We start from the raw sequence: 72,089 nt of genomic DNA on the forward strand, positions 1-72,089 counted from the left end.
TTATTTATTTTTGGGACAGAGAGAGACAGAGCATGAACGGGGGAGGGGCAGAGAGAGAGGGAGACACAGAATCGGAAACAGGCTCCAGGCTCTGAGCCATCAGCCCAGAGCCCGACGCGGGGCTCGAACTCACGGACCGCGAGATCGTGACCTGGCTGAAGTCGGACGCTTAACCGACTGCGCCACCCAGGCGCCCAATATCTTTCTTTTATTTTAATCAGTGCATTTGCAGCTACAAGTTCTCTTCTGAGTACTCTTCTAGATACATAGGTTTAATGTGCAACTTTCAACGAAAAGCCATGCTAAGGGATGCTTGGGTGGCTCAGTCAGTTGAGCGTCTGACTCTTGATTTCGTCTCAGGTCAGGATCTTGCGGTTGTGAGATCAAATCCCGCATTGGGCTCTGTCCTGAGCTTGGAGCCTCTTTGTGATTTTTTTCTCTTTCTCTCTCTCCCTCTGTCCCTCTCCCCTGCTTGCATTCTCTTTCCCTCTCTAGAATAATGAAAATAATAAAAAAAGAAAAGCCATGCTAAATATTTTGTAATTTCTATTGTTATGTCCTCTTCCACAATGAGTTGCTTAGTAATGCATTCTAAAGTTTCTAGCATGCTTGTTTATTTTTATTTGGAATTAACTTTTATGGTTGCTTTCTAATTTGGTTTTATTGTCACAAGAGGAAATGGTCTATAGATATTGATTTTTTTTTTGGTGTTTGTTGAGATTTCTTCTGGGTCTTAGTATTATATGTGGTCATTTTTTTGTAAATGCTTCATGTGTACTAGCAAAGAATATGTTTTCTTTTTTTGTTGGCTGAGGATTGTATATACTTTTATTAGAAGACATGTGTTAATATAATTTTTCAAACTTTTTATACTTTCATAATATTCTGTCTGCTTATATATAATTTCTAAAAACGGCTTGTTAAAACCTCCCATCGTGTTTCCAGTCATTTGTTTTCTTTGTAATTTTATCTGTCTCTTAAATTCATTATTGTTATATTTCCTTGGTGGATCGGTTTCTCTATGTAATATATAAGTATATACTATATAATAAATTACATAATATTTTAATACATACATAATAAAATACATTTTATTATTAAAATAATATTTTAATACATACATAATAAAATACATAATATTTTATTTTAAGGTAAATTTAATACCTTAAATTTTATTGTGTCTGATATGAATATTGCTGTAACAGTTTGTTGTTATTGTTGGTGGTGGTGGTGGCCATGGGTGTATCTTTCCTATGCTTTCATTTCAACATTTCTAACTGATTTTATTTCAAGTGTGTCTCTTATAAGGGTTTTACTGGATTTAAATATAATTTTATAATCTCGATTTTAGTAGGGGGACTTTTTTTTTTTTTTTTTACGGTTGTCTTAAAGACAGAACCTGAAGCAATCCTGGGGCATTAAGGAAGGGAGAGAGAAAAGAGAACCAAAGTGGGGAGAATGGAAAGCACATGTAAGGACTTCCCAACAAGCCATGAGACGGTGCTAACACTTGACAGGTAAACTTGCTTCGCCTCCTGGTACACATCCACATGCTCTGTATGGACATACTCATGCCTTGGAAAAGTCCACTGAAGACAGAACAGGAGAAGGGATTTCTCTGCTGCTGGCTTCTTCCTGACTCCTGTCTCTAACTAGTCCGAGTTTGCTCCTTGGGGATTTAACTCACTTCAGGCAGAATTGCCTAATCCACGTGCTGTGGCGTAAAATGTCAACTGAGTGGGAGAAGGCAGAGAATGGGCAGTGGTCTCTGCTGTAGACCCACACAGAGTTGACTGTCACTCAGCAGTGGCTGTAGCAGAGCCAGAGGCTGAGTGTCTGGGAGACAGATGAAGCCAAGAGAATGTGAAAGTGTGCACTAGGTGTGCCCCCTGCAACATTCATTGTAATTACTTGTCTATTTGTACTTATTATTTTTTTTTTTGGTCACCTTATTATGGTTTCTGTTCTTCGCTTCATGTTTTCCCTCTTTTTCTTGCTTTCTGGTGAACTGAGAAGGCTTTTGACATCTTCCTCCACCCTCAACCCTTTTCTCCCCTTGTGGCAGTTTGGAAAATAGACTGTGTTTCTTTTTTGTTTTTTGTTTTTAACGTTTATTTATTTTTGAGACAGAGAGAGACAGCATGAACGGGGGAGGGGCAGAGAGAGAGGGAGACACAGAATCGGAAGCAGGCTCCAGGCTCTGAGCCGTCAGCCCAGAGCCCGACGCAGGGCTCGAACTCACGGACCATGAGATCGTGACCTGAGCTGAAGTCGGTCGCTTAACCGACTGAGCCACCCAGGCGCCCCATAGACTGTGTTTTTAATTGTTTTTTAAGTTTATTTATTTTGAGAGAGAGCTCCCTCACACGTGGAAAGGGCAGAGAGAGAGAGAGAGAGAGAGAGAGAGAATCCCAAGCAGGTTCTGCATCATCAGGGGGCCCGATCTCATGAACCGTGAGATCATGACCTGACTTGAAATAAAAAGTTGGTTGCCTTACTGACTGAGCTACCCAGGCACCCCAAATAGACTGCATTTTTATTTTTATAATGGTTATCCTTGAGTTTGTGCATACTTAATTACATACATATACTTAACTATGCATTTTTCTAACAGATTTAAAAGTCATTCGGTATTTCTAGCCTCTTCCAAAACATGGCACAGACTTTAGCCCTCTTTAACTAGCTGAATGCCATTCCCAACTAGTTACTGTTGTTTCTAATGATAGTTATCGTATTAGTAACAAAATCATCGTCTCTTTTTCAGTTAATATTTAATTAAATTGACTGACATATTTTTCCCCCTATGTCGTTAGCTTCCCTCTAACTCACTTGTCTTCTTGTTGAAGTGTATCTTTCAATGGTGTCAGTCACACTGTATTCATATTTCCTTAGTCTTTACCTCATGTCCTTTTTGTTTTTCAGGACTCCATCTAAGACCCCACATTATCTTTAGTTATCATGTCTCCTGAGGCTCCTCTTAGCTGCTGCATTTTCTTAGGCTTTCCTTGTTTTTGATGACTTCAACAGTTTTGAGGAGTCCTGACTGGTCAGGTATTTTACAGAATGCCCCACTATTGGCATTTGTCTGGCGCTTTTTCTCATGATAAGACTGAGGTCGTGGATTGTTGGGAGAAAGATCACCGAGGTAAAGTGACATTTTCATTACATCATATCAAGGGTACATAACCTACTATCAACATGATTTATGACTGTCGATGTTGGCCTTGATCACCTGGCTGAACTAGTGTTCATCAGGTTTCTCCACTGTGAAATTTACTCCCCCCCCCCACACCCCTACCCTATTATATACTTTGGAAAGAAGTCACTATTGCACAGCCCACGCTTAAGGAGTGGGGAGTTATATTCCCTTTCCTTGAGGGCAGAGTATCTATACAAACTATTTAGAATTCTTCCGCGTGGGAGATTTATCTCTTCTCAATCATTTATTAATGTATTCAGTCATTAATTTATATTGATATAGATTCAACTGGTTTCCAAAGTGACTTAGGTCCACACCTTGTTCCCTTACCCTTTTCTGTGAGGTTGCTTCATACATTTGTAATACTGTAGTGTCTGTTGTCATAGTTTCTGTTCTTTTCTGGGATCCCTGACTTAATAATGGAATTTAAAAATTTGCATACGTTAGGTTGCATTCACTGTGCTGTTAAGTTTTGACAAATGCATGTTGCTATGTATCCGCCATTATAGTATCACACAGTACAGTTTCACTTCTCTGAAATATCTCCTGTGCTGCATGGATTCATTGTCCTGCTTTACCCCCAAGCTTCTGGCAACCACCAATTATTTTATTATCTCTGTAGTTTTGCCTTTTCCAGATTGTCATAGAATTGAAGTCACACACTATGTAGCCTTTTTGTACTGTCTGCTTTCATTTAGCAATGTGTATTTAAGTTTCCTCCAAATCTTTTTGTGGTTTGATAGCTCATTTCTTTTTAATTCTAAATAATATTCTATTGTATGGATGTGCTACAGTGTGTTTATCCATTCACCTATTGAAGGGCATCTTGGTTGCTTCCGGTTTTTGAAGATTTTGAATAAAACTACTATAAACATTCACGTGTGGGTCTTTGTGTGAATATAAATTTTCAAATCAATTGGGTAAATACCTAGGAGGGTGCTTGCTGGGTTGTACAATAAGGCTATGTTTAGTTTTGTAAGAGACTGCAAACTGTCTTCCAAATGACTCTACCATTTGACATTTCTACCATCAATGGATGAGAGTTTCTGTTGCTCCACATTCTTGCCAGCATTTGATTTCATGTTTGACTTTTTTTAATTCTAAGGAGTGTAGAGTGATATCTCATTGTTTTCATTTGCAATTCTCTGACCGTAAACGATGCTAAATGTATTTTCATATGCTTATTTGCCATTTGTACATATTTTTCGGTGAGTGTCTGTTTGGGTCTTTTGCCCATTTTTAAATCAGGGGTTTTTTTTTTATTGTTCAGTTTTAAGAGCTCTTTGTATATTTTGGAAATATAGATATATGTGCTGCAAATATTTTCTCCCAGTCTGTGGCTTGTCTTTTGATTTTTCTTTACAGTGTCTTTCACAGAATACAACACTTTAATTTTAATAAAGTTCAGTACATTGGGTTTTTCTTTTGTGGATCATACTTTTGGTGTGGTATCTAAGATCCCATTCCCAAACTGAGTGTCATGTAGATGTGGTTTGTCACATAGATCTATGTTTTTCTCTAAAAATTTTATAGAGTTACATTTTATGTTTAGGTCTATGATTCATTTGGAGTTAATTTTTCTGAAAAATGTAAGGTCTGAAACAAGATTTTGTTGTTGTTGTTTTTAATTTGGAAATATAGTTGTTCTAGCACTATTTATTGAAAAGACTCTCCTTTCTCCATTGAAAATGCTTTTGTTCCCTTTGTCAAATATTAGTTGGCTATATTTGTGTGGGTTTATTTTTGGGCTCTCTATTCCGTTGATCTCTGTGTCTATTCTTTCCTTTCCTTTCCTTTCCTTTCCTTTCCTTTCCTTTCCTTTCCTTTTTAAAATACTATCCTGTCTTGATTGGTGTAGATTTATAGTAAGTTTTGAAATCAGGTAGTGTCAGTCCCACAGTTTTGTTCTTCTTCGTGTGTTGGCTATTCTGTGTCTTTTTGCCTTTCCACCTAAAATTTGGACTCAGTTCGTCAATATCCATAAACTAGATTTTTGGATTTTTATTGGAATTGTGTTGTATCCACAGATCAAGTTGGGAAGAATTGACATCTTAAAAATTTGGAGTCTTACTATCCATGAACATGGACTATCTTCTCCATTTGTTCAGATCTTCTTTGATTTCTTTCATCAGGATTTTGTAATTTTTCTTATATAGATCATGTATATATTTTGTTAGGATTATATCTAAGTGTTTCATTTTTCATACTATTATAAATGACTTTGTACTATAAATTTCAAATTCCAATTATTACTGTTAGTATATAGAGAAGCCATTGACTTTTGTATATTAGCCTATATCCTGCAAACTTGCCATTATGACTTATTAATTCCAGGTGTCTTTTTGGTTGATTCTTTGGAATTTTCTACCTCAAGAATCATATCACCTGCAAAAACAGATACGTTTCTTTCTCCCTTCCAAATTTGTATACCTTTAATTTCCTTTTTTGTCTTATAGTATTTGTGATGATTTCCAGTACAAATGGTGAGAGGGAACATACTTGCTTTGTTCCCAATGTTAAGAAATTGAGAATGTTAAGAATGTTAAGGACCTGTGGGCAGAAAGAGCTGCACTGGGTTGTGAAGAGTAACTGGTTATATACTATGGAGTTGGGGGAGATAAAGTCAAGAGGAAGTTTCTTTTTTCTTTTTTCAATTTAAATCCAAGTTAGTTAACATATAGTTTAATAACAATTTCAGGAATAGAACTAAATGATTCTTCACTTACATATAACACCCAGTGCTCATCCCAACAAGTGCCCTCCTTAATGCCCATTGTCCATTTAACCCATCTGCCCGCCCAATACCTGACCAGTAACCCTCAGTTTGTTCTCTGTATTTAAGGGTTTGTCTCCCTTGAGAGCAGACATTGTATAATTTATATTCTTTTAAATATGTTAAGTTGTGTTTTATGGCCTAGCATGTGGTCTGTCTTGGTGAATGTTCCATGTGAGCTTGAGAAGCATGTGTGTTCTGTTATCGTTGGATAAAGCAGTTGATAAATGTCAAGTATTCCCAGTTGACTGATGCTATGTTCTTACTGATATTCTGCCTGCTTGATCTATCAGTTATTAAAAGAGGGGTGTTAAAGCCTCCAGCTGTAATAGTGGATTTGTCTATTATCCTTGCGGTTCTGTTGGTTTTTGTCTCATATATTTTGATGTTGTATTATTAGATGCATACATGTTAAGGACTGTTAACGTCCTTTGTTTTTATTGAGCATTTTTTATGATCCTATTTTGTCTCTTCTCTTAACATATCAATTACATATATTTTTCTTTTTTTGTCTTTCAATATTTTATTTAATGCCATTGATCTAAAATGGATATTAGGTCTTGTGAAAAGCAGCCACAACCATGGACTGCACATAGCCCTCAAAAGCAGTGATCTGCTCCTCCAGCATATCTGTTCCAACTTTATTGCATTCCACTACACTCTGTGTTTGAAGTTTTTTTTTTTAATTTTTTAAGTGTTTATTTTTTTATTTTATTTTATTTTTTTAGGGTTCACAAGATTTTTTATTTTTATTTTTTTCAATATATGAAATTTATTGTCAAATTGGTTTCCATACAACATTAAGTGTTTATTTTTGACACAGATTGAGAGAGAGAGAGAGAGAGACAGAGCATGAACGGGGGAGGGGCAGAGAGAGAGGGAGACACAGAAACTGAAGCAGGCTCCAGTCTCTGAGCTGTCAGCACAGTGCCTGACACGGGGCTTGAACTCATGGACTGCGAGATCATGACCTGAGCCAAAGCCGGACACTCAACCGACTGAGCCACCCAGGCGCCCCTGTGTTTGAAGTTTTTTAATTCCATACCCCACCAAAACTAGCTTAGAAGAACTCCAGACCAAGCAGTCTGCTTGAATGCTCCTGACACACTCCTCTAGTTTTGTCATATGTGTCTCATCATCCCAAGGTTTCACATGTGGTAAGATGGAGACGTGGCAACAAGTGCAGGGTTTTTGGCTTTCTTTGACTCATGCTGTGCAAGGTGTTCCTCTCTTAGCCTCTTTGTTTGTTCACTTTTCTCCTCCTCTTCAGATCCAAACAGATCAATGTTATTATCATCTTTACTATCTGTAGCTCCGCTTCCTATGGTGTCTTCCACACTAGCAGGGCCATATGACTGCAGCTGAAGTTTCTCGCTTACACTAATTTACACTCCATCTTCAGCAATTCATGAAAATTATTGTTTTCCTACCAGTCTATGGGTCTAGAAGCTTTTGCTCAAGGTAAGTTGATCTGGGCTATGATTCTTTGTATTCACCTGTCTCTCCAGATTTCAAGGTAGTGGTTTGCACTTTGCCCTTGATTCCTTAATGGAGCCAAGAAAAGTCACTAATTTTCAGTTTGTTTAGCTTTTTTGTTTTGTTGTAAGGATGGGAATTATAGCTTTACATGTTGGAAATGAAACTTCACATCTCTAACAGTTCTTTTAATGAGTTGGGAAATCCATAGCCTTTGTATGTCTAAAAGAAGTCATTTTCCCCGTCTCACTTTGAATGATAATTTATCTGGGTATAAAATTCAAGGTTGCCAGTTATTTTCCTTCAGCACTTTGCAACTACTACTTTACTGTCTTTTTGCTCTATATTAGTGTTGCTGAGAATTTTGCTGTCACTCCAGGTATCATTTCTTTATAAATTATCTGTCTTTTGGTAGTTTTAAAGATTTAATTTTCTTTGATACTTTACATGCTTTCTATAATATGTCCCTGTGTGTAGGATTATCTTCAGTTGGTCTATTTTTTTATATAATGAATTATATATTCTTTAATTCTGAAAAATTTTCAGTTCTGATATTTTCAAATGTTCCATTCCTATCATTTTCTCCATTCCCCTTTTATGAAGTGCCATAAGACTAATGTTAGCTTGTCAACCCATTCTCCATGTCTCTAGACTGTTCTTTTATACTTTCAAATCTATTCAAATCTTGTGTTTGTTTTATGTTCTTGGGAAATTCTTAAGCATTATTTCCCACTAATTTTTCTTTGTATATTTGTCCATTCTAGAGTTTATCCATTATGTTCTTTTTGTCCATGAGAAAGATGTTCTATTTAGCCAAAATCTTCCTCTGGTCTTAGTCTGTCCTCTGAAGACACCCATTCAAATCTACCTTAAACAATCCCTTGAAATATTTGAAGACAGAGATGCCAACCTCCCCTTTTCTCTTTTTTCTTAGGTTAAGCATCATATCAAAGGTCATTGTGAATGTAAGTAGCTCACAATGAATACTACCTTTTGTAATATGGTAATGAGAAATTTGAAAAGCAGATCAATATCTAAATTTTATTCAACAATTCTAGAACTGTCCATTGGGAACCTGCAAAGAAGCTTAGGTAATTCCCCTGGGGTACATAAATTAATCCTATAGGTCTCATCTGGGTTTCATTCATTTATTAAACAGTAATTTATTATATGTTCAGTTTGTATTAATTACCCTTCCAAGTGCAGGAGCTATGCTGGGGATTAAGACATGGTCTTCAGTTGTATCAGGGCAGGAGAAAATAGGTTGAGATGGTGAGCAAGGTGGAAGGGGATTTGATTGTCCAGGCAGAGAGTACAGAGTGAGAAGAGTAACCAGACAGGACTCTGAAGACCCTACCATTTTCAGATTCCCACACAACATTTAGTGGTACTCCAATCATACTAAGTGGGGCCAGGTGTAGCCTCATGAGCCATCTTGTGGAAGTTATTATCCCATTATTGTGGAGCCATAGAGGGTCACACTCAGCTCTTACAGACTTTGAGCCAGTCTTGATCAAGGACAGGAAGAATGGCCCCGAGTAATGGTCTTTCTGTATCCAAACCCTTTTCCCTGTAACTTTGTAGTTCCTTCCTATTCTGACTCGGGGCTTGGCCACATGATTTACTAGGGCCAATGTAATGTTTACAGATGAGATATGGGCAGAAGCTGGAAAAGTGCCTGTAAGTTTCCATGTCTTCTTTTGCATCTCTGCCTTCCCTGTGATAACCAGACTAGTTTTCTTTTGGAACCCTGTCTAATGCTAGTTCTCTCTTGTCTTGGTGTCTCTTGTATCTTGTCTTGACACCTGCTGCTGATGTGAGAAGATGCTTGGGCTATCCTGTTGGAGGGATGTGAGAGACATATGGAGGAGAACTGTGTTGTTCCAGATGAGGCCCATCCTAGACCATCCAGCCCCCAGCTTACTTCCAGTTCATAGTAGATACATGAGCCAAGATCACTTAAGACTGGCCCAGACTGGCAGAAAGCAGACTCAAGTCAACAGAAAGCCTAGCTGAGCCAATAAACTTATGAGTAATAGTAAATGGTTGTTGGAGGTGCCTGGGTAGCTCAGTTGGTTGAGTGCCCAATTCTTGATTTTGGCTCAGGTCATGATCCCAGGGTCATGAGATGAAGCCCTATGTTGGGCTCCATGCTGAGTGTGGAGCCTACTTAAGAGCTTCTCTCCCTGTGCCCCTCTCCACATCTTATGCTCTCTCTCACTCTCTCTAAAATAAAAAAAAAATGGTTGTTGTTTTAGACTACTAAATTTTGGGATGCTTTGTAACACAGAGATAACTGATACAGAAATGGTAGCTATCTGGTACTCAATAATTCCATGAATCTTTGTGGAATACCTGTTTTGCTCCTGTGGGCTTGTAGAAAGCTTTGCAAGGACTTTTCCTATCTGCTGCCACACTGGCCCTGTTGGCATGACAAAGGTTCTACCTCTGTGTCCTTGTCCAGAACTTTGTATCCCTGCTGGGTCTGGAGATGCCCTAAGACCCCACTGGCTTAGCTGGACCGCTGTTCCCTAAGTTTTTTCAGCACCCCCTTATTTACTGGATTCATTCTTTGAATGGATGAATTACTTGGAATCACTATACCTCATCTAGAGCATTTCTTATCACCTAGCTATCCACCGCTTTGCCTCCCTGGTCAGTTTGGACCTGCTCAGGTATGGACAGTGGCCTGATGCACCTGTTTATCACCCTCCTTTGGACATGGCACTCACAACCGAATGATGAATTGTCCTCTGTAAGAGTTTGTGCCCTGTATTAGTTTGCTAGGGCTGCCATACAAAGTACCATAGGCTGCATGACCTAAACAACAGAAATTCACTTTCTCACAATTCTGGAGGCTAGAAGTCTGAGATCAAACAAAATCTTGGCAGGGTTGGTTTCTTCTGAGGCTTCTCTTCTCATGTAATGGCCACCTACTCGCTGTGTTCTCACATGGTCTTCTCTCAGTGTGTGTCTGTGCCCGGGTTTCTTCTTCCTATAAGGACACCAGTCATATTGAATTCAGGCCCATCCCAGTGACTTCATTGTAACTCCGTTACCTCTTTGCAGACCCTATCTCCAAAGACAGTCACATTCTGAAGTACTAGGTGTCAAGAATTCAACATATGAATTTCAGGGGGACATAATTCTCCCCTTAACACCCGCGATGCTCAAGTGTAGCTTTCCTCGTCTCCCTCTGGCCATGTGTTTGAGGTTTGAGCTTGCTGGACCCTCAAGCCACCTGAGCTGCTGCATGCACGTTGTTGTCCCCGACACAGAGTCTCTTGGTCCTTGCGGTTTTGAGGTGATAATGCCTAGTTTTCTTCTCTTTACATGGCTCATACCTGATAGGCTGTCATGCTTGTTAGCAACAGTCATTTTGACTAGAGTAGCCGAAGGCTCAAATGATACCACTTGCTGGCTGACATGAAAAAGGGTAAGAGAATATTAACTGCTGAGACCAAGTCCACGGAGGCGCTTCCTGGGGGATGTTTCATCCTGGATGGAGTAGCTGCTCTTCCCTCATTCAGCCTGTCAGAAGGCCATGGCCAAGGTAGTGTGTGCCTGGAAGTGGTGTTGGAAGGAGAGCAGTGCCCATGTCAGCCTCCCAGGAACCACAGGGATCTCTGATAAGAGGAAGCCCACGCCCAGGAGGCTGCATAGTGTCTCAGAAAGGGCTTTGAAATGAAACAAGACTATGTTTGATCCTGACCGCACCATTTGCTCCTGATGACCTTGGACAAGACATTTAACCCCCTCTGGACCTCAGTTTCCTTATCTGTAAGACAGAGAGTACCTCTTACCTCACAGAAAGGTTGTAGAGCTTGTAGCACCAGCCAAGCCAGACCCTATCAAGGATCCATATATGTACTGACAATAAGGGGAATGACTCCAAGTTGGGAAACTAGGAAGGACCCATCTGAAACTCTTGGGGGATACTGACATGTCACAGAGTGGCTGAATCATGTCAGTCTGAAAGTCTATCCAGAACTTCTCTTTCCTTAAGCTCCTGTCCGTGTGCATATACTTGTGTGTACACGTGCACACAAACACAATGCATAAGGTGCATATTGAATAAGTACACACCATTCCCAGGCCATGGACACACACACATGACTACACAGAGCACGTACCCCCATGCACATAGGAACTTGTACAGCCCCAGTCGGTGCCTCTATCACAGATAGACACACATACACACTCCCAGCCCTGTTCACGGTGGCTGTTTTCCCTGTATAAAACGGGACCTTGAATTCCTCACAATGTGGTCTCCAATATATATCTAAATATCGGAGACTATAATATATATCTAAATATTGAGGACCATATATTGAGTTGTCTCCCTCAATATATCTAAAATGAAATATGAAGAAGGGGGAAAACCCCAGCGGAGAATAGGAAGCCATACATACAGATTGCAATCACCACCCAATGTTGCTGGTGGAGAGAAATGGATGTTGAGCATTGAATGTTAAAAATTGTGTTGAATTAGATAAGAAAATCCCGTGTAGACTTTGTTAATGATTCATAATCAGCTAATAAGCTCATCTTGAGGAGAATAATGATCCGCGGACCTGTTGGCTCGTTTATCACTGTGTTTTACAACATTGGCAAAGAAACTAATTAAATCCCCGCATCATTACAGAGAATCCCTTTTAATAGAGATACAATGATGCACTAGAGGCTACAGATTACACTGCAAATTGTACCAAGAGATTTTGGACAGCGGGTTTTAATTAACATGTGAGCCAGAAGCAGCTCGCTTAAATAATAACCAGCGCTGGAACCATCTGCACAGAGGAGCCAGGCCGTAGGAGGAGGCGAGGACGGGGACCCTGGAGGTGAGGAGAGCATGGGCTGCGCCTGGAAGGTGTTTCAGAGCCAGGGCTCTGAAACCGAGATAGGGCTTGAGTCCAGAAGGGGAGGGGAAGCAAAGGCTGGTGCATGTCAAGGTCAAGAGGCAGACCAGGTGAAGGAATGCAGCTGTTTCTGGGGAGGCTGGGGACAGGGGTCCACACTGTGATGGCTACAGAGCCAGATGAGGTCTAGACAAGTCCCCTGACCACCCCCCCCCACCGCCCCGTTTCCCATTTGACAAACAAAACCCGAGAGAGACTACCTCGTGAATGCGCATCTCAGACCACTGTCTGGATTCCAGCCCTTGGCGGTTGGATCAGCAAGCTTGCTAAGATCTGCTGTAAAGCAGGTGCCCCAGGAGGGACCCAGTGCTCTAGCTTCTGTTTCGGAGCAGAGGATGCCCTAAGTGACACAGCTAACGAACGAGCCTTTGATAGCTGGAGTCTAAGGCTTTCAACCCTTGATCCTCGTAGTTGGCTTTCAAGGAGAAACTTCAGCCAGTAGGCCACTGGACAGACGGAAGGACAAGTGGGTCAGAAGGCAGGTGAGGGCAGAATAAAGCCGGGGACCCTTGCTTAGCCATGAACTGCCATGTGCATTCTTGGAAACGAGTCCACGGCAAACCTGGGAAGAACTCGATTACCCTAAGGCAAATGCTCAGGCCCCGGGGAGGTCTAAACCGCTCTCCTGCAGAGAGCTCTTACTCTTGCTGAGCCGGACTTCCTGAGGGCACAGGCCTGCGCGGGGACTGCCTGGCTCACACAGCAACTGCTCGGCCTTAGCTTCCCACCCATGTTCCTTGGCAGTCCCTCAGTCTCCGTACTCTTCTGTTCCCTCCTTCCTCGGAATCCAGGCTTTCCTTCCCAGGCTGAGGCTCAACACTGAGGTGGCCGGTGCCACAGGCGGCATCACAGACTTCAAAGAGGCTTTTCTGACAGTTGTGGGAAGATCAAGTGTCTGTGCAGGCAAGACGCGGGAAAAGAATTCTCCCCAAGTTCCTGTCCCTCTCTCTGAGAAAATAAGCTGAAGGCTTCCTCCTCTGAGGCTTGTATATTATTATTTTTTTTAAGATCAGCAGCAAAATGATTCATAAAACCTTGGAAACAGATTTCTTGTAAAGCCTCAAAGAACAATGGCTCATTGTGTACCGAGACTCCCACCTGACATCCTGCCAAAGGCGTGATGCCGGCTCCTTCGAGATAGAGCTGCACCCAGCACTCATTTCCCAGCCTGCTGTTCTCCTGGGGTTCCATGGCAACACTGCAGAGATCCCAGCACCTTCTAGCATTCCCCAGGCAGCACTCACCCCTGTACCAGGCCCCAGGACTGCCTCACGGCTGGGGCGCTATGCATATATCAGAAGTATATTGGAAGGCACACAGCCTTCCAAAGCCAGCCTCACCCCCTCCACGCACACGTGGGCACACGCGTGTGTGCGCGCACACACACACACAAGCACACTCTTGCCCTCTTCCCACCCTCGAAGCTGGCTGTACTGAGCCCCTGGGTGCTCTCCTCTCTTCTCAGCCCCGTCCAAGCAAGTGGTCACATGGCCCCTCTTCTCTACCCCCTCACCCTCCACTGGGTCTCCGTTCCATGGCTCCGGAGTGAACAGAAGTCAGATGCCATGTGGTTCAACTTCCTCACTTTATAGACAAGGAGAGGGAGGTGGCTATCAATGAGGGAGGTGACCGCCATCATGAATGTCATCGTGGGGAGTAGGGCAAGGGCTCGAATGCGCTCACTCCCGGGGAAACATCGTTGCACTCTGCAGAAAACTGGCCACTTGTCACCCTTTCAGCTGCCTCTCTGGGACTTTTCAAGGAAGCCAGTTCCTGGTCTCTGCCTCCCATCCAGCTCCCCTCCAGCAGACCTTTGGGCTCCCATCGTGACCCTGCCGCCTCTGACTCTAGAAGTTATCAGGGCCTCCATAGCTTCATTTCTGTGTGGAGCCGGGTCCAGGGACCTCAGATCTGGAAGGGACTTTCAAGGTTGGTAGGTCCGACCCACTCGTTTTGATGGATGAGGAAATTGAGGCTCTGAGACGTTGAGGGTGGACAGAGGGACCAGAGGTCCGATGCTTGGGAAGACTAAAAATGCCAGGTCCCCACCCACAGGCTTCATCGTGCTTTTATCATAAAAGCTGCTACTGGCTTTGATCCACAGACGCAGGGAAGGCGGTTGTCACCTAGGCTGAACCCAACTTTGTGCAGCAGTGGGACGGAGGCCTTGCCAAGTTCCTTCCTCATGGTGCCTGCAGATCAACATACCGCTCCCTCCTCCCTAACAAAGCCGGGCTGAAAGGCAACTCCAGGCAGCCGGTCCCCGCCTTGCAGTACAGGCGGGCAGCTGGAGTCAGGCAGCCCTGGGTTTGAATCCCAGCTTCCTTCACTCCTTAACGCAGCGTGAGGAAAGCCACTATTATCAGGGGTGTGCAGGCGCTGGCTCGTGAGGGCTGCTTGTTAGATTTCAGGAATGTTGGGAACGAGTGGTTAAATACAGCCATGATTGAAAATTAAATGATATAAACCCACCGTTAAATACGTTATGCTTGGGGCACCCGAGTGGCTCCATCGGTTAAGTGTCCGACTTCAGCTCAGGTCATGATCATGCGGTCCATGAGTCCGAGCCCCGCGTCAGTGCAGAGCCTGGAGCCTGCTTCAGATCCTCTGTCCCCCTCTCTCTGTCACTCCCTCGCTCACGTTCTCTCAAAAATAAGTAAAACATTTAAAAAGAAAGAAAGAAAGAATGCTTAACGCAAAGGCAATAAACACTAAGTCAAAACCATTTTCTACTTCTTTTATTGTCATCTCTACTCTAGAGCTAATACTCCAGCAACTGCTTCATCTGTTGGATCTGTGTGGAGGAAGCACTATGCAGAATGCGACACGATGCACTGGTGACCCAGTGATGTCACATTCGCAGCTTGCTACCGGCCGTGGTGGGAGTAGTTATACCATGGAAATCAGCAAACACCACAACTCTGGGCCGCCCCTCCTTCTCTTCCTCTTTTTCCTCCTCCCCCTTCTCCTCCTCCTCCTTTTTTGCCCACAATTTTTTTGGAGAGCCGGCCTCGGAACACTTACCGGCACGCCCCCTGATTATGTCTGACCCTTCCAACGACCCTGTGAGGTAGGGACTCTAGCTTCACAGAGTGGGAAGCTGGGATTTATCGAGTGAAGTGACATCTCTCAGGTGGGGCCGCTGGTGGGTCTTACAGCCAGGAATGGACGGAGCTCACCTGTGTCTTATGGCCCCAAGTCAGGTGCTGCCTGAAAAAATGTTTAACTTGTATATTTAGCCGGCTGTGATCGCAATGCTGTTCCCATCCAGGCCGCAGTGGGTGGGGGGGGCCTTGTCCAGGTGACCAGGACGGAGGCCTGCGGTGTGGCCGCCGTTGGTACAGGTCCTTGCGGGTCTGAACCGTGGCAGAGGCAGAATCTCTGAGAAGCAGAGTGTGCCGGGGCAGGAGTGCCCACCATGGAGGGAAGAAGGATCTGGACCGCAAGCCCAGCGAATCATCCTCTCCTCTCTCCAGATGTGTGAGTGAGCGTTCCAGAGACTCCACTTCCTCATCCCTGCAGCAGGGATGACACCACCTTGCACGGTTGGTTTGATAGTTAAATAAGTGAATATTCCCAAAGCACCCCGCACGGGTCTTTACACTAAAATATGAATACAGTAAACATGAACAAGATAAATGTTGCTTTCCTTCTTCTCTCCCCTTCTCTCCTCCTTCCTCCCTCCCTCTCTTCTTCCCTCCTCTCCTCCTGGCAATCAAAATTCTCTGTTGTCATCCAGGCCGATGACGGCCTGGGCACATCGATGTGGCACAGGACACTTCCCTCTGGAGACGGCTTCTTTGGTTTCTATGCCAACCCTGGTCCACATCCTTCCCGGCGGCTGGGGCATTTGGAGCTTCCTGCCAGCTGCGGGGCTTCAGGAGGCTTCAGAGGCCAAAGGGAGAGGAGGTCGGAGAAGCCATTAGAAGCTGGAGTCTAAGAAGACAGAAGCACCCAGAGTGCCCTGCCCACCCTTGATCCCTTGTCCTGCCCTCTGTCCCCCACTTCACAGAGGCTACCCGTGCACTGCCTCATCTGACCCCACCCTGAGGTACCACCATGGTGGCCGCCACAGTGCCTAGGGCACCAGAGAGGCATCCTAGAGCTTCTGCCATGTCCAGAGTTAGGCTGCTGGGGACCCTCAAGACTTCCTTCCGTGTCTCCCCTCGCCCCAGCTTCCCAATCATAAACTATCCATGGCCAGTCCCATGCCTGCCCTCCTTCCTTCCGTGTAGGAGGCAGACCTGTCCTTCCTGCTCTTCTGTCCTGGCCACTCCTGACTGTGTGCCCTCTTCTGGCCTCCCGCCTCCCCCGCCATCTTGCTCTGCCAGCCACCTCCTCCCTGTCTCACGCTTCCTCTCCCTCCCTCCTGGATGTTTCTTTTCAGATTATGAACAAACTGAACATTTTTCATTTAAAAATAAAACCTCCTTCCCTCAACTCAATGATTATTTATCCTCCCTCATTGCCTTTTTTCTCTTCTTTTCAGAGGCAGATTCTTGGAGTGGTGGGCCCTGTCTCCACTTCCTCACCTCCATGAATCCTCCGTGGATGCTCCTCACTTCCTTGGATGCTTCATGGATGAGATCGGTTTCCATGGGAGGGAAGACAAGTGGACCCCCCCACCCCCTCACCACTTGTCTTCCTTCTCATGGAAACTGATCTCATTAAGACTTCCATGTGGCTTTATCTGAATCTAATGGCTATTTTCAGCCTCTCCAGGACCTCTCTGACCCATCTGACACCTGACCACCTTCTCTTTTATTGAAACCCTCTTCTCATGTCCAGTGTTCCTGGATCTCCTCATGTCTTTCCCACTGGTCCTTCCCAGGCTCCTCTGCCTCAACCCTCCCTACTCCTTCAGTGTTGGTAATCCTGCCCTCAGCTCTCTCTATGCATGACACCCACTCTCCCTGAACATGCTCATCCCCCTCACCCCATCCTGTGGCCTCAGCCTCCACTGGTGTTCTGATGACGCAACAGCTCAGGTTAATCTCTGAAGCTTCCAACCTGTAGACACAACCATCCACCATGGCGCTTTGGTGACACTCAGCAGTTCAAACCCAATATGTCTGAAAGATAATCATTTCCCCCATGAATCTCCACTTCTTCATTCTGCTCAGTGCCAGTATTCCCCCAGGCACCCACGTGAGAAACCTTTCTTTTCTCCTCCAACATATCATCCACTTCTATCCCTCTGGAGTCTCCTGAAGGTGCTCATTGGGAAGCCTGAGTGGGACCCTCTCTAATCCTGTTAAGTGACCCCTCGTTGAGAGGTCTAGTGTGGCTGCTCCAAATCTTCTCCACTCTCCTCCAGGCACTGGGCCGAGATGAGAGAGGTCTCCTGGTCTTCTCAGAGAACAAACCAAGGAGAGACTGAAGCTCCTTCATTTCTCTCTTTTCCATTTCAAAAATGCTGGGCATCGTCATTGCTCCCTCCTGCCTATTGGAGGTAGGGTCTGGCTCTCGGTCTGCAGATTCCCTCCTCCTCTTCCTGTTGTTCGGTTCTCACCCCACTCCTGAGACATCCGAGAACTCACTCTGTCAGTCACCTCCCCTTTCTTGCATTTCCAATCTTTCCCTTTCAGTCGACATCTTCCTAGAAACTTATAAACGTGCTCAAGTCCTCCTGACCCCCCTGAGTGACTGCTCCATCTCTCTCCATCATTCAACCTGTCACTGCTGCCACTTCCTCACCACCCACTCCTTCCTTCATCCTTGTGCAATCTGGCTTCCGCCCCCACTTCTCTATGGAAACTGTTCTAATTTCTCGAGCGGCATCCTCATCACCAAATCGAACGTGTTCTTGGCCCACTGGAAGCACCAAGAAGGTGGGGCCTCCCTCCCAGGACTGACTTGGGCACTGGGAAAAGTCAAGGCTGGTGGGAGACTACATCCAACAGTGGGGCCACTTCCAGGTAGGTTGGTCTTCAAATAGCTGCCCCACCCCCCGTGCCTTATGCCCAGTGACTTTTGTACAATCCAACTGGGTCCCCTTTCAGTGGTATCACACAGGTTCACTTTTCTCCAGAATTACCATCTCCGGTTCCTTAACATCTCCAGAACCCACTCCTGATATGGACCAACCCACAAGCTCCTCCTCGTTCTCACCAGCCTCCTCTGCTGGAAGATTTGATTGATCAAGCAAAGCGATCCCAGCCCTTTTTGTGAAGATTTGGTCAACAGCAGTTCATCTACTAAAACGAATGAGATGTTCTTAAGCTTCCTGCCATATTGACTCTGATCAGAAGCATGTAACAGTAGGTCCAACAAGTATGGCGTCTTGGTATAGAAAGATTATCTTTGCTGGGAGTCTGTATGCAATGGGAAGTAATACACTTAATGCTTCTTTAAAAACATCCCATAAATTTAGTTCCTCTTTTCCTTCAATCACCTATTTGTTGAGCTATTACTGTAGTTCTACTTTTTGGTGCATTTTATTGTTTGATAAATGCTGAATAAACGGATAAATGCATGAATAAGTATTGCAAATATCAGGTCTTTCTTTCTAAGTTTATCCTCAGCCAATTCTCCCTTGATAACGCTAAGAACGTGGTTAATACTAATCCTAACCAGCGCCAATCTTTGGAAGTAACACAGAGGAAGATATGTCCTTGATGAATAAAAAGTGTGACAAAATGCAAGGGTGCCCTCTTTTCCAGAGCCTGGAAGGGTCACCACTTTGGGGACCATACTCCCCTGGCAGGACAATGGCTTTCAGCCTGGTTCTACAGGCTGAGGAGGGGAGTGGGGAGGCAGATCTGTAGAGACATGTCCTGCCTGGACATTCTTCAACACTTCCTCCCTCTGAAGGGTATCGTTGGGGAAGTCACAGTGCTGCCTGGAGCACTGGGCTGGTGCCCATCGGAGTGACCAGCCTCCTGTGGAATCCTGCTGCCTTCCTTCCATTGATTTGGCTGGGATCTTTATTGTCTGCTCAAATGTAATTAAAGAGTCCTCTGATGGTGCCAATTAAAGACTCGGAGGGACCGGAGCGGGTGCTCACGGCATCACATGGTGCGGCGCGGTGAAGCTGTAAACATCCATTAGCCATTACAGTTCTCATTAGTCCTTGAAAAACAACTCATTAGTGTCCATAGAACTGACAGGTAAATACAGCTAATGGGCTAAATCTATCAATAAATTCATTGTGTGCAAAATCAGGGTTTCTGTCATTGTGCTGCTTGCGGTGACTAATCAGAAGGTTAAATACTCCTCCTGCAAAAATATATATAAGTTGCAAAGCACTTAGCCTGATAGACTGTGAAAAAATGGCATGTGAGAAACTAATGAAGACATCAAAGGCTTTATTTATACGTAGGGTGGGTTCATTTCAAGTTCAGGTTGCTATGAACTGTCACAGCTGTTTAGCTGAGACTAAATTTTAGAAAGCATATTGATTTGTTTTAATTTAAACGGGGCAGTTTACCAAAGCTGCTTGCATCTGAAGTTATTCCAGAAATGATTGCTCAGTGCATGGTGGTGGTGGTGGGGGGGCGTGTCTCAGCATGCTTCAGCAGCCCCCCATAGGGCATCACCCCCACAGGTTTTGGGGTGGAGGATCTCAGCAGCGTAGGATGGAGGCGTTGGACGTGCTCTTAGGGCTCATCTAGCCCCACCTCCTCATGGGACAGAGGGGAAACTGAGGCCAGGGAAGGCTGGCAATAGGCGCAGGGTCATTCGGCGCGTTGGTGGCAAAGCCCAGGTCTCCTCCTGCTTGACGCTGCCTGTTTCTCTTCAGAGGGGCCACGATGCCCTGGGACAGACAGGGCTACCCAAACAAGAATGAGAGCTGTCTCCCTGGCATTTGCTCGGCTTCCATTCCTTGGCCTTCTCCAGCTATGCTCCTGTAATCCAGAGGTGCCGTATCTTCCCGTTCTCTGGATTCAGCTCAGCCTCTGCCCTTGGACTTCCGTACTTTGGGAAGCTGTAGAGGGTCAGCTGCCTCCTCCTAGCCAAGAAACTTCTATCTCCCGCTGCATGTTTCCTGAGCCTCTTCTAAAAGTGCCCCCCACCCCGCCGCCCTGTTAGATGGAACAGAGCATTTCCTGATCTCAAAAGGAGAAAACATTAAGAGAGGTTATAAACTGGCCACTGGCAGGTCGTGTCTGACCTCTCTGTCCCAACCTGCAGGGTTTTTGAAATTTTAGTTTGTTGTCAGCATAGAAACGAGATTTACATAAAAATCTTGGCTTTCCAGCTTCTTCTGGGAAATTGGAAGATCTGGCTGCACTGGGTTTGATTTCCAGCCTGGTCCAGGGCGCTGGGGCTGAGCAGTGGTTACCCCTTTAGATGAGGCCATGCCTTTCCCAACACTCCAGTGTCCGCTGGCCCGTGGCCTGCATTAAGACAGAGCAGTACCTCCTCTGAGGGTCACAGTGACGGTCATGCTGCTGTATGCGACCTCCCTGCAGTGGGATGACTTTTGGATGGTCCTGGTTTCTCTGTATCACCAGCTCCAGACTCAAACCACAGGCAGGAGCAGCAAGGTGACTGTCCTGGCTCATCCCCCCTCTAGCTGTAGGGGTCAAGGAGAGCAAGTCCCTGTCATTTTAGCTTCTGAAATGTAGATGGGCCCTGCCTCCCCATAGGACTCTCAGAGTGATGGGCCCCCAAATCCAACAAGGGCTTTCAGACACTCATAGAAATGACAAGTGTCTACTCCAGTTCCTTGCCTGTCTCCTCCAACCTGCTTTGTCCTCTCCATTCATGCCTCACATGGCTTCTCTTAAAGAAGCAAATCTGAGCATGTGGCTCCCCTGCATAAAAGCCTTCCTCATCCTTCTGTTTTAGGATAAAATCAGAACCCTCACAGTGCAACACAGGACATAATGCTCTGGCCCTGTGGATGCCTCTTCCACTGCCTCGCCCCAGCCTCAGTGGCCCCTTTCAGTCCCTCCAAACAGCTTTATTGGCTTCCCCTTCCTGATGACCTGGGGGCCCTCAGTTCCTTCCAACTGGAATGTTCTTCCCCAGATACTTGCCTGTCTAGCTCCTTCACCTTGGCCTCCCAGCCTCCTTCCTTTCCCTCAAAACTGTCAAACTCCTCTTGGGACCTCTATGCTTTCTGTTCCTTCTGCTTGGAATGCATTTCCCTAGATCTTTCCAACACCAGCTCCATCTCACCCATCAGGTGCCAGCTTAAGTAGCACCTCAGAAAGGCTTTTTGCACCAGCCCTTCCCACCCATCACTCTACTTCAGGGCACAGTGCGTGGTCTGAATTTACATCGTTTACTTGTTGTGTTCTTGTCCATTTCCTGCCTCGCCTTTGTGGAATACGAGCTTCATGAGAGCAAGACCCCATCTGTATTGTTTTCAGACACACCCTCAGTGCCTGACCCATAGAGCTGTCCCTGATAGCAGTCATCTGAACTGCATCAGAGAACATTGGCTGGGCTGCACCCAGTTTAGAGAGGACCTATCTTCTCTGTTGTCAGAAGGGCACTGGGGCCCAGAGAGGCCAACCCGATATGACAATGAGCAAAGATGAAGCCAAGTCACAGGGAACATGAAAAGAAACTGGACCTCACTAACAATCAGGGATAGACAAACTAGAACAGCATGATACCACCCTCGCCCCTCAGTCCGACAAAAATTGTAAGTGTTGGAGAGGATCTGGGAAAATAAGAAGGTCGATGCAGCCACCTTGAACAGCAACTCACAGGTCTCTAGGAAAACTGCAAATACACACACACACACACACACACACTCTGTCAGTGAGCAGTTCTGTTCCCGAGTCTGACCTGGAGAAACCCACGTGTGCACAAAGATGCTCCGCGGATGTTCATGCATTCCATGGATGTTTACTCTGCAACTACTATGTATTCTACAATACCAGGAATAGGACAGTAAATGAAATGCAAGTAGCCCCTTCCTTCATACAGCTTACATTTTACTTGGGGGAGAGACAGGCAATAATCAACAAATAAGTAAAGAATTTGAAGAGTATGTCAGATGGTGACAAGTGCTGTGGAGGAAAGTGAAGCTGGGTAAGGTCCAAGGGAGCCCTGGGGGGACAGAGCTGCCTTTCTATGGAGGGCTTTTCTGATGGGGAGACATCTGGGCACAGTGAAGCATGTGAAGATGTCTTTGTGTGGGGAGGGGAAGTATTTGGGGCAGAGAGACTAGCCAGTGCAAAGGCCCTGAGGTGGGAGTGGGTGTGGTGAGTTTGAGGAACAGTAAGTAGGTCAGTGTGGCTTGAGCAGGGAAGGTGGGCGAGAGAGGAGTGGTTAGAGATGAAGCCTGAGGGGCAGCCAGAGCCCAGCTCATGTGGCACCTGTCAGCCGATGTAAGAATTTTGGCTTTCACTCTGAGATGGGAAGCCATCAGAGGATTTTGTGCAGAGAAACGGCACAATCTCACATTATTTTATAAAGATCACTCCGGCTGCTGTGGCTGTATTGAAAGGAGACTGGGGAGAGGGCACGGTGAGGGATGATGAGACTTGAACAAAGTGGAGATGGTGGAGAGATATCCAGACTTAACACCGAAGGCGACAGGATTGGATGAAAAATTGAATACAGTGTGGGAGAAAAAGACAAGAGTCCAGACTGACTCCATGGTTTCTGGTTGGAGCACCTGGAAGAATGGAACTGCCCTTTATGCAGGTGGGGGATGTCTGGAAGCATCAGGATTTGGGGTGCGTTGGGAGGGTGGGTGCATGTTACATTTAACAAGCCCGTGTGACGTTCAGGTGCAGATGTGAGAAGGCAGCTGGACGTCTGGGGCTGGGGTTGAGGGCAGAGGTCTGATGGGTAGTGGAAATGTGGGAGTCTGCAGTGTGTAGACAGTCGTTAGAGCTGCAGGGACACACGAATTGCCCAGGGAATGGGTGTAAGCAGTGAAGAGAAGAGGTCTAAGGACCGCGTCCCCAAACCTGCCATTGTTTGGAGCACAGGGACATCAAGGGAAATCAGAAAAGGAGACTGAGAAAAAATGGCCCTTCTTAGAACAAGGGCCAAAAAAGGGGGGAGTGAAAAGAGTTTCCAAGAAGGTCACGGGTCCGATGTGCTAAATGGCACCAAGGATTAAGGAGCACAGCCTCATGAGGTCGCTGGCCACCTGGCCAGGTGTTGTTCTGGTAGTACGGTGGGCGGAAGCCCAGTGTTGTAGGGCTCAAGAGAAAGTAAGAAGGAGAAAACATGGAGGCACTGAGTAAAAAGCAGCTTCTTGAGTTTTGCCATGAAGAGAGGCAGAGAAATGGGGTGGTAATGAGACAGGATGCAGAAGGATGGAGTTTTTATTACTATTTTTTTTTAAGATGGGAGAAATTACAATGTGTTTGTTGGCTGGGGGAACAATCTAGTAGAGAGGAAAAGATCTGAGTGCAGGAGTGAAGGGATAATTGTTGAATTATTTGTCCGGCCAAAAATCAGAAGCAGCCCCAAATGTCCATCAAGAGAAAGATAGATAAATAAAAATATGTTATATTCAAAACGATGCCTGGAGGAAAAAATTTCAATAGCAGGAGGGAGCCTCCATGGTATACTTGCTTAAGGATATTTGTGTCAAGATCCCTTGTACTGTAGACAGACCTTAATTCAGATCACATGGGTCCCTCCGCCGGCTGTCCCCAAATATCTTCCCATGTCTCAGTGAGAACATGGTGGGTCGGGCTATCTTGGAAGGTCTTCCTTCTGTTTGCCTTGGTCAGAAGAACCTTGTGTGACGGTGATGATGGTGATGGGGATGTTGACGTTGCCAAAAATAAAGTTAAAAATAGCAGGTACCAAGTAGGGAGTGTGTCATCTATTCCTTGCCCTCATGGAGCTTACAGTCTCGATGGACATTAACCAACTCTAACAATTTTTCATTTCAGTTACGGTAAGGGCTGTCAAGTATAAAAGAGGGGCCTGGCCCAGTCTAGAGGGGCCAAGAAACCGGAAGAACGAGCATGAGTCTACCAGGTAGAGGTGAAGAGAGAAGAGAGGAGGACAAGGAGGGAAAGAACATGGTCAGCAGAAGGAACAGCACCCCTCCCTCCATTGCTTCAACAGGTACTGACCACCTGCCGCATCCTAGGAGGACAAGGCACAGGTCCCTGCTTTCTTGGGGCTGCTGTTCCGGTGGAGGGAGGCAGAGGGTGAACACATAAATGATGTCGGATTTCAGTTAGTGACGAGTGCTGTGAAGATAATAAATCAGGGCAATGGTGGGGCGGGGAGGGGTTGGTGGGGCGCTTTCGAAAAGATCTCGGGAGAGAGGTGAACTCTCACCAGAGACCTGTTGTGCCCACGTGCCAGGAGAGTCCGAGCATGAGACACAGCAGATGGAAACTCGTAGAAGCAGGAATGAGTTTGTCACGTGGTGGGGACAGCAAGGCCAGTGAGCCGGGTGGGCCCATGAACCAGGTGGGACTCAGTGAGATTGGGGTTATGGAGACCCGATTGTGGAGGGCTTTAAAACACTGTTTTAAGCTTCAGTAATCCTAGGTCTTAGCTGGGCTGTGGATGCAAATAGACAACTTCTTGGAAGAAGTCCAGGGTCCCCAGGTCCTCAGGGAATAGGTGGGCTGGTTTGGTTCACCTCAGCCGCAGAGGCAGCTTCTCAGTGAACCCCCCACCCCCGCTTCCAGCCATAGATCTTACCTTATCACTCCCGTCCGTTTAGCATGAGCCATATACTCCACTCCGGAGGAGAACTCTCACTTAATTAATTTTAGATTTAAAGCAACAAGAAGTCCTTATATTAAAAACGGAGTGGGGGGAGAACAGCTTGTTAATTAAAATGTCAGTTAGGGTGTTCCTGGCGAAAACTATGATTAGTGGGTGTTTCCTTTGGTTACAAGCCCTTGTGCTTTGATATTTCATGTGTGAACATAGAGAACCTCACACATGTGCCCGGCGCGCAGAGACGGGCTACATTTCCTGGTGGTTTCAATAGGTCATTCTGTTCTGCGAACTCCAAGGTATGCCAGGCCTTCTGGAATTGTTCCCCAGGCCAGTCTTTCAACCTCAGATGCTAGCCCTCTGGCCCTCAGAAGGGATCTCTCTCTCTCTCTCTCTCTCTCACCACATGCCATTCCCACCCATAGGCTCCAGCTCTTTCTGTCTCTGGAAAACCCATGTATCCTTCAGAGGTCACTGCCACCTTTTGTAACTCCTTACTAGATCTCCCAGGCAGAGAGATATCTCCCCTTCCTTTGCACCTTCAGGGCACATTGCTTACATCTTTGTTAGGAAAACAAAAATCTGAGAAAGGAGTTCTTTATGCTTTATCCTACCCAGCTACCTTTCAAGAAGGGTGGATCCTTCCTTGTGGTAGGCGACGGGTATGGGGAGGCTAGACTGACAAAACTGGGGGAAACCTGTGCCAAATGTCTCTGCTTAAGCAAAGGAACTGCTGCAGAAGGACCTGGGGTTGGGCGTGTAGATCTGGGAGGCTGACTGGGGAGCAGGATGGGGAAGGGCCTATAGGGAGAAGAGGCAGCTGATGGCAAACGAAGTTTGGTGGAGGGAATAAATGTTTCCTGGCGGAGGAGGGGGGTGGGGGTTAGGTTTCATTCACAGTGTGCTATGTAAACCTCTCTTTAGTCTCCCCACGACATCTTGGGTGAAATGTGTTATTCACTAAGCCTCTGTGGAACTGGATGAAATTGATGCTGGGGGCACCTGGGTGGCTCATCAGTTAAGCATCCGACTTCGGCTCAGGTCATGATCTTGGGGTTTGAGCCCCGCAGTAGGCTCTGTGCTGATAGCTCAGAGCCTGGATTCTGCTTTGGATTCTGTGTCTCCCTCTCTTCCTGCTCCTCTCCTGCTATGCTCTGTCTCTCTCTTTCTCTCTGTCAAAAATAAATATAAAAAAATTCTTTTTAATTAAAAAAATAGTTTCTGGAAGGGTAAGTATCAAGAACTATGAAAGGTCTGAGATTCACCCTACTTGCCAGCTGACAAGTTAGCTTGCCACAGGGTCACAGGTGCTGCGCAGGACACAGAGGACTCTTGGATAAGATGCCAGGGACTGTGACTCACAACAATAGCAGTAGCCAGAGTGTCAGTGTTTGTGCTGGTTTTTGAAGCTCCAATTCCTGAGGATTGACACAGAGAGATAGCTAACTAACACCTGTGGTTTCAGTACAAGCAAGGAACCCCTCATTTAGGGAACCCAAATCTTTTATAATGAGCAGTAAGCCTGTTCGAAATAGCCCTGGGAAGAGTCATATCTTTGTTAAAACGGACAACAAACAAACCTTCCCTGTGCTTGGAGAGACACTATCTCTATCTTCCAGGGCTCTTCACTATAAACATAGTTTAAAGGATAGTCCCAAACAAAGGCAGTCAGAACTTTTGCTTGCAGAGTGTGCAGAAATGCAAGAGGTCCATGGAGAATTGTCTCCCCAGGGTAAGATGAAGTGTTGATCCCCACTTCTAGGTGGGCAGGTGGTGGGACCAGAAGGTGTGTATGACCCCTGGTGGCATCTGGGTCATGAGCTCTTATAGTATGCTTTTGAAATGAATTAATTTATTATATGCTGAATCAGTTAGCCGTTGCTGCATAATAGGCCGCCCAGAACTTGTGGCTAAATATAATAAAACTTGTTTAGTATTCCACTGATTTGGCCTGGGCTGGGCTGATCTTGATGTGCTTTCTTACCTCTCCTCAGCCCCAGCCGGGACACTGAGCAGACGGGGCTCTCTTCCATGTGGTCTTGGCTTGACAAAGTTCCAAGAGACTGAGGCTCTGGGCTCCAGTCCTCTTGAGGCTTAGGCATAGAACAGCCACATTCTCTTCGCCAAGGCAAATCAAAGGAGAGCCCAGATTTATGGCATGAAAAATAGATTCCACCTCATATAAGAGGAACTCCAAAGCCACTTTGCAAAGGTATACGTATATATATATATATATATATATATATATATACACACACTTCATGGTACTTGTCACACAGATCTGGCTTCCTGGGGTGGGACCTCTGTCTCCTCCGGATCAGAAGCCCCTTAAAGATAAATGTGCCCCTCCCGGTTTCCTTGGGAACCGCCACCCCATGGTTGCAGCTCACCCTGAGGGCACGGTGGGGTCTCATGTAGAATTCATCCCCATAACATTTGCTGGACTGAGATTTCAGAGAGGGAGGAAGGAAGGGAGCGGGGGGAAAGGAGGAGAGCACAGAGGAGGGAAGAGGAAGGGAGAGATGCAGCTCAGGCACAGACACAACCCTCCAGAGCATCTAGTTTGGCCCAGCCTGGAAATCTGCCCTGGGGCTCCTCGGACCTTTCTGGAACAGGTTATTGCCTGTGGACTAAAGGCTTTCCACCCTGAGGCTCCATCTGGAAGTGGAACGGACTCTGCTAGGGGTTGGGAGAAGGAGCTCTCCCATTGTTATGGGCTTTTACAATTTTTGTCCCTGTTACTAGCTTTATTTAGTTTGTCACTTAATTACTGTTTACTAAGTATGCTTTTAGCTAACATGTATTTATTTACTATGCACTTTGTCTGATTTTAGCAAATTTCCCCCCTCTTCTTTAGATCTGTATTGTTTAGGCTAATAATGCATGTCCAGGTTAAAAAATTTTTTTTAGATAAGAAACACAGAAGAAATAAAAATCTCTTGGTGTTTCGCCCTTCAGAGATAACCGCTGTTGACAGTTTGGTGTGTATCCTTCCAGACTTTTAAAAAATGCTTGTATAAATATACATGGATGTGACCCAAATATACCTAAGAAAGCTTTAAGGCTGGTCCCTGCCCAACAGTGCATCCAAAATAACCCAAGTCAGACTCTAGAAGCCTGAAGAGTAACGTGACTCTTACAGTGCAGGGGTTTTGCACAGCTTTGCAGGAGACAGCGTTAGGCATCTCTCCTCCTCCCCACGTGTCTCGCTCATCGTCGCTACTAAGGTGCTTCTCGCTTCCTCCTACACATCTCTTCTTTCTTTGGGCTGTGCCCTCCTGAACTCTGGGGGCTCCCATCACGTAGAGCTCCCAGAAGTGCTGCTCTTCTGTGACTGCTGTTCTTGTAAGAGTCAGTGCTCCTAGAATTTTTAAGAAAAAAAAATTTGCTACCTCTCGTTAACCACATAAATAAGATCCTGCTGAACACATTGTTGAGTTAGCTCCTGTTTCTTTTACACCCCCCTCTCTCATGGATACCTTTCTAGGCCTACCGTTTCCTTTTAAAGTCTAGGGTACAACTCCATTGAATGGATGGTCCATAATTTATTTAACGAGTGTCTTGCACCTGGACATTCCAGTGCCTTCCCGTTTTTGCTCCTAAAAACAATGCTGCCATGCACACCTCTATGACTTTGAACTTTTACATCTTTTCATTCTCTTCCACGTGCCCCAAGCTTTACTGTTCTAGCGAAATGTCTGCAAAGTACATTTTCCATTGTCTTCCTTCTGGTCCCTTTGGGAAACTCTCCTTTACTCCATGTGATCCAGGGACTTCCATGATGTCCCAATGCCTGTTACTGGGGGCTGGGAGAAGGGAGGAGAGGTAGTCACATGACTAGCTGACCGATCACAGCACCCCTTCCTTCTGTCTTTGTTATAACCCATCAGTTTCCACTCGCCGTGTCCACTGTGTCTGCCCTAGTCCCAAACTCATCATTTCTGCCCCTGGTCACTGCCACAGACTTCTCTCTACTGTCTCTAACTCCAGGGATGTGCAGATGTCCGTCCTCAATGGCCACACATGGTCCCTGACTCTGTCCTTCCCATGCCTAAAAGCCATCAGTGGTATGAGTAAAGTTTTGTCTCCTCAATCTGCCATGTAGAGCCTTCAGGACCTGGCTTCTCCTTACCTCTCCAGCCCTGGGGCTCCCCACTCTCTTTTACACATTCCAAAGTCCCAGCAGATTGTACCACTTCCCAGTTTTTGAACATGCCCTGAATTTTCCAGATTCTCTCTTTTGACCATGCACTTTACTCCACAGAACTCTCACCCCCAAATGATATAGCTTTAGGCTCCTGGTCCCCATATTCCCTCTGGACCAATAGGACTTAATCAGCTTCACCTCCCTGAGGGGATCCCTCAGCATTTCTAACATTTCTGCATTCCTCGGGGATCGCTGGTTAAAAAGGAGCAGAACCCCACCCAACCAGCTTAGATAAGGGGGGGATGGTAGCTATTGTAAGGGCATGGAAGTCTCACAGAAACCAAACTCAGCCAGACCTCATGGGAATCAGAAGTGGGACCTGGGAGGCCCTCAGGGTTGAGAGCGACTTTCTCCATCTCTCAGTGGGCACCTGCCTTCCAGCATCTGCCCTCTCGTTGACTGAAATGAGTATGATGGTAGCTGATGTAAGTACTTGTCCCCTCGCCACCACTGCTCGGGAAACACTCTCATATTTGTATCTGCCCACTCCCCACCTCCAACCCCAGTGTAAAACCCAGGGCTTGGCACATTGCGAACAGGAAAAAACACTCCAACATTTTAGCACTGACTTGTGGGACATACAGGGTTTGTGTTTTTATTTTATTCTTGCTTAACCTCACTCCCCTAGGTAATATCATTTCTCCCATTTTTACAGATGAGGACACTAAGGCAGTAGTTTGCCCAAGCTGACAGCCTAGCATGTGAGAAAACTAGGACTTGATTTCAGGCCCCTTTGAATGAATACATCACCTTGGTAATCAACAGGGGGATCTTGAGGTCATCTGCTCCAGACGCCAGGCTCCAGGGAAGGAGTATGGAACCTCTTCCAGAGAGGCAGCCCGCTATGTTCATCTTAAACATCTCCAGAGTGACCCTACCTTCCACCACTCCAAAGATTTTTTTCCCCTTTCCCCAAATATCAGGCACTTCTTCCTCATGTCCAGTCATAACCTCTTGTGTTGATTTAAAATCCTTTTCTGCTTGTCAGATGTCCTCAGGCTTGAAAACAACTGTTGAGAGTCACTTGTTCTTTTTCAACAACCCCGTGAAGTAGACATTTAAAATTCCCACTTGAGGGGCGCCTGGGTGGTTCAGTCGGTCAAGCGTCCAACTTCAGCTCAGGTCACAATCTCACGGTACGTGAGTTCAAGCCCCACGTTGGGCTCTGGGCTGATGGCTCAGAGCCTGGAGCCTGCTTCCGATTCTGTGTCTCCCTCTCTCTCTGTCCCTCCTCCATTCATGCTCTGTCTCTCTCTGTCTCAAAAATAAATAAACGTTAAAAAAAATAAAAAAATAAAATTCCCACTTGACAGATAAAAATCTCAAGGCCCAAGAAGGTGAAGCAAGTCACCTAAGGTCATACAGGCCAGACACAGTGGGTCTGGAACTTGAACCCAGGATCTTGGAGACTAAATGTTCTCTCTGGCCAGTCATTTCACACCTCCCGTGGGGTTTAAGGCTGTCTGGTCTGTCTGGGACCATTGAAGAAGCAGGCCTGGCTGCTTCCAAAGTGGGTAAGATAAAGGGGAACAAATAGCAAGATTGGGAGAGCGATGCATGAGAGGGAAAGAGCCCTCTCTCAGGTGCAGGAAGGAGTGGGAGAGGAGGGAAGGTAGGGAAGGGTAAGGATCAGCTCAGAGAATGGGGAGAATGAAGGAATAGGCAGTAAATGCCCACTCTGTATGACAGCCTGCAAGCAGGGTGGCCGTGTGACTACACCAGGGCAACAAGCTTCAACCAGGACCATCACAGGCAAATGGGATGTAGGCTTACCCTGACTGGAAGGTTCTTCATGACCTGCCTCTTTCCTACCCCTCTGAACCTTTCCCCTCTCGTTCTTGCTCTCGTTTACTACACCCCAGCCCTATGAGTCTTCTTGGTCCCCTGTGAAATTCCCAGGGTACTGCCACTCCGGGAACTTCAGCCCTTCCTCCGTCTGGAATGCTTGTCCCCCAGATGTTCCCTTGGCTGCTCCTCTTGCCACTCAGGTCCCAGCTCACGTGTCATCTCCCAGGAGAGGCTTTCCTGAACTCCTGATATAAAGTAGTCCCTTAACTCCAGAGACTCTCTATTCTAGTTGTCTATTGCTGTGTAAGAAATAAACCCAACATTTAGTGGCTTAAAATAACAATAATCATTGTTATATCTTATGATTTCTGTGGGTCAGGAACTTGGGAGGAGCTTGGGAGGGCAGGCTGGCTCAGCAGTTTCCATGCAGTTGCAGTAATGGTGTTTGCAGCTTGTAGAGTGGAGGGCGGGGGCACCTGGAGGCCAGCCGGGCATCTCCCCGTCTCTCCCTGTGTGTAACCTGAAGGCCTGTTCATGTGGTCTCTTGGGGAAGGCTAATTTGGGCTTCCTTACAACATGGTACATCGGTAGTTGGTCTGCCCTCTGGACACTAGGGGCTTCAGGGCAAATGCCTTATCGTACAACGTAGCCACAGCATCATCTTCTACAACTAGCCTTGGAAATCATATGGCTTCCCTTCCACCACGTTCCGTTGGTTCCAAATGAATCGCAAGCCTTTTCAGATTCAAGGAGAGGGGAAGCAGACTGTTTCCTTATGGGCTGTGGCAAGGTTCTAGAAAGATACACGAGATCAGAGATATTGTTGTGGCCATCTTTGGAAAATACAACCCGCCATACTGTTGTAGTACCCTGTGAGACTTAACGCCTGAAATTGCCTTAATTATGTATTTTTGACTTGGTTAGTATCTATCCTTTCTCCCCAACTCCCACACCACTGGAAAATAAGATCCATGGAGGAAGAGACCTTTTCTGTTTGGTTCACCTCTTGTCTTTCCAGTGCCTGCCTTGTAAAACACACGTACAAATTTCATTGAAGCAAATGAGTGAAATGCTACAGGGTGTGCTAGAAACCAGAGATGGCCTCCCAGGATGCCTGCAGCTGTAGTTTTTGAGCAGTTACTCAAAAAAACATCATTAGAAGCTCTGAATCATGTTTTCATAATTGTTTTCTGAATATAGGTCCTGGCCTTCATTAGTCTGGGTGTCCCAGACCCCAGGCTCCCCTGCCCCTCGGCTGTCCAGTAGTCCCTGGGGCCAGGACACACACACAACAATGAGTCCTCTTTGCTTTTGAGGACTCCCAGAGGGACAAGCATCCCCAAGTATTTGCCTCCAGCTTCACCCTAGTTTGCAGACTCTTTCTGTCAGCGAAAGACACGTACCATTCTCTCAGGAATCCTGAATCGGGGAAGTGTCCATCTATTCTGGGCTCCTAGACCCTCTGGGAAATAATTCCTGCTAGCCGTGTGCATCTCTTTCTTTTAGACCTAAAATAAAAACGCCAATTTTACTGAACTTTTCTATAAAGGCCATCTTTGAGCCCCACCCTGAACTTATCCAGCAGTTATTAATGTGTATATTAGTTGGGGTTCCCTAGAGAAGCAAAACCAACAGGGTGTGAATGTGTGTGTGTGTGTCTATATCTCTCTCCCTATAAATATATCTATATATTAATATATAGATATCTTATAAATATATAAATTATAAATATATAAGATATCTATCTCTATATAAATATATAAATACATAGATATCTATATATATTTCTATAGAATTCAGATAGAAATATATATAGATATCTATCTATGTATTTATATATTTATATATAGCTAGATAGATATCTATTTATAAATATATAGATAGATATAGATACAGAGATACAGAGCTATACAGAGAGAGCTTTATTTTAAGGAATTGGCTCAGATGATTTTGGAGTCTTGGCAAATCCAGAATCTGCAGGTGCATCATCAAACTGGAGACCCAGGGGACTTCCAGTCTGGATCCAAAGACCATCTGCTGGCAGAATTCCTTCTTGCTTGGGGAGGTCAGTCTTTGTTCTATTAAAGCCTTCAACTGATTGGATGGAGTCCACTTACATTATTCAGGGCGATCTGCTTTACTGAGAAGCCACCAACTTAAATGTTAATCTCATCCAAAAATCACTGTCCCAGAAATATCCAGAATAATATTCAACCAAATATCCGGGCACTGTGGCCAGCCAGGTTGACACATAAAATCAACTACCACGATGGACCAATGCAGGCAATAGAAATGAAAAAGACCCAGTCCTTGTGAAATTAAGATCTGCTAGAGAGGCACACCTTAAGGGCTCTAAAATGTACATTCGAATGCATGAAAATGCAGATTTTGGAGCCACGTACTGGGGAACTCTGATTTGGAGGCAAGCGGTCCATAGTCCCTCCTGCTCCCCATTTATCTTGACACTAGCCCAGCCCGGGCTATGATGAATCAAGAGTAGGAGAGAAGCATGAGGCTCTTTGTGAAGGGCAGAGAAGCACTCTGGATGGGTGGTCGTAGTCTGGTGCTGAGATGCCAACAGTGTACAGGTGAAGCGGGGAAGAATGTTCCAGGCAGAGGGAACAGAGGGAGCAAAAGCATGAGCATGGTGGAAGTGAAGAGCGTAGAGGAGGAGGTGGCAGAAGATGTGGCTGATAATGAGGTTGGAGCCCATCGAGGCCGTGTGTGGTTGGGTGCCGAAGGCCGTGTTTTAGAACCAGAAAAACTTAGAGGTCAACGCAAAGTTGGATGCCGCTGTCACAACTCTGGGCGAAGTCAGATAACCTCGCTGAGACCTGGACTCTGCATCTGGGGAAGGAAGGGAGGGAAGATAATTGTATTGCATTAGTCTTCTATTGCTGCTGTAGCAAATCACCACAAACATAGTGACTTAAAACAGCATGGGTTTATTATGATGTGGTTTAGCCGTCCAAAACGAGCCTCAGGAAGCTAGAATGAAGGTGTTGGCAGAGCCGTTCTCCTTCTAGAAGCTCTAGAGAATTTTTTCCTTGCCTTTTTCAGCTGCGCACGCTTTTTGGTTTATGGAGGCGTCACTCCAACCTCTGCTCCTATCATCCTATCTCTTTCTCTGACTCTGGCCCTCTTGCCTCCCTTTTGTAAGGGAGATGAACTGGGCGGATGCAGACAGTGAGGAAAACTGCCCCATCTCATGACTCTTGACTTAAACACATCTGCAAAGTCCCTTTTGTCATTTGAGATAGCGCATACACAAACTTTGGGGATTAGGATGAGGACATCTTTGTGGGGCTATTATTCTGCCTACCACACCCACTTCACATTATAAAGATTAAAAGAGGTGATGAATGTGAATGCCGGCACATGGCACCAGCTGGATATGACAGATGTTTCTACTCTTATAAAAAGTACTGAAGCTACAACAAGAAGCTTGGGCCTCATCGTGAAAGGGATGGGGGTAAATGGAGACCCGCTTCTCTTAAAAACTTCCCAGGTTTTAAGCCTGGCAACAAAAATGTAGTTAGGAGTTTGGCTGGGATGGAATACAGTGAAGGGAAAGCTACTCAACTTTGGACTTTTTTTTTTTTTTTTTTTTAACAATGAGGCTTAATCCCTTTAAGCATGACTTACCATCCCTTCCTACTCTGTGCCAGGCCACATTGAAGAGGGAGTCCTCTCTGAGAAGATGTTTGCAGACTTTGTTCCTGACGTTGTCTTCTCTGTAAGGGACACAGAAACTGGACATCGTCCGACCTACCTCTTCCTTTTCTGGTGTCCCAAGACTGTTTTTGTTTTCCAGTTTGGCCAAATTTCCAGTCCTCTTTCTTTGCTGCATAGGATCTGCTTAGTGCTGTCCTGTTAATAACTTGGCAGTGGACATTGACAGGTCGGGGCTCCTCCTGCCCCTCTGTCACACTCATAGGCATTTGCAACCAAGGGTGCTGGTTCCAAGATTTAGCCTCCTACGTACAGACTTTGCTCCCGTAGCCAGCCCCCAGATCAGTGGCCAATGTCACAGAGTCGTGAAACTTCTTAAGATCACCAGTTACTTTCACACAGAGCAGGAGAGCTCAACCTGACCCCAAAGAAGAGCAGCTTGCCCAGAAAGGCAGGATTTGAGGAAGGAATGTGCATTTTTTTCTAGGGAGAGGGGCCACGGTTTTCTTCAGATTTTCAAATGCATCTGTGACACCCCCCCCCCCGCCAACTATTCACAACCACAGAAAGACACATCATCACTTAAATCCGTGAGCCTCACTGAGCTTGCTCATTTAGTTCCTTCTCCAAAAGATTCAGACGATCCCATGACCCAGTGATGTCAAGCTGAACAAAATGCTGCTTCCTGTTAGTTGGGAGAGGCTCCTGCCTGCTCTGGTTTTTGAGGAATATAATTGCCCGGCAGACCCAGAGCTTTTTCTTTTCTGCTGAGCTCTGCCACTCAGACCCACATTCATTATGTGGGGGCTTATACACGGAGGCCCCGGGAGAGAGGGACGGCCCAACTCCACTCCAGATGCATATGGTCCCCCTGGTCATGCCCTCTATTAGAGCATGGCTGGGCAGACCCCTCGGCCTTTCTCCAGGAATTTGAAGGGATCAGGATGAAGGCTGAAGCTTAGATTTTTGAGTAGAGGTAATTTCAGAAGGTGGAATCATAGCTTAAGGAACCCTCTGGAGAATTTTCCTGATGCAAAGCTAACAAGACATTGTGATAATTTCTCTGGAGCTGGCCTCATTCCAAGTTGGATTTTAAACGCAGATTATAAAGCAAACACCATCCCCCACAAGTATTAAAGGAGGGGAAAATAACAGAACGGGGGCTGCAAAAATGGTCTCTATTGTGGGACCAAAAGCCGTCAATCATGCAGGCTGACAGGCGTCAGAGATTGACAGACAGGCCCTCGCTCCTGACTTCAGTTATCAAGGGGAATGGGAAAAGTGTCTGCAAGAACATGTTAAATTGCCAAAGTCATTACCAGTCACCAATTACCAAAGAAAAGATAACAAGGTGTATTTTAGAAAAATCGATGCAACAACATGCATTTCAATACAGCGAGTTTTTTAGAACTTTTGAAAACAAAACGAACTATTTAGGGAATACACAATGGTTTTTAGTGAATACCAAACACTGGGCTTTGTAAAGTCATCAATATTCACTTTAGATTTGGCTCTGTTGAAGAGGAGCAAAGATCAAGCAGTAAACTAATATACTTCATTTTTCCCCCCTCTGGTTCCACCCAAAGGACATAATGATGACTGGAAGGCTAGGTGACTGTCTTGTAAACTCTCCCAAAGGAAGCCCTGGCTGGTCATTAAGGGTACCCCGGGCATGGACAGGGCGCAGATCAAGCAGGCAGTGGTCTGCTGAAGGGTTGTGGATGCTGTCCCACGGGATCCTTCCTTGTGACCCAGCAGAACTTGTTAACCATTGGCTCTGAGCCTTGCCATGGGCTGGACCCAGGGGACAAAGAGATGAAAGGCACACTTCCTGCCCTATTGGGTCTCTTGGTCTTGTGGGGCTAGTGGAGCACATGACCCCAGTGAATTAGGGGACAAAGCAGGTTGATGAGAGTCACCAAAGACAGGTGTGAATAAAGCGCAACGAGGCAATGGAACGGTCGAGGCTACTGCAGCCTAGAAGAATCGGAGAAGGCTGTGGAGAGAAGGGAGCATTTGAGCTGATTCTTGGAGCCTGAGGACTTCTTCTCTTGGATGCAAATGCCTAAAACGAGCACAGCAGGATGTAAGTGAAAAGCTTCTTACATCTTGTAGGAGGAGACTATGAGGTGACCACAGGAGGGAAGCAAGTCTTAAATGGCAGGCTGCCGTGGCAGAAGTTTTGTAGGCAAGGGGAGCCATTGCAAATTCTTGAGCTGGGGGAGGGCGGCGTTGAATGAACAGAGCTGTGTTTTAGGGAGACCGTTCTGCTGCAGTGCACTGTGTGGCCCAATGGACCACACTGTGGAGGATTGCTGGAGTACATCCTATGAGAGGGTCTGAAGTCCCAGACAAGGATGGAGGGGCAGCAGGGAAGACCCAAAGGGCCATCATCATGTTGCATGCATGAGCCCAAGGGGCCTCACGCTGGTCTCTGCTTTTAGCAAGGCTTCTCACCTCTCAGGCTCTACCTAGGTAGCCTGGCCTCCTGCTGCCTCTCCCCATCTACTAGTAGACCATCGCCCTCCATCTCAGAGCGTCAAGGCTCTTTGTCAAACTCCCCAGTATGTTTGAGTTACATACTGTTGCCACAATGGTCCAAGTTAGCAGTTCTGCAAAGACAGAACCCTGTCATGTGCATTTCTATGGTTCTTCCAGCAACAGTGCGGCCCCACCCACAGCAGAGGAAAGAGTGAAACAGCAAAGCCCTGAGCAGTGAAGCACTTCATGGTTCCCTGAGCACGTGCAAGAAAGATCAGGGCTGTTGTGAATTCGCTCCATGGGCCACTTGGATCCAATTTGACAAAGGGACATTTTATGACTGGTTAAAATTAGATTTATAAAGCTTTCCTGAGCCTGCAGTGTGAGCAGGACCTGGATGCAGTAGATTGGGTGCCCAGGGAGAGAGAAAGAGCTGCTGGGCTTGAAACATAGAAAGTAACAGGTGAGAAGCAAGGCATTGACAGCATTGGAAGAAAGCAAATCCCTTCCATGTGATTGGTAGATGGCATGACCATATCATTAGTTATCCAAACAGAGACACTTTTAGGGGTGAAAGGGACACCATCTGTAGTTACTACATGACAGCAGGCTTAAATTGGGATTGTCCCTGAAAGAATAGAATGTGGAATCACCCTAATAACAGGCACTGCTGCTAGCTTATCTCCCTGCTCCCCTCACCCTACAATCCCTTATATTTTATAGATGTTGAGAACTTTCTCTCTTGGCCTCTCCTCCCCCTCCTCCTTCCCAGGGCTTACCTGCATCTGAGTAATTTGGAATGAGGATGGAGTGTGGCTCAGCCCCTTTCAGGTCCTCTCTCTTCTGGAGCATCTGTGCTCTGGACCAGGGCACCCTCTCTTCCTCCATGTGGTCAACTTGAGGGGCAAGACTGCACGTGAGGAAGAGGCTGAGATTGTCTGGTAGGCCAGTGACTGGAGAGGGAGGGATAGAAAGGAACCCCAGCTGACCCCTAAGCTTTTACTAGCCTCAGCAAAGCTCTTATCCCAGAATCTCTTTCTCAGTTGGTTCAGTTCTCAGAACAGTGTGACTTTCATTCCCCCAAACCACATAGCTGCCCTAAGCAGAGGCTGGGAGTTTGTAACATCTCATAAAGGCCCTCCTACAAGGGTGTGGCATGCCAATGCAGACAGGGACTGGACAGGACCCACACTAGAGGATATTCCTAGAATACGAACAACATAAGAAAAAGACAATTCTGGGTGGAATTTGTCTTCATGTCCATATCTGAGTGTGAGTTTTTACAAGTTTATTTTGGGGGAGGATATGGAAATTAATGGTCAGAACCCCACAATATGCATGTATGTTTAAAATAAAATTTACTGAGGTAATAAATTACATATGATAAATGAACCCATTTGAATTTTGACAAATGTATATACCTGTGTAACCATCACACCAATAAATCTATAGAACACTTCCACTTACCCAAAAAGTGCCCCTGTGGCCCTTCTCAGTCAATCTGCCCCCCCATCTCCCTCCCCAGGCAACTGCTGGTGGGATTTTCAACTAATTTTGTCCATTCTGAAACATCATACACATGGATTCATACAGTATGTTTTCTCTGTGGCATGAACTGACAGTTCTCATTTTTCCATTGCTGAGTAGTATTTCCTTGTATGGATGTACCAAGTTTCTGCAGTCACCTGTTGAACATTTGGGTTGTTTCCAGTTTTAGGCTATTTTGAAAAAAGCTGTTACAAACATTTGTGTACAAGTATTTCCGTGGCCATGTATTTTTCTTGGGTAAATATCTAGGCATTGGTGTGTCATATTATGTGTATACTCAAGTTTATGAGGGACTGCAAAACTGTTTTCGAAAGGGGTTGTAGAATTTTGTCCCTTCCATCAGAACATATGAGAGTTCTAGTTGCCCTACACACTCACTGACACTTGGTATTGTCAGGCTTTTCAGTTTTAGCCATTGAAGTCAGGATGAAGCAGCACTTTGTTGAGGTTCTAAATTGCATTTCCTAATGACTAATGATGCTGAACCCCTTTATATGTGTTTATTGACGATATGAATATCTTCTTTTGTGAAATCTCTGATCAAATATTTTACTCATTAAAAACAAATATAAAAAAAAAAAGAAAAAAAAATTAAAAAAAAAAAAAAAAAAGGGGCGCCTGGGTGGCGCAGTCGGTTAAGCGTCCGACTTCAGCCAGGTCACGATCTCGCGGTCCGGGAGTTCGAGCCCCGCGTCAGGCTCCGGGCTGATGGCTCGGAGCCTGGAGCCTGTTTCTGATTCTGTGTCTCCCTCTCTCTCTGCCCCTCCCCCGTTCATGCTCTGTCTCTCTCTGTCCCAAAAATAAATAAACGTTGAAAAAAAAAATTAAAAAACAAATATATAGTAGCTAATTTTGTCAACCTGACTGGCCTGAAGGATACCCAGATAGCTGGTAAAAAACCATTTCTGGGTGTATCTGTGAGGGTGTTTCTTGAAGAGATTAGCATTTGAGTCAGTAGACCAAGTAAGGAGATCTGCTCTCGTCAATGTGGGCAGCCATTATCTTATAAATTGGGGGCTTGAAAGGAACAAAAGGGTGAAGGAAAGGTGAAGGCTGTCTTTCTTCTTGAGGTGGGACATCCGTTTTTTCCTGCGTTTGGGCATAAGAGCTTTTGGTTCTTGGGTCTTTAGACTCCAAGACTTATATCAGTGGCTCCTTGGTTCTTGAGTCTTTGGATTCAGACTGAATTATACCAATGGCTTGTCAGGTTCTCCAACTTGCAGATGGAAGATTATGGAACTCCTTGCCTTCCATAACTGTGAGCCAATTCCTATAATATGTCTCCTCTTATATCTATCTATCTTTCTTCATGTATATCCTACTGGTTCTGTTTCTCTAGAGAATCCTAATACTATATATATAACAAAGAACAAAATATTTTTTATGTTCTGTTTTATAGTTTATGGTTTTAGGTTATATATTTAGGCCTATGCTCCATTCAAGTTAATTTTTTTTTATGGCGTAATGTAGGGGTCAAGGTTTGTTATTTCTTTTCCATAAAGATACCCAGTTGTTCTGACATCATTCATTGAAAGACCATCCTTTTCCCATTGAATCACCTTGGAATCTTTGTCAAAAATCAACTGGACATAAATAAGTCAGTTTCTTGACTCTATTTTATTCCATCGACTTGTCTGTATATCCTTACATGAATACCACGTTTTCTTGATTACTATAGCTTAATAATATGTCTTGAAATCATGTATCAGTCCTCCAACTTTAGAACACCATGCTATATATCATTTTTGATTGTTGGAAATAATTGTGGTTGAATTAAACGTGTAATAAACTTTCCATTATCCGTTTCTAGTAGGGGTTGTTCAATCACTCAGTCAATATGTTTGTGGTCTTCTGAGAATGGTGACTTAAAGTGTTCACCTGCATTTTGCAACAAATAAGGATCTGATCTGGTGAACTACCATGTTCTAGTTGCAAACTAGATAACCAACCTCCTCCTTACAGGATGTTGCTTTTTAACAAGGTGGATTTCTGGCTGGGTTTGCTCCCCGTCACGCTAGCACTTACAAGAGTGTCAACACATCTATTGTTGCAGGAACCAATGCAACACCTGTGGTGTGGTAAAAAGGATGCTGGGCTAGCTGGCTGCAGAGTGCCCCTCTCTGGCATTCACCACAGTGCTGCTTGGGATTTTCACAAATGGCATGTAAAGACAGAAATCAAAGAGTTGCCTTCAGGGCTCACAAAAGCCCCTGTCTGCTGGGTGGGTCCAAGTCCCCAGTAGATCTGTTGGTCCCCAACCAGGAGCTGCTCTTGGATGGGGTCTGCCAGCTAACTGGACACCAGACATCCAATAAATCCTCATCAGAGCCTGAACCTGAGCCAGGCATTACCTGGGGATCAAAGCGCTACCATTCCATTCCAAGCGACTGCTTTCCCAAAATACAGTTTTACTCCAACCCTCTGATAGTCCTTGCTGCCCTGCAGCCGGTGTATTTAGCATAGCCTTCAACCTGGGCTTCAGGATAGACCTGAAATCAGAAGATCTGGGTTCAAGTTCTGGCTCTGACACCTACTCATTGTGACCTTGGGCAAAGCACTTCACATTCCTGGAGTCTAGTTCTTTCCCTGTGGAGTTAAGACTCTAATGTCTTCCTCCCAGGGCTACTGTATGTATATGAAAGTGTTTTATCAATATAAACCACAGTGCAGGAATCTATCTAAAGGATTATCGTTACCGTTGTTTCTCCTTTTAGCCAAAGTATAGCTAACAGAAGCATGAGGAATGTCAATGGTTCCTGTAGGAGAAAAGGTGGTGTATTGGTTTCTTATGCTTGCTATAAAAATTGCCATACACTTGGTGATTTAGAGCAACAAAAATTTATTCTCCTACAATTCTGGAGGCCAGAAATCCAAAGTCAGTTTCACTGGGCTGAAATCAAGGTGTTGGCAGAGCTGTGCTTCCTCTGGAGGCTCTAGGGGAGAACATGCTCCTTGCCTTTTCCAGCTTCTGGTGACAGCTGGCAGTCCATCCACTTGTGGCTGCACTCCACCCTCTGCCTCCCTTCTCCATGTTGCCTCTCCTCTTCCATGTCTACTTCTCTTCCACCTCTCTCTTATAAGGACTCTTGTGAAGGCATTCGGGGCCCATCCAGTTAATACAGTATGATGGCCTCATCTGAAGATCCTTAACTTAATCTCATCTGCAAAAACAACCACGCGGGTAACCTTTGAAGGTGCTGTGGATTAGGATCTGATATCTCATGAGACCATCAACTTGCCCACTGCAGTGTGTGTGTGTGTGTGTGTGTATTGGTGGGTGTGATCTGGAACAGGAAAGGACAGAACATCCTCTGTCACATTTATACAAATCATCTGCTACAACAAAGCATCCTGTAATGTGGTCTATATGACCTTCATGAGAGCTTGCCCAAGGTTCTTCCCAAACTTCCCTGGGAAAGAATAGCCCTTTTACAGATTCACAGCACCCCAACCCCAGATCTTCCAGGCCTTTTGTTACTTATTTGGGTCAGGGGGCCAGCTGACCACAGCCCATGGCTAAATTCAGTTCCTGCCAGTTTCTCAGAGTTATGTAGTTGGGACAGATACCACTTAGCCCTCGAAGCCTAAAATACTTATTATCTGGCCCTTTACAGAAAAAGCGTGCTGGCTTTTGGCCTTGACCAATGCCTCCACCATACAGATAGGGGAGCAGAAGTCCAGGAGGGCACATGACTTGCTCAGGGTCCCACAGTGACTCAGGAGCAGATTCAAGGTCTGTTGAATCCAACATTCTCACCCAAGATGACACTCCCCCAGGTCTCCCTCAGAACATCCCTGGGCATGTGCGGGGGTGGAGCCCAGTGCCTCAGACAGATCCGAGCCCTTGTAAGGAAGACCTTTTAACAGGGCCTGCCCCAGCTCCTAGAGGGGTTCAAACAGACGCTGGATATCTTCTCAGTGAGTCTCTCTGACATGATGCCTGGTGAATCAATGAATGGATTATGGGCTGAACAAATGATGTGATCAAGGTGGTTGAGGGTCCTAAGCTGGCATAGTGCTTTCTAGGCTTAGAGAATACTGGAGTTTAAGCTGAGGCAGCATGAAGGATCCCAGAGACCCAACTTGGCCTTTACACATCTGGTCTGAGGCCAATATGGGGTGTATGCCCCAAATGGCCACCTCCTAAGAGGCCACAGGAAAACCTGAGCGTTTGCAGAAGCAGCTGATCTGGTGAAGCCCACTGGTGACTCTCAGAGAGGTGGAGGGGGACTGTGGGGCCTTTAATGATGACTAATTTGCAGCTTATTAATGCGGCAGTAATTAAGAATATTCATTTTATTAAAAGCCGTTTATTGTAATAGTGCATGCAAATCTGGAGACTGGCATTGTGCTCACGTACCAATCGACATAGGTCTATTGTGGCTCTGTGGATGGCAGGTCGCTGCGTCACTAATTGTTAAGAGTTTAGGGTCTAATTTTAAACCCTTTTAATTCCATTTGAAATAATTGCCGTAATGAAATTCAAAGTACTCAGAGGCAGCCATGGAAAAGGTGGATGATGCCACCCCCCTCCTGTCCCCAGGGAGCTGGGCTTTGAGAGCTGTGGCAGGAGATGAACTTGTCCTGGGGCTACACTGGCTGTTCCCCCTTCCCCTGGGAGGAAGCTGGCCCCAAGGGGGGCTATCATAGTCCCTTGGGGGCCCAACCCTGTCTGAAGTGCTGACCGCTGCTGAGGCCGGGGAGGGGCGGGCCTGACTGTCCGGTAAGTCACTTCTGTAAGCCACACAGGTGTGGGATCTGCATAGAGGAGAGGGAGCCCCCACGTAGCGACAAGGTCCTTTGCTCCCACTCCCTGGGAGGTGCCTCAGAGCAGCTGAACCCAGAAGTGGTCCTTGATGTGACAAAACTCTTACTGAGGGCTTCCTGTGTGACAGGCACTCCACTACCTGTATTACCTCATCTAATCCCCACAACCACCTTATGAGGTGGATCGCACCATTTTCCCCATTGTATCAATGAGGGAACTGAGGCTGGGAGAGAATCAGTATCTTTTCAAAAGTCAAACAGGTTAAGTGGCAGAAGCAGACTTGAATCGAGGCTTTGTCTGTCTGTCTTCTCAGAAGGTGTCTGTCTGGCTTACAACCTGGGTCTGGAGCCAGCATGGAGTCACTCAAGTGCAGTGCTTATTTCTCTCTCTCCACTAGTGGCAGGAGATGGGGAAGGGCATATCAGAGAAAGGGAACAGCATGGGCAAAGGCTCAGAAGCTCGTAAGTCCATGGCATCTGGTGGACAGACCCAAAGATGACCTCTAGGATCCTTTGTTCTGGTGCTCATACCCTGATAGTGGTTGAGACCTGGCACTTGTTTCTAACCAATAGATTGTGGCAAAGGTGATGGGATGTCACTCCTGTGATTATATGATGTTTATAAGACTCCATCTTGCTAGCAGCCTTGCTCTCTCTCTTCTGCTGGCTCTGAAGAAGCAAGCACCCATGTCGTGAACTGCCTGTGGAGACACCCATGCGGCAAAGCGCTTCAGGTGGCTCATCAGAGCAGAGGACCTCAGCTTCAAGGAACTGGAGTCTGTTGCCATCTTCAGCGAGCCTTAGAGTAGACTCTTCCCTAGTCGAGCTTCAAGATGAGAACACAGCCCAGCCAATACCTTAGTTGCAACATGGTAAGATCCGAAAGCAGAGAGCTAAACTAAACCATGCCTGGACTCCTGACCCACAGAAACTGTGAGAAAACGAGTTTGTGTTGTTTTAAGCTGCTAAATCTGTGGTAATGTGTTACTCACCAATTAACATCAATGCAATATCTAAAAAGAATGGTGGGAAAAGCAGGTGGGCTAGGATAGTTTTCAATCTTTTTGCTCATCTGACACATCTCCCATCAACAAGGCACAAAGTTATGCTGCAAAGGGCTATAACACGAAGGGCATTTTGGATCACGTTAAGAAGCTTGGGCTTTCTTCAATGGGATATAAGTGAGGTGGAGATTCAGGAGGAGGTGACATGGTCAGATCTATATTAGAGAAAGATTGTTTTGGTGGCCAGAGCCTAGGATGGGTTGGAAGCAGAGAGACCTGGCTACTGCCTCTAGCTTAGGCAAGAGAGGATAAGGGCTTGAACCAAGGGAGAAGCAGTGAAGGGAGAAAAGAAGGTAACCTGTGCTTTGTAGGCAGAAAGTAAAATAGCCAGTAATGTAACATTTCTTCAACTCTTTTAAAAAAATTTGTTTTTACATTTATTTTTGAGAGCCAGAGAGAGACAGAGCACAAGTTGGGGAGGGGCAGAGAGAGAGGGAGACACAGAATCTGAAACAGGCTCCAGGCTTTGAGCTGTCAGCACAGAGCCCAACGCGGGGCTCGAACTCACAAACCATGAGATCACGACCCGAGCCAAAGTCGGACGCTTAACTGACTGAGCCACCCAGGCGCCCCACATTTCTTCTACTCTTAATGATCTTCAGGAAAGGAAATACTCTGGCTCACACTTTTCTTGTGTCCAGTGCTCTCACAAAAGCAGCTTCGTTGACCTGGCTTCAGCATCGCCTTATTAGCAATATTGTTATAAATGGGTTCCATATTTTGTGGTGTCCTTCCTTCCCCAAGTACATTATGTGGTAGTCTTCCTTTCTTGGGGGCAGCTGGGGCTGCTTTCACTTTACAGAGCCTCAGAGAATAATTATAGTAAAATCACCCCCATAGCATCTTTCTGGTCAAATGTCACCCATCGTGTCAGCTGTCACCACCAAAAGGATTTAGCATTTCTCCTCTTCTGCAGAGAACCTATTTGGACTTTAATAAGATCTTGCAAAATGAATGGTGAAAGACAGAAATCTTGGTCCTTCCTCATCTATCCATTCTTTCAGCATTATTGACACTAGGCATAGGGGATACCAGAGGTAAATAAGAAATAACCTTACCCTCAAGGCTTTCACAATCTATTGAGAAAGATAGATGCGTAAAGCAAAATTTCCAGCGGAAGATTCCTATACCAGAGTCATGCACTGAATGGTCTGGGATTCCCAAAGAAAGGATTGATACATTACTTAAGTTGAAAGATTTTCCAAGCAAAGGGTTCAGTTAATACAAATGCATGGGAGCATGCAAAGACACAACAGCTCTGGAAATGAACGTAGCACAGGATTCAAGGTGGGAGGGAAGGAGCGTTAGGGACTTGATCTTGGAGACGTCAGCAGGGTTCAAGTCAAATAGGTCTCATGTGTCTAAGAGGCTTAGACTGTATTGTATAGGCAGGAGAGTAAGCAGGGAAGGGGTGTGGTAGAAGCTTCATCCTGGCAAGTTTACTCTGTGCACTGTGACCCTATCTTACAGAATGGGTGCTTCTTAAGGTTCTCCGCCTCACTGAATGACGTCAAAAGTCTAACAGTAACCCAAGACACGCCGTCTTCCTCCAATCATCAAGCCCCATCCATATTACCTCCTCAATATCTCTCAACATTGTTCATTTCTCCTCAACTCCTTGCCACTGCTGTGTCCCAAGCACCATCATCTCCCACCTAGTCTCCAAATAGCCTCCTGATGTATTCTCCCAGAATCTACTTGACCGTTCCTCAAATCCATTCTCTACCACCAGATCATCATTTTCTTTTCTTTTTAAAAATGGTATAACTTGTCTACAGTGGACTGCATGGATTCTAACTACATAATTTGATGAGTTTTGACAAATGAATGTACCCATGTACCCACCATCCCAATCAAGATATAGGATATATCCATCACTAAAAGGCTTCCATGATTTTCCTGTTTCATGTCTACCCACAGGCAGACACTGCTCTGATTTCCACTACCAGAGATTAATTTTTTTACCAGGATTCTTTTGCTAAGCATGTCTTTGAGATTCATACACGCTGTAATATGTATCAATAGTATCAATTTTATTGCTGGTAGTTTCAGTTGTGTGAGTGTACTGTATTTATCAATTTATCTGTTAATGGATATTTGGGTTTTTCCAGTTTGGAGCTATTATGAATAAGGACATTCATAATGGGTCTTTTAGAGGATGTGTGTATTCATTTCTCTAGGGTGACTGCCTAGGAGCATAATATCTGGATCATATGGTAAGTGTGTATTTACTACCAAATGGGTCCCCATTTTACACTCCCATTAGCAATGTGGAGAATTCCAGTGTTTCCACATTCTTATCAATACTTAGTATTTTCTTTACTTTTCTTTTCTTTTTTAATGCTAGCCATTTAGTGGGTGTAAAGTGACATCACATTGTGGCTTTAATGCATTTCCCTAATGACTAGTGATGTTGATCAACTTTTCATGTGCTTACGCTCATTCCCATATGGTACTCTGTGAGGTGTATATTGAAGCATTGGGCCCATTTTTATGAGTTGTTTGTCTTTTTCTTATTGATTTCTAGGACTTCTCTATATAGCTAGACAGACATATGTATTGAGAATGTTTGCTCCCAGTCTGTGGCTTATTTTTCGCTTTAGAAATAGCAGAGCAGAAGCTTGGAGTTTTGATGAAGTCTAATTTATCAAGTGTTTTATGATTAGTTCTTTTTATATGTGTAGAAATGTTTGCCTACTCCAGTGTTACAAAGATTGTCTCCCATGTTTTCTTCTAAATGCTTCCATGTTTAACTATTACATTTAGGTGTATTATCCATTCAAATTAGTTTCTGTGTGTGGTGTGCGATAGGAGTTGAAGTTCTGTGGGCTTTTATTCTTTCACTTTCCGCCCCCCCCCCCCCAACTTGTTTGTAGCACCATTTGTTGAGAAGACTTTTGTTTCCATATTGAATTGCCTCAGCGTTTTTGTTAAAATTCAAATAACTGTATATTGGAAGGGTCTATTTTGGGATTCTTTATTCTGTTCCGTTGACCTAATTGTCTGTCCTGACCTCTATACTACAATATCTTGATTACTGTAGTTTTATAAGCTTTTTATGTTTTGAAATCAGGGAAAGTCCTCAACCATGTTCTTTATATCAAAATTCTAGATCCTTTGCAATTTCATACATATTTTAGAATCAACTTGTCAATTTATTTTTTTAAATGGCCTATTGAAATTATGATTGGGATTACATTGTATCTATAGATATTTGGGGGGGGAATAGACACCTTAACAATACTGGGACTTCCAATCCATAAACATAATAGATTTCTTCATTTATTTGAGCCTTTCTCAACTTCTTTCGTTTATTTTCACTGTAAAAGGCTTATTTATTTATGCTGTATTTATTTACATTTATTTACATTGTATTTTCAATGTAAAGGGCTTGTATGTCCTTTATTGAATGTACTCCTAAATATTTGATGTGTCTGTGCTACCATAAGTGAAATTTTTTAGTTGATTACTTTTCGTATATGGAAATATAATTGATTTGTGTATATTAACCTTGTATACTAGTGATCTTGCTAAATTAATGTATTCGTTTGAGCAGTTTTAAAATTTTTATTTCTTAGCGTTTATATGTAAATAGTCATATCATTGGTGAATAAAAACAGTGTTATTTCTTTTCCAATATGTATTTCTTTTGCTTCCTAATTGTGTTGGCTAGAACGCCCAGTGCAGTGCTGCATAGAAACAGTGAGAGCAGACATCTTGACCTTATTTCCAGTATCAGGTGGAAATTGTTCAGTATTTCACCCACTGAATGTGGTGTTCCCCGTAGGACCTCTGTTGTTGCTGTTGTTACTGTTGCTGTTGTTCATGACGTTCGTTAGCAGACTGAGGAAGTTTTCTGCGAGCTGAATTGGTGCTGAATTTCTCAAATGATTTTTCTGTATCTATTATTTTTCTCCTTTATTTTTGTAATGTGGTAAATTACACTGATTTTCTTAAAAAAAATTTTTTTTAGGGGCGCCTGGGTGGCTCAGTCGGTTGAGCGGCCGACTTCGGCTCAGGTCATGATCTGGCGGTTCGTGAATTCGAGGCCCCGCGACGGGCTCTGTGCTGACAGCTCGGAGCCTGGAGCCTGTTTCAGATTCTGTGTCTCCCTCTCTCTCTGACCCTCCCCCGTTCATGCTCTGTCTCTCTCTGTCTCAAAAATAAATAAACGTTAAAAAAAAAATTAAAAAAAATTTTTTTTAAATGTTCACTTATTTTGAGGGAGAGAAAGACAGACTGCAAGCAGGAGAGGGGCAGAGAGAGAGACACAGAATCCGAAGCAGGCTCCAGGCTCCAAGCTGTCAGCACAGAGCCCGTTGCGGGGCTCGAACTCACGAACCGCGAGATCGTGACCTGAGCTGAAGTCAGATGCTTACCGACTGAGCCACCCAGGCGCCCCAAATTATACTCATTTTCAAATGTTATATCAATCTTGCATCCCTGGCCTATGATGCAGAATCCTTTTTGTATATTTCCAGATTCAATTTATTATTTTTTTATTCAAGATTTTTGCACCCACGTTTATAAAAAAATATTGGTATGTGGCTTTCTTTACTCGTAATATCATTGTCTGGTTTGGGTATCAGGGTGAGGCTGGCTTTATAAATTGAGTTGAGGATTGTCCCAGCCTCTATTTCTAAAAGAACGTGTGTAGGAGTGATGTTATTTATTCTTTAAATGTTTACTAGAACTTACCAGGGAAATCAACTGGGTCTAGAGTTTTCTTTATGAGAAGGTTTTTTATTATAAATTCAAATTATTTCATAAACAAAGACCTATTCCAATTATCTGCTTATTCTTGTGTCAGTTGGGTTTGTGTATGTGTTTAAGGAGTTTGTCCATTTTTTCCAAGTTGTCTAATTTATTGGCAAAATATTGCTTTATTTTTCTTTTAATATCTATAGATTTGTAGTGATGGCTCTTTTATTCTTGATGTGTGTTCCCTCACTCTCTCTCTCTTTCTCTCTCTCTGAATTTCTCTTTCTTATCAGTTTTTCTAGGGGGTTGTTCAATTTTATTAATATTGCCAAACAATGAATTTTGACTTTATTAATTTTTCTCACTTCTTTGTTTTTTTGCTATTTCATTCATTTCCACTCTTATCTTTATTATTTCCTTCCTTTTTAAAAAATTTTCCCTTCTTTATCTAGCTTCTTAGGCAGAAACTTAGATCATTTATTTTAAAAGTGTTTCTTCTTTTCCAATATAAAAATTTAAATACACACACACACACACACACACACACGCTTCATTCTGAGCACTGCTTAGACTATATCCCACAGGTTTTCATATGTGTATGTTTATTAACACTCAGCTCAAAATATTTTACAATTTCCTTTGTCATTTCTCATTTGATCCATTAATCATTTAGAAGTGCATTGTTTAGGGGCGCTTGGGTGGGTCCATTGGTTGAGCATCCAACTTTGGCTCAGGTCATGATCTCACGGTTCACGGGTTTGAGCCCCAAATCAGGCTCACTGCTGTCAGTGCAGAGCCCCTTCAGATCCTCCGCTCCTCCCCCACTCACCCTCTCTCAAAAATAAACACTAAAAAAAAAAAAAAAAAATCAAACAACCTTCTTAAAAAAAAAGAATGAAATGCGTTGTTTAATTTCTAATTATTCGAAGCTTTTCCAAATAATTCAGTGTTACTGATTTTAAGTTCACTATTGTCAGAAAACACACTCTGTAACTTTTCAATCTTTTGAAATTTATAAGAACGTATTTTCTAAATTTTTTTTTTTCAACGTTTATTCATTTTTGGGACAGAAAGAGACAGAGCATGAACGGGGGAGGGGCAGAGAGAGAGGGAGACACAGAATCGGAAACAGGCTCCAGGCTCTGAGCCATCAGCCCAGAGCCTGACGCGGGGCTCGAACTCACGGAGCGCGAGATCGTGACCTGGCTGAAGTCGGACGCTTTAACCGACTGCGCCACCCAGGCGCCCCAAGAACGTATTTTCTAGTCCATAGCCTATCTATATCCATGAGCATTCCGTGCACACTTAAAAAGAACGTACATTCAGGTGTTGGGCATAGTATTCTATAAATGTGACACATGTAAAATTGGTTGATAGTGTTGTTCAAATTTTCTGTATTCTTATTTGTTTTTTTGTCTAGCTGTTGTATTAATTACTGAGAGAGTAAGTATGCTAGCCAATGTTTGCTTCATTTCTTTTGAGAACTCATTAATAGATAGATACACATTTAGGATACTCATGTCTTTCTAATGATTTCACTCTTTTATCATTATAAAATATCTCTCCTGGTCTCTCATAATATTCCTTATCTTGAAGTCTAATTTGTCTGATATGAATATAGCTGCACAGCTTTCATATGCTCACTGTTTACATAGGAAACAACATGCTATATCTTTTTCTCTTCCCTGTCCTGTCAACTTATCTAGGCCTTTACATTTAAAATGCATTTCGGGGGGTGTGTCCAGGTGGCTCCATTGGTTAAGCATCCTACTCTTGATCTTGGCTCGAGTCTTGATCTCATGGTTGTGAGTTCGAGCCCCACATTGGGTTACGTGCTGGGGGTGAAGCCTATTTAAAAAAAATTTTTTAATGCATTTTTTCGTGTGTGGACAGAAAATACTTGGATCTGGCATTTTTCTCCAATCTGATAATCTCTAGACTTCAGGTTTTTAAAAGCTGTACAAAGAAAGGCTTCAACCAGCTGGTTGGAGAGTTGCCTTTCAGCTCTTGTTTGTATGAGTCTGATCAGCTGGGGAAAAGACGCTGGGGCCTTCCTTAGCTGAGGGAACTGTTTGTCCCCTGGCTGGCCCTGACTTGGAGCCAGGACTCCGGGTGGAACCATCCACGGAGAGTGAGCTGGGGCAGGGTGTGTGGTGTTGTTCGGTGCAAGGGTATGAAAAGCCAGATGGACGTTTGACCACTTTCTCCACATGTCTCATGTTTCGCTTTAATAAGTCTTCTTCTCAATGACAGCCACCTTCCTTTAACCACTCTTTTCTTGTGGTTGAAAGATGCGCCCTTGGAAAATATGTTCAAGGAAACTACTGCTCTTCTCTTTCTCCTCCTCTGCTCTTAGTCCTTCCGAAGCCCATAGAGTTGCCTTGGATAACCTGCTGGAGCATTTCTTTCAAGGATTTCGAGGAAAGTGAAATGAGAGCAGCAAGAAGAAACTGGAATGTATGGAGGGCCCACGATGCTTCAGCTCGTGTTACGAATCCTCTCAGCAACCTTGGGAGATGGTGCTTTTATTGTGCCCAATTTAGAGATAAGGAAACTGAGCTCAGAGGGGATGAAGAGCGTGCCAAAGTAGCGTGCCTGTATACAGTGTCATATATGTGATTTAAGGGAAGCAGTCCCGAGCGGATGGACTCAGATCCCGATTAGTCAAACAACCCACCGGTGGCCTTCTCCTGGAGTCACTGACTGCCCCGGGGGTGGACAGGTAAACTGATTGGCTCCATCAGACTGGAGGGAAGGCTTTGTATCTGGGGGAGAGGCTCACTCCCTCTTCCGCTAGATGTGAACCAGGAAACTTAGATTCCCTGCCAGGGGATAGTGGGGGTACGACCGGCATTGGGTAAAGCAGAGTGAAGGAAGGAAGAATATCTAGATCTTTGGTGATATTCACCCATCAACTGTACCACCCCCGTAGCCTGCAACAGCGCTAGTGTTCCCATGTAAGGTAATGCACTTTTCGTATTGCTGAAGCCAGTGTCAATGGCGCTTATGTTTCTCGAATGAAGGCATTCTAGCTGGAAAAGTCACAAGTGAGTGGTGGACGCAGGATCCAGAGCTGGGCATGTCCAGCTCCAGAGCTAAAGCTCTTTAACTGCTCAGCTTCAGACATCCTGCCTTCCTGTGGCGTTCCTGACCCCTGTCTTTCACAGGAGAAGGCTGAAGTGGAAAAAGGGGAAGTGACTTGCCCAGGGTCACGGAGCTAGCAAGTGGCTCACCCCAGCGCAGAAGTCATGTTTATCTGACTGCAAAACCCACGCTCTCTGCACGCCTCCGGTGGCTTCCCACTCTTCTAGCTGCCACCCTTCTGTACCTTTGACTCCCAACAGAGGCCTCTCCGTCACCAAATAATGTGATCAAATCAAACCTTCTTTCCATACAATTAGAAAACATAACAGGTTACAGCAAAAAAAAATGCAAAAACCTCCAAAGCCGCTCAAAGCTAATTAATTTCTATTACTAGTGAGAGAAGAACCACTTAACATGTCTTTTCTTATTCAAATTACCATTGACGGCACCTGCTTTTTTATTCTTGGGAAATCCTGCTACAATGCGGGTAAATTATGTAAGACTGTAGAATTTATGAAGATAAGGCAATTAGCATTACAAAACCGAGTCCGGGTTACAATTTCTGGGGAACAGAAAGAGTTATGATGCTCCCTTAAATGGCCCAGTGAAGTCTCACAGATTGAGTTAATCCTTGTGGTAGTCAGGAAAATTGAAGGGTAAGCGGCGCCATGATGGTGGGTAATTAATTGTCTGGGCCCTTTGGTGATGGGGCTGTCTGTGCTGAGGAGGAGGCTGCCAGGGCTCTTGCCTGTTCCTTCTAGAAGGAAAAAGGATAGAACAGGAATTTTGGGGTTGGGAGGCAGGGAGGGTAAGAACTTCCTTCTGAGGTCCCTGGTCATTTAGGTCAAGCAGGGTCCAGCCATGCAGGACCACCCTCCCATATGTTTTCCCAAAATCTCCATCCTTCCCTGCAGCCCCAGCCCCCAGCACAGCTGTCACGGCTGTGGAGGCAGCTGCACTGAGCAGGTGCTTCCTTGGAGTGTTTAGAGGCTGCTCAGATTTTGCATCTGAGCTGGGAGGACTCTGGGAGACATGCTGGATTACCAGGGGTACTTGACTTAATAGCCACAGATAGGGGGTGGGGCAGATGTGTAGTGTGGGTCCTCAGAAATCGTGTGCAAAATTTAGGGTGTGTGTGTGTGTGTATGTCCTTTTTTGCAGAAGGGTCTGTAGCTTCCATGAATTCTGAGCAAGTTTGAGGCTTCCCCATCCCCAGACTAGTTGGAACCCACATTATATAGTTGGAGAGGCTGAGAGAGGCAAGGGTTTTCCCACCACCCACCTGGCTGGTGGTTTCCCACTGCTAGGCCCACCCAGAATCCACTATTTGCCAAATCAAGACTTGGGCCATAGCATGTGCCTTCTGGGCCTCTTGCTTGAATGTCAACTGCCTCCCATCCAGACAGCCCCTGTAGCTGGGTCAACTTCCAAGCAGGTCTCTGTTTCTTCTGGGAAAATGCAATGCTATCTGGGGTTGCACCATTTGGCAAGCTGGGCAAGCAGCACTCAGGCTGGATTCCAGTGCCTACTGGCCACCTTGACTCATGCCTTTGTGCAGTGTACAACCTACACAACCATACATAACTTGTTCTCAAATTCTTTACTCTAGGGGTTAGTCACTGACTGTTACTGGCTTTTTCTCCTGGCAAGGACCTAAGCATACCATAGGCAGGCCTGGCCAGGAGAGGAGCCAGCTTGAGGGTCCAAGAGACCAGTTAATTAGAAGCAGAAATTTCTTTATGGAAGGACAGAAGCATCAAGTATAACACGCATCTCTAGCCGACCTCAGAGCTAGGTCAGACCCACCTAGAAACATCTGGGCAGATGGAAGAACAAGTGTATTGGAGAAATAGTACGCAAGCTCAAGCCATCCAGGGCAGCAGAAGAGCAGTGAGTGAGAGAGGAAATTGGGCAGCAAGAGAATGGGGTCCAGGGGCATGGGGCATTCCAGGCCACTGCAAAGACTTATTTTTTTCACTCTGAATGACTTGGGGTGGGAAGCATTGAAGAATTCTGAGCAGAGGAGTGACACGATCTGATCTGACTTTTTAAAGGAATCATGGCGGCTGCTGTTTGGGGGGAGTAGGTGTCCGGGGCAAGAATAGAAGCAGGGGGATGGTGAGGAGCTGTTGAAGCTATCCAGATGAGAGGTTCTATGACTTGAATCAAGATGGAAACTGTAATTATGAAGAAGTAATTGCATTTGGGAAGTATTTTATCCTTTTTTAAACGTTGAAGTACAGTGATGGGATGTACTTTTAAGGTAGAGCCAACAGGATTTGATGACATACTGAATGAAGGCTATGAGAGAGGAAGAGTCAAGAATGCACCAAGGGGTGGTCTTGCAAAATGGAAAAGAGTGGAAAATAGATCCAGATCTTATCTGAGAACTTAGAAGAACAGACATACTGGCTCTCTTTTTTATGGCTCTGATTCCAGGCCAAAATCCTTCCATCTACACCCTTCCCCACCAGGCCCGCACAGGGTGACTCCAATGAGCTGCCCACCTTTGCCCCAGAACTGCTGCTCTTGACTTCCTTCTGGAGTGTCATCCTGGCTTTTTCTGCTAAACTGTTGCCTGGTACCTGAATGTTGGATGTTATCCATCCATCCATCCAACCATCCATCCATCATCAAATGTAAGAACCTATCATGTGCAAGACACTGATCGAGGTACAAGAGTAACAGCAGCAACCAAGATAGCTATGGTCATTGCCCTCAGAGCTTAATTAAGCTTTCTCTGGACACTTATGCTAAGAAAGCATCTATCTACCTACTTACCTGTATACCTAGTTCCATGCCATTTGTAATTTAACCCTGCTAATCATTCAGGGGAGATCTGGGTGGCTCTTGGTTTTACCTCTCCCACCCCCTATCATGTCTTTGACAACCAGATGCTCAGTTACTATAGTAACTGGAAGAATTGGAAGCCCTCAGAGAAATGCATCTTAGGCACAGAATTGTTTCCAACCTTCTTCACAAACCACACGTTCCATGGGTTTCTACAGAAGGCTAAGGAAGACATTTGAGAACACCAGTGAAACTCTTTCCAACTACTCACCTGTGTTATCTTGGAACCCCAACTAGCATGACCAAGGCTGATGTGCTGATAAGGGGTATTGGGACCTAGAATTTGACCCATCCATTAGAGAGAGGCCATGACTATGAAGAGCCAAGTGCAGTTTCTGAAAGGAAGTCTAATCAGGCAGGAGATCGTAGTGGTAGGGGGAGGATTCCATTCAGGTAGGCAGCACCCAATATCACCTGAATGGGAAACTGAGAAATATTGCCCTTTTCTTAGGATAAGTTCTGACCATCCAGAACCTTCAATGAGGCCATCTGTTGGTAGTCAGGGCACAGCTTGGGAAATGCCCAGGTGGTGACGTGAACATTCACACATAGCTTTGGACTGCTTGTGGCTTTGGGACTTCAAAGACCCTTTTGAACCATTAGCTCATCACTCCACACACTGAAGGTTTGAGTACAATTATCCCTCATTATATAGACCACAAAGCAGGTGCTTTGAGAGCTAGGGCAGAGTTACAAGTCTTCCTGGTCTTTAGTCATATGCCTAAAGCTACTGCTTCTGCCAAACAGAATCCTGTAGGCCACGCTGCCTTGCCGTGGGAACTGGACAGCATTGGATCTATGAAAGGTGGAAAATGGAAATGAGCCCCAAAGCCATCCTCAGATACTGAGGCTTTGTGCCAGACCCTTGGGTGATTACATCAATACAGCAGCATCTCCTTTAATCCTCTGTGGGGAGCAGGGATCATTACTCTTGTCTCCCAATGTATGGAGGATACAGATGGGCTTAGAGAGGTAACACAGCACCATCCACTCTCTTCCTGGAATCCACAGACACGGATTTGAATCTTGACCCAACCACTTACAGGAGAAATGTTTGAGAAAGTTGAGAAAAATCCCTGACGCTCAACTTTCTTAACCAAGAATACCATTTCAGAGGGTTGGGGTGGGGATTAAAATGATCTAGAATATGGAAAGTTTCTGGCATGTAGTAGGTATCAGTCTACATTTATGCCCGCCCAACTCCCATGGATTCTGGGGAAGCCAAACTAGGTGGGGCGGGGAGGGGGGAGGGAAGGCCTTCTTACCCAAGTGATCATTCATGATTTGAAGGGGCCAAGTGGCAGGGCTCATGGGAAAGGGGTGGGTGGCATGTAGGGCCACCAGACTTAGCAAATGAAAAATGCAGGATGCCCAGTTTGATTTTAATTTAATTTTAATTTCAGATAAACAACACGTAATTTTGTCATTAAGTATGTCCCACCTGGCCCACCTGGATTTTATATGGCACAAAAGTGTGGGCTGCAAACCAGATTGGGATGGGTTGCTCGCGTCCTAGAGCAAGCAGCTCCAGTTCAGGTTTCTGATGAGAGATGTTGAAGGAGCAGGGCAGGGCACGGCTTGCAGGGACCACCCCCTCAAGGTGCTCAGACTGGGCCCAAAGGGCTTCACAAAAGAGTAATTGACTAGCAATTATCATCAGTTAGAGGCTCTGGGCGCAGGCCTTTTTAGCAGAGAAGTGGATTCTACTTCTTAAAAGGATTTGCTGACTGGAACAAATGCCTTTCCTAATCAGGACAAATTGTTCCTTTAAGCAGGAGAGGGCCATGAGTCCCTTCTTCCAGTGAATGTGGAGGCAGCATTATTTCTGGGGGTTTCTGCTTTTGCTCTTCCTTCTGGGGCGCATGATGATGGTAGAGAAGGTGGGTTCGGCGTTGGGGTGGTTGAGAGGACCTCTGGGAGTGTCTTGGCTCACCCAGAGTCTCAGGACTGGAGCCAGCTGATTTAAGAAGAGCCCCTGCCTTTATAAACTGTGTGCCAAAGGACAAGTTCTTAATCCCTTTGGACACAAGTTTCTTATCTGTAAATGGGAATAGTGATCAGTCCTGCCCCACTTCACAGAACCGACCTGACTGTCAAATTGGAGACAGTGTGTTTGCCAGGCTTCCCCGGTGGAGAGGCCCCCGTCCCCATCCGCAATCCTGCCTCTCCACTCCCCCATCCTTTTCATTTCCAGAACTTTGAGAAACAGACTTGCACCCAAGCCATCCAGAATTGGAAAAGCAAAACCCACACCGGAACCCAGCTGATCTTATGTTTACACTCCTCCTGTCCTTCCCTGCATTATACGCGAGCACTCATGGCTCAGTGGGGTTTGTCCCTTTGGGTCCCATCTGCAGTTTAGGGGCAGAAATACCCGTCTCCGTTGATGTCGTGATGGAGCTCTTCTGACTTTCTCCGATTTCCACCTTGGTCACCAGGATGTCCTTTCCAACCTTCTGCCTCAGGCTGAGCTCGGCCTTGCCCACTCCCAGCGGCCCCTCACCCCGGCCTGCTCTCAGCCATGCCTTTCCGATCTGTGTCCCTTTGCTTAGGCAACTGGCGGAAGGGAAGGGAGGCCAAAGCTGATGCAATCCTGAACCTAGAAGGACCCCTTCTAGTCAGAGAGGCTGGAATCCCTGCAACACTGTTGTTGGGCTTGCTTTGAAGCTGTGCTGACCAAGATTGTTACGTGACCCCCAATGAGACTCTTGGGTGGCCCAGGGAGACAACCAAGTCTCCTGACTGGAGAAAGGAGAGGGTAGACAGGAAGCTTCTGCATTAGGATAGGTACCCTTGCTGTCTCAAAGGGAGGGGACGTTTGCCCGACGATTTAGACTAAAGTCGCCCTAAATCTGATAAAGAGTGTACGTTACAGAACATCCTGAGAAAATTTGTAAATTAACTCCTTTAATTCCAGTAGGAAACAAAATGGAGGGAAGTCGTGGAGGGGATGGCCGCTCGCTCCTCCAACTCATGCCCTGATTCAGACTTCTTCAGAGGTCTCAGCGCCTGCAGGGATGGAGAGAGAAGCAAAGGAGCCCGGGACGCTAGCTTCACCTGGGCAGAGCCCTCCTGGTTCCCACCGAGTATGGCACCGGAAGCCCTAGGCCAGATTAGGATGATGAGTATTCCCGTTTTCCAGATTTGGAAACCGAGGCCTAGTCTCCTGAGATCATTCAGTTAGTGAACGGCAGAGCTGGCACCAGAACTGGGTGCCCACCCCACAACACTAAGGCTGCCGGCCCAGGATCTGTTCGTATCTTCAGGTTTTTCCTGATGCATGATCGCTGGCTTGACCTCATTTTAAACAACGAGCTTTTACTGAAAAGAAGCCTTCCCCAGAGGCTCAGCGGGCCCCAGGGGTTATTCAGATGAAGAGTCTACTGAAAATTATCCAGTGCCTACTGAGTATGGACACTGGGTGGGGCATTTTCACAAATATTTCGTATTCACGGGAGTCCAAAGTGGGTGTGGCTCCCTCCATTTCACAGACGGGGACTTGGAGAGGCTGGGGAAACTTATTCAAGGTTGTGCAAGTTAAGTGAGTAAGCCAGAGTTCAGAAACACTTTTCATTTCTCCCTCATACCCACCCAAGTACCTCTGCACCCCAGAAAGCCAGACATTATCTTAAGAAATACTTTTACTTAAAAAAACTTTTTTTTAAAAAGAGCAAAGAGATTTTGGATGTCCAATAAAATCTAAACTCTTATTATGGCCCTCAAGGCTCTGTAGGACCTTTCCAGACGCATCTCTTATCCCTCTTTCCCCGTTCAGGACATTCCGGTAGCTCTGAATTTCTTCCTGTCTTCCCTTAAGTATTTGACATTTGCTATATACCCTCTCCCCAGGACCCCCTTTCCCTTAAATGTTTGTATGGATGGCTCCTTCTTATAGTTCAGGTATCAATTCACATGATACCTTCTGAAGGCCCCCCCCATCTACATTGATGCTCGCATCCTGAATTGTCACATAGCATATCATCCAGGTTTATTTTTTAATATTTTCTTATTATCTGAAGTCATCTTACTAATTTTGCACTTGTACACTGTGCGCCTCCCTTACTGGATTGTGAGTCCCTTGTCTATCTTGACACCGGCTTTATTCTGGTGCCTAGAATAGCGCCAGCACATGACAGGTGCCCTGAAAAGATTTGTTGAAAAATAACGGAATGCAATGAGACTTAGGTCCTGCAACAATGTTATTCCTGATCCCCATCCTGACCAGGGCTATTCTTAGCAATGAGAGAATCTTTTCTTTCTTTCTTTCTTTTTTTTTCTTTCTTAACAAATCTCATTAAAATCATCCTTACCTCCAATGTAGCCAGGGCTTTAAGCAGGTGGTTTAATCAAGGCAAGGAGGTGAAGGTTCGGGGCAGCCAGGATTACCCACAATGCAGTCTTCCGCTGGCCTGGAAGCAGAAGGAATGTGTAAATAGGTGCGGGGCCCTCCGGAAGATCCATCCTGCTTTCTGCAATAATGTAAAAAGAAAACTTTCAAATACCACAATTTGCAAATGAAGACCTTTAAAATAATGGGACGGCAGCTCTGGAATGGGATTATTAGGATAATGCGATGTTTAAGTGGGCGCTTTCCCTCTCAAGGACCTGCCTGAATTCTGCTGAGCTCATTCCACGAGAGACCTCAGAGAGATCAGTTATGACTTTTATTAAAGTCAAACCAATACCTGTATTCGCAGCCGCCTGGAGGAAATTTCTTTCTGTAACTCTGATTGAAGTTTAATGGGAACTACACAAAGAAAATTTACTTAACCTCCTCACCCATCTCTTCTACGGTGGAAGTCTGTTCATCACGTGCTCTGCTCCCGGGAGACACTATCCAAGATAGCACTTCTCAATTTCATAATATTTTTCAGAGTAAAAGAGGGAAGACAGATGCAGACCCCAAATACGCCAGAATACCATGTAGCCGATGTCTGATTTCACTTGTACAGGAACAATGCAGGTGTTCTCTCGAGGGCTTGCGCATTCATATTTTACAGATTACAAAATAAAAGGCCTATGAACCACTAAGAAATTATGTTACATGCATGTGAAAGTATATGGCTACAGAGCTCCGGATTGGTTCATACTACTGGTTGACCTCAGCTCCAAGCACTAAGGCGAGACAGGCACCTGCTCTTCCACAGGAAATAAAACCTGTGAATGGCACCTCTCATTCCAGAGAGACCTAGACATCATATTATTAACATCTGCCAGGTCTGTAGCATTTTATAGATGGAAAGTACTGAAAATCTCACATTTTCTTACAAAACTGTCACACATACAAAACATAGGTTTAAGTTTGTACAAAATGTTCAATTTGTATAAAATATTAAAGAGTTAGTTATCTAGGTAAATAGGGATAAGATGTTTTAAGCACCCAAAGCCCGCTGCGAACCCATTCCTGGTCGCTCTCGCTTCTTGCTTCGGACTTTTACTGTAATTGCTTGTTTGCTTTGTTCGACCGTATTCCTAGAGACAATATAGTTTAGTTTTATAGTATAGTTATAGTTCAGTTTAGTTTTACCAATTCAAACATCTCATACAAGATATACTCCTTTGTGTCTGGCTACTTAAAAAAAATTTTTTTTTTCATGTTTATTTATTTTTGAGAGACAGACAGAGAGAGAGAGAAAGAGCCAGAGTGTGAGCAGGGGAGGGGCAGAGAGAGAAGGAGACACAGAATCTGAAGCAGGCGCCAGGCTCTGAGCCGTCAGCACAGAGCCCAACTTGGAATTCGACCCCACAAACCACGAGATCATGACCTGAGCTGAAGTCGGTCACTTAACTCCCTGAGCCACCCAGGCACCCCTGGCTACTTTTGCTTAACATTTTGTTTTTAAGACTTACTCATGAATCTTAAAAGAATGTTCTTCTATGTATACAGAGATCATTTGATTTGCTGTTCAGTGTTTGCTGATACATATACCACAGTTTAGTTTTTGAGTTTCCTGTCAATGGACATTTGGGTTTGGATTGTTTCCAGTTTGGGGCTATTACAAACAATAGGCAATACTATTCTTGTGCCTACATTTTGGTGCACATATGCATGAGTTTCTCTAGCAGGCATGTCAAACTATGATGCTTGGGCTAGTGCTGGCCCATCACCTGTTTTTATAAAGTTTTATTGGACTATAGCCATACCCACTTGTTTACAAAACAAAAGTGTCTATGGTTTTCATGCTCTGAATGCAGAATCCAGTAGTCACAGCAGAGACCACAGACAGGGTCTGCAGAGCTGATGATATTTACTATCTGGCCCTTTTCAGAAAAAAGTTTATGGACTCCTGCTCTAAGGCACAGGCTTATGAGGAAATTGTACAGTGATAGGGTTTGCTTACTTTCAACTGTATTAGATACTGCCAGGGTTTTTTTTTTTCCCCAGCACATTTCTTTTTACAATTTTTGGTATTTTATTATGAAAATAATATTTCAAAGTTTAATATTGCATATTCAAGACACAATATTATTGTACAGCTTCAGGGTTTTCTCAAAAAGGATGAAAAACTACTAATTATTCTAACTACACCCCATGCTAAATTTCAAACATGGCTGAACATTTAATGAAAAATAAGGCTTATTTATGTAGCCATTTATGGCCCACCAGTTGTTTCATATCCTGTAATAGAAAGTCCTCATCATCTGATCTGTTTGGTGGGATTGCCAATCCCTTGCTATTTTAGTGTACTTTCTGTATTTCAGATGGCTGCTGTTACAATTTTGTCATATCGTTGAGGGACCTATATAAACTTATTTACAACGATGTGAGTCGTTTGACCCAGTGGCCATTCAGTCTGAAGATGCACAAGTTTTCAGTTATAAAGGATTAAAGGAATGCCATGTGTTTTTAGAAGTTGAGTCAATGAGCCTCCTTTATTCACTGATCTTTTTCTCACCATCTTCAAAAATTTCTTCTCCATCATTAACTGATGCTTCTTCCCTCTGCTGGCATTCCAACACCAGACCGTCCCGTCACTTTCTACTTCGGTGAATTCCACCCCATCCATCTCTTCTATGCACCAGTGAGGGAAGGTCTGGTGACCATTATGGAAAACTGCTCCCATATGAGTGTTTTATTTCTTTCACATTTATTTATTTTTGAGAGACAGAGAGAGACAGAGCACAAGTGGGGGAGGGGCAGAGAGAGAAGGAGACACAGAATCTGAAGCAGTTTCCAGGCTCCTAGCTGTCAGCACAGAGCCCGATGTGGGGCTCGAACTCACAAACCGTGAGATCACGACCTGAGCTGAAGTCGGATGTTCAACCGACTGAGCCACCCAGGTGTCCCTCCCATATGAGTTTTAAAAGTCATGAATAGTGGTACTGTTGCCCATAAGCATGGATGCCAGCTTGAGGCCCTGAGAAGGGACTTCTCGCAGGATCCTCTGGGGGCCCTGAAGAGTGCCCCACACAGCCACCTTGATGCTGTTGGCTAGCCACTCCACAAAGTATCTCTGTTCTTGTTCTAGGTGGTCAGCATCTGCTCTCCCACCTCTTCTCTGGACATGGGGCCCCGACCTTGACCTGGGGATGGAGGTAGGGTATTTGTTCTGTAAGAGATAAATGTTCTCACTATTGGTCTCCTGGGAAGGAAGTGAGGTGGACCTCAGAATAGGGGAAAGGAGGATCTTACAGTCTTTCCAGGGCCTGCCATCCATGGAGAGGGACATGATCAACAGGGCCTTCCCTCTGGCCCAGCAACATGGCAGTACTTCTGGAGAGAGAAGCAAAAGTGGCCAGTGGATGACCTCAGTGGAGAGCACACACAATTGAAGGATCATAGTAACAGCTCTAGCTGATAACCAGTTCTGATTTCCCTTTTCTTCTATTAACCTTGCCCTCCACTCCCACCCACCCCTTTACTGGGCAGACTGTTCTTTGGGGGAATGAATGGAGGGTTTTGTATCCAGGCTTGGGGCAAAGCAGTAAAGGACAACTCAGAGCCGCATAGAGAAAGAGCTATAGAATAGCAAAAGGCCTGAAAGAAACCTTCAGTAATAGGTAGCAATCAATAACTACTATGATTGAAATATGTTTAAAAGGTAACTATTTAAAGGGAAAAAATAATGCATTGTGAGGTGTGGTGTAGAAGCTGGATCTTTGAGTAGTGCCAAAGCTGGGAGGGGAGAGTGTAGAAGTGTGTGGTAAGGTTCTTATACTATATGTGCAGCACTATCCCTGTTGAAGGTTGAATGCCATAAGTTGAACATGTATACCATAAACTCCAAAGCAACTACTAATATAGCATAAAAAGAGCTACAGCTGATAAGCCAACAAGAGATCAAGAGAATCATAAAAACATACCCAATTAATTCAGAAGAAAGCAGGGAACAAGGAACAGCTGAGACAAATAGAAAGCAAATAGACGGTAGATTTAAACCCAATCATGTAAATAAAAACAACAAAGTCATACATGGTCTATATAATCCAATTAAAAGGCATCGGTTGCCAGATTAGATTATAAGACAACATATACTCTGCCTATAAAAAATCCATTTTATTTATAAAGACACAAGTGGGTTAAAAGTAAAAGGACAGGAAAAGATACACCATGCTAACAGAAATCAAAAGGAAGTTGGAGCACCTATGTTAACATCAAAGTACATTTCAGAGTAAGAAATATTACCAGAAATAATGAGTATTATTTCATAATCATGAAAGGGGCAATTTACCAAGAAGACATAGCCATCCTAAATGTTTACACATATGATAACAGAGCAACAAAACATACAAAGTGAAAACTGATAGAATTTAAAGGAGAAAGAGACAAAGCCACAATGATAGTCAAAGATTTCAATATTCCTCTCTCAAAAGTTGTTAGAACAATAGGTAGAAAATCAACAAGAATATAGGAGGCTTGGGATTCTCTCTCCCCCTCTCTCTCTGCTCCTTCCCCAGGTGTGATCTCTCTCTCTCTCTCTCTCTGTCTCTCAAAATAAATAAATAAACTTAAAAAAATTATATAGAAAGCTTGAACAGCACCATCAACCAATTTACTGATACTTATAGGACATTCCACCCAATAACAGAAGAATGTACTACATGGAACATTCACCACAAGAGACCATATTCTGGGCCACAAAGTCTCAATACTTTCAAAGGAGTCATGTCTTCAAAATATATTTTCAGACCACAGTCAGCAACAGAAAGATATATGGAAAATCTCTAAATATTTGGAAGTTAACACGATTTCAATAACCTATATCTCACAGAAAAAAAAAAAAAAAACCAACACACAAAAAAGGAAGTTAGAAAGTATTGTGACCTGAATGTAAGTGAAAAAAAATACCATATCCCAATTATGGGGTGCAGCTAAAGCTTGAGGAAAGTTTGTAACATTAAACTCCTATATTAAAAAGAGGAATGGTCTCAAAGCAATGGCCTCAGCTTCCACCTTAAGAAACTAGATAAAACAGAGTAAATGAAACCCAAAGGAAGCAGAAGAAAAGAAATAATAAAAATCAGGGTGGAACTCAATGAAACAGAAAACAAAAAGCCATGGAGAATAACAATGAAACCAAGAGGTGGTTCTTGGAGATCTTAAAATGGCTAAATCTCTAGCCAGACTGATCAGAGAGAGACAGGTGGGGCGGGGGAGCCACACCTTCATTCATTACTAGGAACATGCAAATTTAACTTACAATAAGATATGCTATAGATCTATTGGACTGTCTACAAAGAATAACCAGGGGCCTTTGGGTGGCTCAGTCAGTTAAGCATCCGCTCTTGATCTCATCTCAGGTCTTGATCTCAGGGTCGTGAGCTCAAGCCCCACATTGGGCTCTGCACTGGGCATGAGGCCTCCTTAAAAAATGAATAAATTTTAAAAAAATTAAAGAACAACCATACCAAGTATTGGCAAAGTGGTGGCACAAGTGAACCTCATATACTGCTGCGGGGAGTGTAAAATGGTTGAACCCGTTTGAAGACAGTTGGCAATTTCTTAAAAGGTTAAACATTCACCCACCATATAACCTGGCCATTCCATTTGAAAGCCTTTGTCCATGCAAAGAATCATGTATAAATGTTCACAGCACCTTTATTTGTAATAGCCAAAAAGTACATAGACATAGTACATAGACATAGTACATAGTACAAAAATTACATAGGTGAATGCACAGACAAATTATTGTATAGTCATGGAGCAGAATACAGTTAACAACAAAGAGTAAAATATTTTCTTTTAATTTTTTTAATGTGTATTTATTTTTGGGAGAGAGAGAGGGGGAGAGACAATGAAAGGGGGAGGGGCAGAAAGAGAGAGAGAGAGACAGAATCCGAAGCAGGCTCCAGGCTCTGAGCTGTCAGCACAGAGCCCAATGCGGGGCTTGAACCTACAAACCGTGAGATCATGACCTGAGCTGAAGTCAGATGCTTAACTGACTGAGCCACCTAGGAGCCCCACAGAGTAAAATATTGATACATGCAAGAATATAAATGTAAGATCTTAAAATAATTTTATTGAATGAAAGAATACAGGCAAAAAAAATGAGTATAGGGGCGCCTGGGTGGCGCAGTCGGTTAAGCGTCCGACTTCAGCCAGGTCACGATCTCTCGGTCCGGGAGTTCGAGCCCCGCGTCGGGCTCTGGGCTGATGGCTCAGAGCCTGGAGCCTGTTTCCGATTCTGTGTCTCCCTCTCTCTCTCTGCCCCTCCCCTGTTCATACTCTGTCTCTCTCTGTCCCAAAAATAAATAAACGTTGAAAAAAAAATAAAAAAATAAATGAGTATATATGATATCATTTCATTTATTTAAAAGTCGATAAGTGAAAACTAAATTATAGTGCCAGAAAGCAGACCAGTGGTTGCTTGGGCAAGGAGAGACAGAAAAATGGGTTATAGAGAGGAACAGGGAAACTTTGAGGGGTGGCAGATATGTTCATTTTCTGGATTGTGGTGATAATTTCACAGGTGTATACATGGGGCAAAACTTATGAAATTATATATTATAAACATGTCGCATTTATTGTATGTCAGCTGTACCTCAATAAAGCTGCTAAATGCTTGAAACTATCTGAAAAGATCAAGATTTGAAGAACCAAAGGTAAGCTAATATATATATCGTTAAGAATCCGTGAACCAGAAGACAGAACTGAAGATATTGTCTGGACTGCAGCAGGACTAGTCAATGGAAGAACTAGATTAAAAGATAGACTATATGAAAGAAAATTTAGATGAAATGAGTATATTCTTTGAGACCATAGCTTATCAAGAAGTTGAAAGCCCAAATAGTCCCATAATTAATAAATAACTTTGAGCAGTTAAAAGTCTTCCCATAAAGAAAACCACAGATCTGGGAGGTTTTATCAGTGAGTTCTATCAAACATTCAAATGAAGAAATTTTTTAATCTTACATAAATATTCCAAAGCACCAAAAATGGGAGCAGTTTCTGTCTGCTCTATGAAGTTACCATCATCATGAAAGCCACATTGGACGCAGACAGCGTGCGAAAGTAAATTACAGATCACTCTCACTCATGAACCGCAGGTGCAAAAATCTTTTTTAAAATGTTTATTTATTTTTGAGAGAGAGAACAATAGAGAGAGAGAGTGGGGGGGGGCGGTGAGAGGGAAAGAGAAGGAGGAGGGGCAGAGAGAGAGTGAGAGAGAGAGAATCCCAAGCAGACTCCACGCCAACGTAGAGCCCAGTGTGGGGTTTGAACTCACGAAATGTGAGATCATGACCTGAGCCAAAACCAAAGTTGGATGCCCAATGGAGTGAGTCATCCAGCTGCTACCACAGATGCAAAATTCTTAAAGCATCAGCCAGTGGCATTCGGCAATATGTCTAAATGATAATACATTTGACCAAATTGGGTTGATTCCAGGAATTCAAGGTTAGTTTAACAGGAGGAAATTCACAACATTAACACAAAAAGGACCTGAGTAGCTAGGAAAATCCTTTTTTTGTCTTTCTGCGATTTCTTCCTCTGGCTATCGTGTGACATGTGGACATATGTGCTGAACCATGAGGTGGCCTTGAGAGGAAAGCCATCCTCTGAGGTGTGCAAAGCAGAAAGATAGGAACTTGAATCCCTGATGACACCAAAGAGCCACCATACCAGCCTTGAACTACTAACCTTCTGACTTCTATGTGAAAGTGAAATAAAGTCCTATCTTGCTTAAAGCATTGTCATGATTTTAAATATATATCTATTACATCAGCAGAAGTGAATCCTAATGAATTCTGACACGGATTAGTTGAGGGGAGAGGTATCCAGAAAGCTTCATAGAGCATATAATATTTGAGTTGGGACTTGAAAAATAAGTAAAATCTTACCAGGTAGAAAAGATTAGAAACAAGAAAGGCATTCTAGACACAATAATAATGGTGTGGAAGGGTACAAGGAGTGAAAAAGCATGGTTTGCTTAGAAAATAGCAAGATGAGTGTAACTTGTGTATTTCTTGAATATTCTGTTTGAGACTTAGGCCTGGGTTAGGCCTGGGGCTGAACTGGGCTGGAGGAGAGAAGGGTCACTTTGAAGCTCCATTACATGCAAACGAGCACCTCTGGGGGAAGGCAGTGACCTTTCGAAGGAGCTGTGTGAGTAAACACATATTAGCCAGGCAGGACACAACTCAATGAGGGGCAGTGAGTCCTTGACTCGCAAGAAGGTGATTTGAGCTCAAGTCTTTGCCTCTAGTGCGGAGAATGTGCTTCAGACAAAAGTGACCACATAGTCTTTTTCCCTGGTGGCTCTGCACAGGTGGTCCTGCCTAAGCTCCCTGCCTCTTCCATCAGTTGAGTGCAGTCCCCAAACAATACAATTCCTAAGAAAGGAAGTCTCTGCAGAGGAATAGGCACAGAGGCTTTAGAGGAAGTCAGACCCTATAGCATATATAATAGCACAATGCCATACACCTTCCAGTTTTCCTGAGTTGGTAGTGGCATAATTATTAATAGTACCTTTTTTAATCTCAAAAGTATCCTCCTTTGTATAAAAAGCATTATGATCACCCTACTCACTTGTGTAAGGACTTCACAGTTTATAAAGGAACTGTTATGCCTTTGTTATTGCTTTCAGTCATTTGGAGAAAAAACCAAATCATTACCATTCTTCTTCTTCCAAAGGAATTTGGGGATCGGAGAGACACTTTTGGGGATGTATTAACTGATCCTATTGTTTCAGACAGAGACACTCAGGAGGGAGGGAACTGCTTCTATAAGACCAGTGTTAATTTTGTAAAGAATAGGGTGGAAGTTGCAACAGGAGGAATATGCATGTCTCAGATGAGACTAGGCTGTGTGGTCTTTGGAAGAAAAGTGGGACTTGCAACATGAAGAGCCTTTGGTGACTCAAAATAAAAGTAGCCACTAAAAATGGAATCAGGGCTGTCACATCCCTTTCCCCTGTGCTTCCCCATCACCCATACAATCAGAGGACGGGAGCCCCAGTCCCTCCAGTGGTGTCGGAGGGAACCTGAACTGGGGATGCCTCTCCCTCAGACTCTCCCCCCAGCAGTGGCTAAAGTTTGAGGGGTCTCGGTCTGCAAGGCACAAACGGTCTAGGGATTATTACCCCGTTTTCCAGTTGGAGACATTGACACTGAGAAGCTAAGTTGACTTGCTTGAATTACAGAGTCTACAAATGGCAGAAGCAGAGCTTAAATCTAGGAGATTCCTTGATGAAGAAATAGCATGGCTAAAGGCATTCCAAGTTCCCCAGATAAAACCCATGGCCTGGGATGTGGCAAGAGGAAGTGGGAATTTTAGCCTAAAGATGAAGGGCCCTTGCAGGCACAGGATATGATCTCTGTCATCAAAGCCCTGATAGGCTGCCACATGGGAAAGAAATTACCCTATATAGGTTGGATCCAGAGAGCGAGGCAAGGACTAATGAAGGAAAGATAAAAGGAAGCAGATGCCAGTTCAACATAAAGAGAAGGAAACTAACATTTCCTGAATATCTATCTATGCCAGGCGTTTTACATGAGTACTCTTGTTTAATTCACACACAGAGGAAAACAACCTGCGAAGTAGATATTATCCTCATTTAAAAAATGAAGAACCAGGAGACTTCCAAGTTAGGTAATGGTAGGGTAGCTTGTATTGTACTAATTATCTTACTGATATGAATTATAAACCCTGGACAAAATAGAAAGAAAGTTAACTGTTTGAAGGTACTGGAAAATGACCAAAGTCAGGCAGAAACTAGAGGGGATTTGACTTTTGAAAGAAGAGAACCACACTGGGTAATATCCATTTATCCAGCTTTTCATGTGAAGGCAGTCCCCAGTCTATGTGGTGTGCTGGAGCACTTCCAAGAGAGCTCATGTAGAAAGTTGCCATCATATTGGCTTGAAGAGTCAGAGGATGAACAATGGGCCTGCCGGAAATTGCTGTTGGAAATTGAAGGGGGTGGGGATCCCAGAAAGAAAGGAGACCCCCAACTGCATATACATGCCATTCTAATCCTTGGCTGATACCTAGATCCTGAATGTGGGGAAAACAATAGCTGGAAATTTCTGGGGGGGGGGGGGGAAAAAAGGACTGAGCAGAGGATTTGGAAACTGCCTACCATGGATGCAGAGTTTAAAGTTTGAGTGCTACCAAAAGAGAGGGCCTCAGTAAGTACCTCATGCCTTTCACTGAAACCGCAGAAGGACCACATCCTAGGATGAAATTCCACATCCCAGGGTTAAGGCATTCATCCCAGGACTAAGGAAAAAGCCAAACAAAGTCTCTTCAAAGGCTAAAACTAAGCCCTACGAAGCCCAAGGGAATCCAGTGTTAATTTACCTGCTCATTGGAACAAAATCCAATACTCTTCAGAGAAAGATAACCGAATGCAGAGTTCTCCATGCATAATTAAATTCTGAAGAAAATTGTTGGTCATGTGAAGAAACAGACAAATGTAACCCAGTGAAGAGAAAAATCAGTTGATAAAAACAAAGCGACAAAGGAGGCAGATACTGAAATCAGCCAAAGAGAACATTAAAATACCTATGAGAGATACGATAAGCAATCTTTAAGAAAAGGTGTATTAATGTGTGAAGAGACGGGGCATTTGAGAACTATGAATACTGTAAAAAAAAAAAAAAAGAACCAAAAGGAAATTCTAGAATTTAAAAATATGGTCTAAAAAGTATTTATTAGAAAATATCATAGTAGATTGGATAAAGAAGAAGATGGAATCAGTGAACTAGAAAGTAGTTCAATAGAAATCATCCAAACTGAAGCAGAGAGGGTGAACAGGTTGAAAAACAATGAACAGAGACTCATTGGTTTGTGACATGGGCATCAAGTGGGTAGGCAAATGAGCAACCTGCTATCTCAGAAGGAGAGGAGGGAGGGAATAGGGCAGAAAAAATATTTGAAGAAATATTGGTCAAATGTTTTCCAAATTTGATCAGAAAAGAAACCCACAGATCCAGAACTTTCATCACCTCTCAAGCAAAATAAATACAAAGAAACCATATACTGGCACATCAAAGTTAAATACCTGAAAAACACAAATAGAAAAGGCTTAAAAGCAGCCAGAAGTAGCTGATGTCTCATCAGAAACAAATGAGGCCGGAAGACACCATTAAAGTGCTAAAAGGAAAACAAAAAACAAAACCCTGCAAACATAAAATTCTAGATCAAGTGAAAATACTCGGCAAAAACAAAGATAAAATAATTTTAGGTAAATAAAAGGCAACATAATATGTCATCAGGAGACCCAGCTACAAGAAATGCTAAAAAAGTTCTTTAAGCTGAAGAAAAATGAGACCATATGGAAATTCAGATCTCTAGGCAAGAATAAAGGCCACTGTAGATGGTAACTATGTGGAAAAATATAAGAGAAAAAATTTTCTTCCTTTGCTTAAATATTGGAAAAATGAATTGACAGGACTTCCACTTCTGGCCAAGATGGAGTAACAGAGCTGCATTTAACCTCCCACTTGAAACAAAAAACAAACAAAACAGGATAAAATATATGAAACAATGGCTCTGAAGGCATTGGACATTATGCAATGAAGAAAAGAGGTCCCTAAAAGACAGGAAACAAATACATCCCTATTACTGGCCCGGTTTACTGCCTGGAGGAAGTTTCTAGGCAATGACGCAGGAAGGCAGAACCCTGGAAGAGCCTCGCCATGTTCCTGAGTTGAGGAGGCTGAACTGGATGTCCAGAAAAACAAAGGCATCTAGGAATCTCAATGCAGTGTATCGAAGAGGTAAGCTGTGCACAGGGAGAGCTTCAGAAACCTGCAGACATTTGCCTGGAGTGTTCAGTTGAAAACTACCTGAGGCCAAGAAAAGAATTACCAAGAGGTTAGAAGGAGCAGTGCCTGTAACTCACACAGACTGGAAATGGTGCCTGTTCCCAACACTTAGTGAAAATCTTAAGTCACAGACATCAGCTAGAGTACTAAGTAAAGTACTCAGTAGTAGGAGATATTAATTGCAGGCTAAATGCTGCTTGGGTACCACGTAACTGAGCTTAAAGTCAAGAACCAAAAGGATTAAATGGTTTCCAAGTGATCTAACCGCATCCTAAAACAAAACTCAAGAATACCTTCGGGACTACAAAAATACTCAGCATCCAACAAGGTAAAATTCACAATATCTTTGAATCCAGTAAAATAATTGTCAGGCACACAAAGAACCAGGAAAATAAAAGTCACATTAAGGAAGGGGTTCTTGGGTGGCTCAGTCGGTTAAGCGACTGACTCTTGGTTTCGGCTCAGGTCATGATCTCACAGTTTGTGAGTTCGAGCCCTATGTCAGGCTCGGCACTGATGGCACGGAGCCTGCTTGGGATTCTCCCTTTCTGCCCCTACCCTGCTTCTGCTCTCTCTCTTTCAAAATAAGTAAACAGACTTAAAAAAAAACTCATAATGAGAAAACAAAATCAATCAAAAATGACTCAGAAATGACATAATTGATAGAATTAGTAGACACACTCATTGACACAGTTATTACGAATGTGTTCTGCTAATCCCAAAATACCCTGAAATAACCGCA

Source organism: Lynx canadensis, chromosome C1 (assembly GCF_007474595.2).
Source record: "Lynx canadensis isolate LIC74 chromosome C1, mLynCan4.pri.v2, whole genome shotgun sequence".
NCBI lineage: Eukaryota > Metazoa > Chordata > Mammalia > Carnivora > Felidae > Lynx > Lynx canadensis.